Source organism: Physcomitrium patens, chromosome 18, assembly GCF_059467195.1.
Source record: "Physcomitrium patens ecotype Gransden chromosome 18, ASM5946719v1, whole genome shotgun sequence".
Taxonomy (NCBI): domain Eukaryota; kingdom Viridiplantae; phylum Streptophyta; class Bryopsida; order Funariales; family Funariaceae; genus Physcomitrium; species Physcomitrium patens.
In genome coordinates, this window is record NC_143427.1 from 10863176 (window position 1) to 10935264 (window position 72089).

The 72089-nt window shown below is 32.9% G+C and overlaps 4 protein-coding genes across 14 annotated transcripts; 1 reads left to right on the forward strand and 3 right to left on the reverse strand.

The window, feature by feature from the left end:
* The first annotated feature begins 10247 nt into the window (after positions 1–10247).
* On the forward strand, positions 10248–15356 carry LOC112295475 (putative xyloglucan galactosyltransferase GT15). 9 transcript variants are annotated; one of them, XM_090244279.1, is made up of 4 exons: positions 10260–10391; positions 10536–10779; positions 12189–13985; positions 14493–14744. In XM_090244279.1, exons 3-4 carry the CDS (start codon positions 12395–12397, stop codon positions 14543–14545), a joined length of 1644 nt encoding a protein of 547 aa, XP_090100405.1. In that variant the 5' UTR covers positions 10260–10391; positions 10536–10779; positions 12189–12394; the 3' UTR covers positions 14546–14744. The 9 variants fall into 9 exon arrangements, 7 of the variants coding, with proteins under 7 accessions (XP_090100406.1, XP_090100405.1, XP_090100404.1 ...); XR_016498234.1 differs by lacking the exon at positions 10260–10391 and adding an exon at positions 14946–15356 and having other exon boundaries at positions 10425–10779; positions 14493–14648; XR_016498235.1 differs by lacking the exon at positions 10260–10391 and adding an exon at positions 14946–15267 and having other exon boundaries at positions 10426–10779; positions 14403–14648.
* Positions 15357–47783: 32427 nt separating this feature from the next.
* Positions 47784–50735, reverse strand: LOC112295602 (putative transcription factor PosF21). The gene is made up of 5 exons (XM_024547392.3): positions 49755–50735; positions 49357–49489; positions 48940–49024; positions 48504–48812; positions 47784–48259 (listed from the first exon to the last, which is right to left on the reverse strand). Exons 1-4 carry the CDS (start codon positions 50591–50593, stop codon positions 48553–48555), a joined length of 1317 nt encoding a protein of 438 aa, XP_024403160.1. The 5' UTR covers positions 50594–50735; the 3' UTR covers positions 47784–48259; positions 48504–48552.
* Positions 50736–53308: 2573 nt separating this feature from the next.
* Positions 53309–56288, reverse strand: LOC112295120 (uncharacterized). Of its 3 annotated transcripts, none has more exons than XR_002973548.3 (3): positions 55076–55574; positions 53967–54781; positions 53309–53740 (listed from the first exon to the last, which is right to left on the reverse strand). XR_002973548.3 is itself a non-coding variant. In XM_024546327.3 (2 exons), exons 1-2 carry the CDS (start codon positions 55292–55294, stop codon positions 54113–54115), a joined length of 888 nt encoding a protein of 295 aa, XP_024402095.1. In that variant the 5' UTR covers positions 55295–56288; the 3' UTR covers positions 53309–54112. The 3 variants fall into 3 exon arrangements, 1 of the variants encoding a protein (XP_024402095.1); XR_002973547.3 differs by having other exon boundaries at positions 53309–53729; positions 55076–55573; XM_024546327.3 differs by having other exon boundaries at positions 53309–54781; positions 55076–56288.
* Positions 56289–57087: 799 nt separating this feature from the next.
* LOC112295215 (uncharacterized) lies at positions 57088–57930 on the reverse strand. Its single transcript, XM_024546501.3, has 2 exons — positions 57473–57930; positions 57088–57337 (listed from the first exon to the last, which is right to left on the reverse strand). The coding sequence occupies exons 1-2, from the start codon at positions 57888–57890 to the stop codon at positions 57201–57203; spliced, it is 555 nt and encodes a 184-aa protein (XP_024402269.2). The 5' UTR covers positions 57891–57930; the 3' UTR covers positions 57088–57200.
* Between the last annotated feature and the right edge of the window lie 14159 nt (positions 57931–72089).

Sequence of the window (72089 nt, forward strand, 5' to 3'; positions counted from 1 at the left end):
TATACATATAGAAACTTGTCTTGCAAGTTGACATACGTATCTTCAAAAGTCAACATATTTTAGAGGTACTATTAGACATTGCATCATAGCTCCTAATTAAGAGTATATATGGAGGCAAGAATAAAGCCTTCTTCACTCTTGTCAATGCCTTTTTAGTCCTTAGTCTTGTTTCAAGACTTTTCAGTCTTTTTGTTTTTAGCACTAGCCATTCTAGTTCAATATTATATCATCTTTGAGTGACTTTTTAGTTCTTTTGAAGATTTCTTTCTTCAATATTCATGTCCTTAATAACAACAATGTATGGTTATTTCATTAGAAAATCAAGTCTCTTTGTCTTTGTAAATGCAATAAAGAAGATTGAGGCTTTTTATTCATGACATCCATCAAAATCAAGATAAAGAATAATAAGATTTATGAAAGATGATGATTGCTCTTCATGAAAACTTGCCCCTAGAATGGAGGGTTATGTCATAGACATGCATATTTATTTCAATAATTATTTATATGATTAGGTAGAAATAAGTAAAACTAAATTAATTTTATATCTTCTAAAAAAGCCTCTTACAATCTTCATAGACATGGTATTGACTTTATATGAGTTTATAGTTGATTGATAAATTAAAAACTTTGTTAATAAGATAATTACATGTAATGTATATTGATAGTTTATAAAAAAAAACTTATTATGTGGCATACCTATAAAAAACTTGCCTTATAAATTAAGATATGTTTTACAAAGTCAACTTATATTAAAGGTCTTGTAGAATGTCATCACTTAGCTCCTAATTAGATAGTATATATAGAGGCAAGAATGAAGTTTTTTCACTCTTGTCAATGTCTTTCTAGTCCCTAGTCTTGTTTCAAGACTTTCTAGTCTTCTTATCTTTGGAAATAGCTAATCTAGTTTAATACTATATCATCTTTAAGTGATTTTTTAGTCTTTTTAAGTCACAAAAGAGTATATTGATCTTAATTCTTTGAGGTTCATATCTTTGGCATAGTAAGATTTTGAATCTAAAAGAATTTCATGTAAAATGTCATGACCTAATGCAAATGAGGGATATTATGTGTTATATGTACTTTAGCCTACATATTATTCTACATACAGAAAGACATGATATAGAATTAATTAACTAGACAAATTCCATATATCAAATCATCATTAGTCTATAATAATCTTACAATTAAAAAATATATATATTTTTATACCTTGTAAAATTATATTTTTAAATCATATCTAATTACTTTTCTATCATAAATCACACCATCAAACTTCTTTCTTATATTAGTTTCAATGAATTGGATATCCTCTTTTTATAAAATAAATCTTTCAAAAGCAAGTGATATAGGTCCCATTTTCCTTTGAGATTGGCTTAATTTTGATTCACTTTGATTCTTTTGTAAAATAACTTTGCATGTTAATGGTCAACTTTTTGATGAGCTATCACTACTTTCTATTACCTTTGGTCTTAGATGTAAGAGTCTTCAATGATGTAACTTTTTTTGATCTTTGCCTACCCTTCTTCAAAATAAATTGCTTAGTATTATTCTTCTTCTTCGATGAATGAGATTTAGAAGCTTTTTCTTTGTCATCTTTTGACTTTTTGAATGTCACCTTTTTAGGCAACTTTAAAAATTTTGATGTTTTTTTTTTCTTTTCTAATATTGTCTTTACTTAATTTCTTTTTAGCAGCAGACCTTCTTCTTTTAGTTTTCTTGGCAAAACTAAATCAAAAATAAGAAGTTGAAATAATAATATTTTAAGCTACTTAGTAGAGTTAAAAATAAGTAAGTAAATATAATTAAAAAGAGAAGGCAATCAAAGTGAAACTACATTAAGAATGATAATAGTTTCATCTTTTGGAATCACTATTGGTTTTGGAAGTAGCTCTCTTTCTAGCATTTGTAACTTAGATTGTCTCTACTTTACTAATATTGTTGCCACAAAGAAAAAATAAATAGAAAAAAATGTAAAATCACTTAGTAAAAAAATGTGCAAAATAACAATGATAGCAACAATGAATATATAAATATAGAAAAATAATTAAAAAAAATAATAAAGTTAATTATATAGAGTAGACATTATCATTGTCATACTCAATCTCCTTCTTGTCACTTTGAGCTATCACTAGCAATCTATGACAATATAAAATGTCCTGTGAACTTTCTATGATCAATAGTAAAATGTAAGGTTATTTCTTGATAATATTATATTTTTTTAATGAAAATAAAGAAAGATATATGTAATAAATAAGAATCACATTCTATCTCTACAGAATATTAAATTTTTAGGAACGAGCTTCATAAGAAGCGGTCTTTATATGTTAAGAAAATTTAAAATATAGCAAATTATATTTGCCACATACTTTGATCTTTGTTCTCTTTGAAGATAGTTGATAGGTCGTCTCAGCCATCAATAGTGTTTCATATTAGAGTGGGAAGACTACCTTGTTATTTGATCGTTGTTGAGGCCTTCATAACTTCCTTCAAATAAAACATTTAGAATACTATCAAGTCTTATTTTTACCTCTAATAAAATTATCAAAAATTGAGAGTCTCTTTTAATGTTGTCATATCAAACGCATTATATCTCGCCATCTATTCAAGAGAAAACATGTCATTCTTAAAGATCTTTATCTCAATTGTAACATCTTGAAGGTTGTGACAATTACAATGTCTCATCTAGTAAGTCAGGTAATGAAAGCTCTTCAATTGAATCCACTAGTTGTTGGTTCTCTACTTCTATAGCATCAAAAATACAAAGAAGCTATAAACAAGGATTGAAAGTAGAATGTTATCTTACTTAGAACTTATTTTTTTACAAGAAAAGTCTTTATTTTGATTTTGATGGATGTCGTTGATAAAAAGCCTCCATCTTCTTTGCTGCATTTGCAAGATTCTTTGCTGGCTTTCATGTACATTCACTAATATTGTGTTTACACCAATAAACAAGATATTTTAACTTATTTTGGCATCGCCTTGAGTCTAAGACTTCTTCCACTTCAAATTCTTTATTATTGTCTACTTCTATAGGAAGAGGTAGTAAGTATCTTCTTTTTGGTATATCCTTTGTCTTGTATGGTTTAAAAAGAGACACTTGAAATATTGGATGGATTTTCATTGACTCCAATAGGTGTAAATAATATACAACTAAATTGATTTGTGAAGTAATAGAAAATTGTGGAAGCTTACAATAGTCCAACTTGTCACAAGTATGAGTAGTCTTGATAGTGTGACAAAGTAACCATATCTTATCATCTATGAGGAATGGTCGTTGTTCCTTTTGATAGACATCTGCATTGATCTTTTATTGTTCTTGAGCTTCTTTTAACTGCGCCTTTATTGTTACATATAGCTTTGACAAATAATTTGCCAAATCTTTTGTCGCAAGATTATTAGCTTTTGAAAAGTCAAAAATATCAAGTTATAGATGATAACCATAATTGGCAAAGAAAGGTGTTTGTTTTGTAGAAGAACGAATTATGTTATTACAAGCAAACTTTGCCAACAGAAAAAGAGTTGTCTGATCAACTTCTTGGTAGTTGATGGTAAATCTTAAATATTGCTCTAAAAATTGATTAATATGCTCTATTTATCCATCAATTTAAGGATAGAATGTTGAAGATATTTTTATATCTATTTTTGGAATCTTCAATAGAATTCACCAAAATCTTGATATAAATTGAATTTTCCTATCCAATATAATATCTTTGGATAATCCATGATAGCAATAGATATTGTTAAGAAAGAGTTTAGCTATTTCTTCACCTGTGATAGATTTTGTACATAGTACAAAATATGCCATTTTAGTAAAACGATCTACTATCACAAATATAGAGTCATAAGAATGTGAGATTGAAAGATCTATGATGAATTCCATAGAAACAAAAGACCATGGTTGTTCTAGAATGGATAATAATTGAAGAAGTCCATAAAGTTGATGACAAGGAGTTTTTGATCTTAAACAAACGTTGCATGACTGAACAAAGTCTTTCACACCTTTTTACATTTGTAGCCACCAAAAATCTCTAGTTATAAGCACTAAAGTCTTATTGTATCCAAAATATCCTGTTGCTAGAAAGTTGTGATGTACTTAAAGAATACATAATTGTGCTTCTCCTTTTGGAACATATAATCGATCTTTGAAATAGAGTAGGTTGTTTTTGAACTCAAACTTTGAAGTATCTTCAGACTTAAAAGAAAGATTCTTAATATTGTGAACAAGAAGATCAGAAGACATACTTGATTGGATTTGTTTCACAAAAGTTGAATCAACAATCAACGTTGATTTCATTACTCGAAGATGAAAATACTTTGGCTTCAAAACAATCATTCTTTGTTGATTAAAGATGCATCTCTTTCTTTTGGTATAAGATAAGAATATCTATAAAGAGCGTCTGACAAACCTTACTATTTTCTAAATTGATATGTGATCTTGAAACCAAATCTTCATAAAGACATGCTCCAACGAGCTTAGCGACAATTCAAAATACGTGCTGACATGAAGTACTTGACATTCTTATAGTTCATATATATGGTGATTGGATTGGAAGCACCTTCTAAATAATGATGCCATTCTTGAAATGAATCCATGATTGCAAGAAGTTCTTTGTCATGAATTTCATAGTTAATCTCAGCTACTGAAAATTTTCTAAAATAAAAAGCTACTAAATGAAGTTTATCATCTATTTTCATTTGTCATAATATAGCACCAAAAGCAAGGTTAGATGCATCTATTTTCATAAAAAATGCCTTAAAAAAGTTGATACAATATAAGATTGGTGCAGAAATAAAGACTAACTTTAAAGATTCAAAAAATGCTTGAATTTCTTTGCTCCACTCAAGTTTGTCTTTGTAAGTCAAACATGTAAATGGGACTACAATTTGAGAGAATTCTTTGATGAAGATTCGATAATAATTAATAAAACTCAAAAAGCATTAAACATCTCTTACTATTTTTTTAAATCTTCTAATCCATAATAATTTCAACTTTTTTAGGATCCATCACAAATCTATCATTTGAAATGATGTATCCTAAGAAGTTAACTTGAGTTGTGTAGAATACAAAATTTTCTATCTTGGTATAGAGTTCTGCATCTCTTAATTTTTATAACACATGATGAACATGAAGTTTATGTTTATTTATATTCTTAAAATAGATCAAGATGTTGTCTAGATAAAAAATAATAAAATTATCTAAAAACTCTCAAAAAAATATCATTCATTAGATGTTAAAAAGCTATCGATGCATCTATAAGTCCAAAAGGTATGATATTGTATTCAAAATATCCATACCTAGTTTAGAATGCAATCTTCCATTCATCTCTTTTTTTAATACATACTAAATTATATGTTCTCCATAAATTTATTTATGTATAGATCTTAGTTTGATTCAGTTAATCAAGAAGTTCAGATATCAAAAGTAGAGGATACCTATTCTTGATGGTAATCTTGTTGAGTCTTCAATAATCAACACATATCCGCAATGATCCATCTTTCCTCTTCACAAATAAGATTGGAGCTCATGTTGAAAATTTGGAATGGCATGTAAAATTCTTGGCCAAATTTTCTTCAATGTATTCCTTGACTACAGCCAATTCATTTTGTGATGAATTATAGATTGGTCCAAATGGCAGTTGTGCTCCTTTTTTAAGATCAATTGAGCAATCAAAGGGACAATGTTTTGAAAGAATATCCATATTCTTCTCCTCAAATACATCTTAAAACTCTTGATATTAGCTTCAAATGCCACTTTAAGTCTTTGCATCATTAGAAATAAGAGTGGCGTAAATGATACAAGGTGATCATTCTTTTGTAGCATGCAAGAAAGCTTTTGCACCTACAAACATAGGTTTTATTGTACTAAACTTATGACTTTCTATGATATGAAAAATCAAATCTATGCAAGGATTATACTTTTCTAACAATAATAAACTTAAAATGACTGAATTAGAGGGAGATCTAATTATATTAAAGATTACACAACTACTATGAGCATTTATTGCTACATCTATAGGAAGTGTTTCATGAGTAACATCTCCAAAAGACAACGGACAACCATCTATGACTTCTACATGAATAGGTTTAGTTTTTTGTACTAACAATATTTTATGACTTTTAACAAATTCTACATCTAAGAAATAAGCTAAGGCTCTTGAATCTAATAAGGCGGAAGCTTTATAATTATTAGGTCCTAAATGCACATCTACTATAAAACAAGGAGAAGGTTTTGAGGAGAAGATAGGACCTTCATTAGAAATTTTACAAGATTCCAGCCTCACAGTCCCTATTGTAGTTGGACAAATTTATTTTCTAACACATTATCTTCTTTGACAGATGTGCTCCCCGTTTTGTGATTTCATCACTTCTATGGACAATATTGAGCAATATATTTAGATTCTCTACAATATAAGCACAATCCTTCTTGATGGTGATAAGTCTTTTTTTGCTCGGTAAGAGATTTAAAACATACTGCATTAATTTATATATCCTTTACTTCTGAATGTATGTATAGAAGAGATGTTGATGTTGCCATCAAATTGTAGTAATATTGAGGCTTACTTGTATGACTCTCAGATTGAAATTCAAAAAGTCGATTGTCATACTTCACAACAAAGTCAATTGCTTGATTCAATGTTTGAGGATCAGATAAGTTGAGCATCAATTTCTTTACTTCATATTGTAATCGATAGAGAAATTGGCTAATAAGTGCATCATCCCACTTGATATCAATTACAAGTTGTCAAAATTATGAAGCATATAATATTACAGATTGATTGTCTTATCGTAAAATACAAATCTTGTTGGTTGCAACATGAATTGCATGATGTTTTCCATACATAGACTAAAATTCTACCAAAAATGCCTCCAAGTTATCTAATATTGGATCTCATCATTCAAGAAAAGACAAAAACTACGATAGTCTTGAACCTGAAAGAAGTATACCGATAAATCTAACTTGTGATCTTGGAGTTGGATAGCTTTAAAGTTGAAGTTCAATCACAAGTTATATTTGATTGACAAATCTTCGAAATTTGGATCTTGTACCATCAAACTTCTCGAGCAAGGTAACTTTTGATTTTCTAGCACTTGAAAGATATTCCATTGTAGGTAGAGGGACATGATTTGGTACAGATGTTGAAGTAGCTCTAATCATCTCTTTATCCTCACTTCCTATCATTCTTATTGATCTTTGTCGTAGTAAGCTAAGTTAATGCATTATAAGCATCAACTCCCTCAATTACTCTTGTATTTGTGCCATTGCACTCTTCATTTCAATAAGCTCTATCATAGTAACAATTAAATAAATATCTAATACTACTCAAGATAAGTAAAAAAAAGGACTTGACGACAGAGAAAATATTAAGAACAATATCAATTTAGAAGAGGGTGATCCACAACTTCTAATAAGCTTATGTCTTATCATAAAAAAAGAACAATCCACTATTAATGAAGACAAGAGAAAGCTCTGATATTGTAAGTGTACTCTTATCAATTTATCAATGACATGAATTGGAAGATAATGCATAAATCAATGAAATATGTGTCAAAAAAAAAGTGACAATAGAAATAAAGAAGTACTTATATTAAAAAGAAACTAGAATGGCTTATTGCGAAAGAAAAGAAAACTTCAGACTCTTGAAACAAGACTAGAAGCAAGAAAGGAATTAACAAGAATGAAAAAGGCTTCATTCTTGCCTCTATATATACTATCTAACTAGGAGCTAACTATGTGGCAATGTTCTATAGGACCTGTAATATGTATTGACTTTGCAAGACACATGCCTTAGCTTATAAGGCAAGTTTTCTATGTATGGGCCACATAGTTAGCTTGTTCTTCAAGCTATCAACATGTGTGGCACATGGCCAACTTGTTGATCACATTTCTAATCTAAAAAGTCAATGAAAGACACCTATATAGTTAAAGCAGCGTCTATAAAGCTTTTAGGAAGCTTCTATAGAAGATATTATGGAATTGACCTACTTTTACCTATTATTATCTAAATCATATCACTAATTATTGGTTTACATGTGTATGTCCATGACACTTACTTTGCAATGCAAAGCTTTATAAAATGATCTATAAAACGGCTTGTGAACTCTATAAAATGGCCTATAAATTTTAAAGATAATTTTTTTTGATGAAAATAAAGATTCATCTATGCAACCATTGAGAACCACTATTTGTCTCCTTGAGCATTCTTAATATATAGACTAGTTGAATATGTATCTATAGTAATATTTTATTATTGAATGTAAACAAAATAAAAAGTATCTACTCCAAAATTTCATTTTTGTATGATTCTCTAGTCCTTCTTTTGCTCCTTTGATTATTAGTGTTTACTTTATGCTTTGATTAATTCATTATTAACATTTTATAATTTATGCATGAAGGTGCTTTCTCATATTCCAACTTGATCATAGATTGTTGTTATTGCTAGGATCTCTTTTATATAAGTTTAGTTTTTATCTAAGTATTTTAGTTTATTTTTTCACAATAGTACTTATCTAATTTTAACATGATATGATTATTCTTATTAGTATTCTTTAATTATATTATTTTTCATTATATCAATATATTGGTATTTTTAATTAGATTTTATGCACAAGTTTTAGTCAAATCATATATAGTATCTACTACAAATAATAATAATACATTAGATATTAAGAATAAAAATACAACATTTATTTTGATGAGGTTCAAGTATGTTGGTTTAAATATAGTAAATCTAAAGTTGAGCATGAATAATATGGTTTTATAAATGATGATTTGATTGTTCATTTAAAACGTGTTAGAACATTTAATAACAATGGTGAATATTTTAGAATCATAGACATTTATATTATAAAGTAGTCACAAAAAACTAAAAAATAAAAAAAATAAAAATAAAGATTCACTGTGGACAAATATTTTTTAATCCAAAAATTGCTATTTGATAATAACAATTTTTGGTTTTGAATTAAACCACATTTTAACCTGAAGAGTAACTTACACTTAATTTTTAAATTTATTATAATATTATAAAATATGATCATTATATATGAATATTCCAAAAAATACTATATATATATATATATATATTTATATTCTGAAGATAATATTTGGAAAATAAATTTATGTGACTGATTGCGTTCATGGTTTCTTTTTACTGGCAACACACACTTGCCTTAATCACTCTTTCCTTTAAGAACAATAAAAAGTTTCATACTAAATCAGGAAAAAAGCCCACCATTCGTGGCCTCAAATAACACTCTCCAAAACTTAGGCTTCATCTTCGTTAAAAGTTTTTATTTTAGGTCGATTTCCAGGTTGGCGTTCTCTCATTGGCCCCTATTTTCAGTTAGATTATATACAATTCCACAGTGTCCATCCAGTATGACGCTCTCTGTAATAAGTGTCTATTGTCCTAGAAACATGAAACACCCTCATGACACCATGACTGCAATTTGTAGTATGTAGAGTTATTCATCCAAGAGTCTGTTGTGTAGTAACAATCAAAGTATTATACAAGATGAAAAGAAACCTGAAGCGAAAACCCAGCAACGTTTCATTAACATATTTCCATGAAACTAATAAATTTTCCTCCACAAAGAAATGGGACCCACGATTCCATTTCAGTTTCGTGACCAGTATCTATAAAGCCTACGTGGAAGTAGTGGAACTCTTGGAGCAACTCAAGAATAACATTTTTGCATTTATTCAGATGAACCTGACTCGTTTTCTGAGGACAATCAAAGAGGCAACCATGCATTAAAAACAGTTGAACGCAGAAAGTATAACCAGAATAAGGCTGCTAGAAATAGTAGCAGTTATACCAATTGGCGTTCAGTGGGGCCCACAGATCGCAATGGTGTTGATGCATGCTTTTGTCATACGAAGTGGAACGCGTGCAACGATCGGCTAGAGCATGAGACAGCGAGCGCGGTGAACAAGGAACTCAGGAAATATGGCGGAGAATGACTGGGATTTGCAGACAGTTGCTCAGTTGGAGCCGTCGAGTTTACAGGATTGAGAGAATAATAAATGAAAGAACAAAACAGATAGGAGCTTACGTACTTGCTGCGAGACCACTGTCGCAGGCTTAAGTGCATGTGTAACAGTGATCTGAGTATTCGCCACAAATGTCGGATCTCAGGTCATCCATACGATATTCATTCGATGATGAAGTAGAGATGGATGTTCCAACAAGGATGACCTAATTTTGCACGTTGCCATCACGGTTTTGTAGAATCTGGTGAAGGCGACAATGCAATGCCGGAACCCAGGGCTCTAGTCAAAATAAATCTCTGACATTTCTATCCAGATTCCGAGGACTACAGGTGAGCGCCGAGCTAGACCTGCAGTGGGGACGCAGTCCGTATTCCGCAAGTCTGGTCAATCTGTGCACGAGGTATGCCTTTCAATCATTCAAACGCAAACCTTTTCGCACCCCTTTTTACAAGGTGCTTGCTGTACTGTTGTCTCGTCACTGTTTTTCTTCCTGCTTACATCTCTCACTTCGTTGATCTAAAAGTAGTGAAGTGGAATGCACCAGAGCCATAGTAGAGAACGGGAGTTAAAGCAGATAGTAGGGGAGCCTTAGTAAGAAAATCACGGGAGCTTCATCTGCTTACAAGGATAGTGGTCCCGTGTTGTTTTGTTTCAAGACGGAATGTGACTGCTCGGGTGGAGGCGAATTGTGGGCGTCGCCGAGCTCCTAGATGATCGATGAACTGTTTGATGCCGTAGAACGGCTCCTGCTCCTGTGGGTTTGAGTTCGAAGTCTGTCACCAGCACAGGTTGGTGTGACGATCTTGGTTCAAGTGAATGTGTGATGAATCGTTGGGATGAGCGGCGAATCTGTGTTGTCGGTAGGATGTCTTACTTGTTGGTTGGATGCACTGAACGTCGCTCGCTAGAATTCGTGTCTCACCGTCGAGAGGATGAAGGTTACAGTGGTGTCGCCTGTTGGTTAGCGCAACCACAGCCTCTCGAACACGATAGTTTCGACTAGCATAAAACGTACAGGTGATGGCTGATCCAGAAGCTAAGGAAATACCGTGTTGGAGACGTATGAGTACGAAAAAAACACTCCTTTCTTGCAACGAGTAACTGCTGTAGGTGCCCAATTTTCATGAGCTCTACCTGGCCGAGTATATGTGCTCATTTACATCTTCAAAGGATTAGAAATCAAGTAGCCGTCGCAGATTTCGGATCAAACTTCTCTCTAGTTCTTAAGCTTAGGTATCAATCGGGTTTCTATTCAGGTATTGTCCATCTTTTGTTCCGTCCCGTTGCATGGGGAAATATTATTTGTGTTAGCCTCCATTCGAAAAGAGGCCTCTACGTTAAGCTGAATCAGTGGAGTCCATCCCTTTGCTGGCACCTTCCGTGTTCATCTCATCTAGGAACTCGTTGCTAAAGTTTGACAAATGGGATTGTAGTTGACAAAAACGTCGAAGAAATTATCGCACAGCCACGATTGCAAATCCATCATGCACTATGGCTTTGGTGACACAGCATACGTTCTGCACACGCCGCTGGGTCAAAAGCAATCCCGTGTTGTTGAGAAACAGTGGCGATGGCAGACGTCCTTCCAGTGAAAAAACACTTTCGTTGGGGTGTCGTTTTCCCGAACCTGTCCATTTTTGGTTGCTTCCCCTCATTTGATACACTGCAACTGTTGTCAAGGAGTCTCCTCTTCCGTTCCAATGAATAGTCAACCACAACCTACATCGTTTGTGACATTGACGCAATCAGGGCACTGAGGTCCATAGAAACGGAGAGGGTCGAACTTGAGCCTGTGTTACGTGGGTCGGGGCCTAGGAATGCATCCACTAGGGGAAAGATACTTGGCCCGAAGTGAGGATTGTCTCTTGAGGTTTTTTTCGTAGGGGCCACTTTTTTTCATTTTATTTCTCTTTAAATCCTTATCCAAAAGTGTTATATTGGAACTCAACCGCACCTTGCCTTCCCACAGGGGTTCACTGCATTGGGCAACGTCTATTACCCTCGGAATGGATAGATTTTAATAGAAAGAGCAACTGTTCTGTGGACCCAAGGCATAGTATGTTTTGCAATTAAAACCTGTACAGATTCTCCAAAACCAGCCGATTGCGAGAAAGTGCTATTTGTGTCCCATTTGCCTCTAGAATAGCCGTACATAATGATTTTTGCCGTTTTCAGCTGGAGTTGTGCTATATTGCAGGGATTGGGGAGATGCGTGTAGCTAGAGTAATGCGTATTTCAGAGCCTGATTCTCGCCACTGACAGGTTCGAACGGATATTTTGACATCCTTTCTACTGAGGGGCACTCGTGGCAATGGAGACACAATAGTCAGACCGGTGAGTAAAAAAATTGGGAATCGGGAATTCATTTACAGATCCAGCATATTCGAAATTATAATTGAAACTATGGGGTATGCACCGCAATGGAACACTGTGGCCACCAAGGGAAATCACCGCGCTTCAACGAAATCGAGACTTGCTGTAGGGCGGAGGGCATACGTCGCAATCGGCGCCGTCTTGGTTTTCCTTTTGTACACATGGATTGGATATGATGAGATGCGACTGGGACCTCGAACTTCATCGAGGTTCAAGCAGACTCTGAGATCAGGGGGTATTGCCGGGCAAGAATGCGAACAAAGTGCTGAACCAAGTCAGGAAGGAATTAGATCTTTAGGGTCATACGCCACGAACGCTTTAGAGAGTTGTGAATCGGCTGGACCAGATCTTCCCGTAGGGTACAACTTCGAAGCTACCAAACTCACCCCGGAGGAATGCGAAGGCCGGCACGTTTACATGTACGACCCGCCAACCGAGTTCACCGTTGATATCATCAAAAACTGCCAGAACTGGTCAACGTGGTGGACGATGTGCGAAGACGCGCAGAACGGCGGATTTGGGGTGCGATTGAGACTGCGAAAGTCCGACCCCCTGTCGAGTATCACCCAACCCCCCGATTCTTGGTATCGAACTGAGCAGTTCACCCTAGACATGTCCTGGCACAGCCGAATGAAGACCTACCCCTGCCTGACTGACGACCCAAACGAGGCTTCCATTTTCTACGTCCCCTTCTATCACAGCCCCGATTTGACTCGAAACTTGAAGAATCCCAACATGACGGAAACAGATTACTTGACTACACGATTCGTCAAGTGGTTGGGCAAACAGGCGCCATATCAGCGCTATGGCGGCAGGCGCCACTTCATCGTCATGGGCCGCATCTTCTGGGACCACAATCGGCTTTTCAATTCCACGCACGGTTGGGGAAGCTCTCTCTTCTCGCAGCCGGAGCTGAAAAATGTCTTCAAGGTCATGATCGAGCGAAGCGAATGGGCGGCAGACACAATCGCCATCCCATACCCTACGAACTTCCATCCCACATCTGAGGCCGCGTTGCAAGCCTGGGAGGCTAAGATCCGAGTCGCGAAACGCACTAAGCTGATCTCTTTCGCTGCATCCGACCGAAGTCGAAACATGACGGGCATGGTGCGTGGTGAGCTCTTCGACCAGTGTTCCAAATCTAAAACCTGTAATCACGTCATTTGCTCCACGGAGCTCTGTGTATTCCGGCCCCAGACAATTTATAAGATCTCCCTCGAATCCGTCTTCTGTCTAGAACCTGGAGGCGACAGCCCCACACGCAAAGGCATCTTCGATTCTCTCATCACGGGATGCATTCCAGTCCTCTTCAACACGAATCAAGCTGTGAAGATGTACTTGTGGCATCTACCAGGCAATGGCAGCGACTATTCCATCCTGATAGACGAAAATAAGGTTGTGAACGACCACTACGATGTGATGCAGCACCTGGAGCGCATTCCGAAGGAGGAGATCGCCCGGATACAGGAAAATATATTCGCCATGTTTCCGCGGCTCTTGTACAGAAACACAAAACTGACGGGCGAGTACAAAACCAAGGATGCGTTCGACATCACAATCGACAAGCTTCTCCAAAAGCTCCCCGCTGAGGACAAGACCTCAGGCAATCACACCACCATCGGTTCGTCACTATCCCATTGATTCTAACCAAGAGCAAGTAGAATCCAAAACTAGTTCTCAGTAAGTGCCCCAGTAACAGCCCAACAAGATGCCCCATAATTGTTTTTGCTGTACCCAGAGCTGCGTTGTTGGTACATGCTACTCTCAAGCACTCAATCTACTAGAAAGCACAGCAGTTCTGGTTAGTCGATCATCGTACCGGGAGTGAACCTCTGCAGCTTCTTTCCATATGAAATTAGGCAGCGTTGAAGTGTTTCATGCGCATTCACCAGCATTGCTTTGTTCGATCTGAGCCTCGTCGTGTGTCGGTGACTTGTCGGTAACAATCATGGTGAGGATTTCATGTTGTGTTTTAGAGAGTTGTGGGGATACTCATCAGTTGTGTGCTGATTTCTAGACACTGCATCGTCATGTGCAGCTCCCTTCAATGGGACATCTTGACCTCGCAGTGTAGGTTTATCAATGGGCCCCCATCAATACATCTAATGTAGGAAACAATATTCTGCAGCGTTTTGGACACACACACCTTGGAAGAAAGGAAAGGTCACGGATGGTTGTTGATCGTGATCACAACTGGAGAGATGAAGCTAATTGTGTCGGTGAGGCTTTGCTTGTGGAACTAGGATACCGCTCTTCTACATGCTACTTTTGACGGTGTCTGAGGGTAATACTACATCTCTGTCATGATTTATAGTACCTCATGTAGAAACATGAAATATCATTACGATATTTTTTCAGTTGTTTTTTCATATCACCAACATATTTGATCTTTTTGATGGCGCATCCCTAAATTGTTGGAAATCTATTAAAAAATATTTCAGTTATTTTGTAGGCACCGTCTACAAATCTCATAAATATCTTTTAAATCTTAATTAAAACCTAGCATACCTTATATTACTATATGACCTTAAAAAAGTGTTTGGTATTTTTATGTGATAGTTGCCACTTGACACAAGTGCAGGATGGTCCCTTCGGTGGTCCTGCGGACTGGTCAACGGGCAAGGCCAAGCGGTAGTGGCTCTTGCAAAGTATTGTCCTCGGAAGAAAATTTGAAACTGGCGGAAAAGTGTACTAGCATTTTTTTTTTGCCAACTTGCATCGTACCACACCGCACATTCTGTTGCTATTCTCCAGTGTGGTGCAGTGACTTTCACTGCACCACATATTCCTTTTTCAAACCTACATTACAAGTCTTGTTGCACACAGACATTACAAGCCTTGTTGTGTACAGAAATCAAACCATGTAAACCGAGTAAAGGCTATGGTGTTTATTTTTTTTAGAATTATCATTTTGTTGAGGTAATGACCAATTTGTTGAGGGGTCAACCTTGTGATGCTCCTCATCCTTCTAAGTCTTTTCATGTTTCTTCTATTTGGACTAGCATTGCTTGCTTTGCCTCTTGTTTGATTGTCATATTTGGAGCTTGTAGTTTCTTTATTCTAGTTAAAAAGCTTCCTCTTTGCATGTGTTTGAGCCTCCATAGAATCACTGTCTTATTGAAGAGTGATAATCCAAACTAAAACCTTCTAACTCCTCAGTTGTTTTTCTTTTAGCCAAACCTTAATTAAAAATTTCCTTGTAATCGATCTTTTGAAGATTGTAGAGACTAACTTGTTTTTTGTTTGATTTCAAGCTATACAACAATCATCTAACACCTACTATAAAGAAATTAAGTATTCTTGCTATGTCCATACACCTAGCTACAATATCTCTTGGCTCTTTGTTCACATCACATCTAGCTCATTTTAGAAGTTTTTTTCTTGGATTATTAGAAATTCTTTAATAGCAATTTCTTGACTTAGGCAACCTACCAAATCTTCCTTATCACATTATGCAACCATAATGCATCTATGCTATGTATCTTTCACCTATTTCGTTTTGCCAAACTACCCTAGTTCACATTTATAAATAATAAATATCTTAGTTCAAAAATGGATCCATTAAAAAGATATCTAATAATCAATTAAAAAACTCTGGTTCAAATTATAATATATCCTTACATCTCTCTCACTGACTAGTAGTTTTTATTGAAAATTATACATTCAAATATTTATGAAAAATATCATCAAAATTATGTAATTCTTATGAACAATTATTCATTTTATCATTTATTCTCTATGTATGTCTTGTCTCATTATATAATTTTTGTGCTAAAGATAATTCTTTTGTTAAAGATTATGCTCTCTCTTTTTTTTTCTCTTTCTTTCTCTATTTTTTATATGTATATATATATATATATAATGAATTATATTTGTTTAATTCTTGTAAAAATAAATTTTTACTATACTTTAGATAAAATTGTAAGAAATTATGATTCACCAAAAGAAGAAAGAACCATGAACATCAATGTAAAATATTCTTGAAAAAAGAATCAAATCTTTGAAAAAAGTATTAAATCTTCTATCTTATTTTATATACATTTATATATAAAAATAAATAAATTAAAAGATTATAATAAATTAAAGTTAATAAAATTATATTTTTAATTGAGTATTAATTATAAAATAAACTTATTTTAATATACATATAAATTTTTAAGTTTTATTTAGATAGCTTGTATTTGTTTATTAATTATATTATTATTAGTGGAATCAATTATTATAACTTATGTAATATCATATCATATATATTTTTCTTGTTAGTTGTTAATGTATATATATAGCAACAAAAAAACTAATAAGAAAAATTTGAATTTAAACTTTATTTTATTGTTGCGTGTCTATATTGTGGGTACTTGCAGTTTGTTTGTCAATATCCAACATCACTACATGCACCTCAAGATATTCTAAATGCTTTGCATTAGGAGTCCTCAAATCCAAAAAGATTTTTTTTTGTATCATTTTTCCATGGTGGATGCCTTCTTATCTGCACCATCTATGGTTTACCAATAAGTTGTGGCTATTGTTGTGACATAGTTTAGAGTTCCATAAGTATAAATATCTTTTGATGTGGTGGAAGGCTATTGATGGTTGTTAAAACTTCTTCCAATATATTGGACAAAAAATTGAATGCATTCTTAATAAAAAGATAACTACATCTAGCTTTGATAAGTATCAATGGCAGTCAAAGTTATTGAAATTAAAATGTTGCTCTTCATGTAACATAATTTAAATTAAATGTAAGCATGGCAGACCAAACATTATTATAAAAGTTCCTTTGCAAGTCTCATTATTTCTTAGAACATGCAAACATATAAGTAACTTACTTATAAATCTTCTTTAATGCATAATGACAGATTAGTTAGTTGACATCTTAAAAGATCTCACTGCAAGGAATTAGATTTGTAAATGTCAAGATGTGCATCTTTTTACAAGAGATTTGTATTAAATATTCCTTATATATGTTTTTGATATAAAGCTCTATGCATTAGTATATATCAAGAAAATCAAATTTGCTTCATCCAAGCTATTGCTTAAGCATATCATATATGTCTTTTGTTACAAAGATCACAAAGTTAGTAAAGTGGCAAATATTATTTCTCCAATCCACAAAAAAAAAAAATCTTTGTATACATCAATTTATATATTTTTAATGTACATAATTGCCTTAAAAAAATTTATATTCTAAGACTTGAAAAAGATACTTTATTGTGCTTCAATTTTTTTCCTAGAATGCACAAGTACTACCAAGTGCCGACTTTACAAAAATTCTTGCCATTGCTTATTTATAAAGTCTTGCTTATAATTTTTTACAATATTTTTGTCAATATGTCAAAGGCATAGTAGAATGGTTGTAAATAGAAATATTCCTTTGATTGCATTAATTAGAATTAGCTAATAATCCACAACAAAGATATTAGGTGAAGGTACTTCAATAAATAATTGTTTCAACTATTTAAGTGCAATTCAATAAGTTCCAACTTCTTCCAAGGTCATAAATAGAAGTGCCACTATAAAAGACTTATTAAAAATTATGCCCAACAATATGCAAGAGCGGCATTTAATACTTATTAGTCTTATATGTGGCATTATTCAGTAATATTAATTGATTCATGCAAACAAAGTTGATTGAAATAAGGTGAATACAATATATATATATATATATATATATATATATATATATTATTCTGCCACTTATTATTATGTGTACTACATGGCAACCTTACCAAGTAAAGTCATCAAGAAGGCTTCTAGTAATATACATCTATTAAATAATATTTTAATAAACCTTTGATATACATTATTAATTATCTTTTTTATAGCAAAAAATCTTCTATCTTATTGGTACATTATTATTGTTAAAGTAAGAATAAGATATTATTACCTTTGAATAAATTACTAATGATCAAAGAATAGTAAAAGAATGAAGATAAGTTACTAATGTAGTGGCTAAGGTTTTAAGTGGCAGCTAGGTTAAGAGGAATCTAGGTTTAAGTTGGATAAAAGAAAGAAGGATGAACATGATCATAGATGAAGTTCAACTATAATAGATGTAAATTCTTCTTATAAGTAAAAGGTATTGGAGGCAAGAGGCATCTCATTCCACTCTTCTCTTTTGAGCAACATTTTTTATTTCTACTTACTTGTGTCTTGCTTGTTGTATTTTTTTAATAGGTTATGGGCCCATACACTATTTTTTGTGCTATGCAAGTAGTTGTACTTTGAACACATAGAGACTTCTTTTCTTGATATTTTTTAATAGTCTTCTTCTTAAATATGGCTTCTAATAAAGGTGAAGGTTTGAAAGTGATTGAGTAATTTAATGGAAATAATTTCTAGTATTAGAAGGTCAAAATGGAGCTTTTATCAGCATCTTTGGACCTTTGAGACATTATAGATAAAAGTGAAGAGCCTCCAAGCATACATTCAGATGCTAAAAAAATAAAAAAATAAAAAATAAAAAATAATTCAAAAGACGTGAAAAAAAGGCTTTTGGCATAATTGCTATCAAGAACAAGAACTTTTCCAACATCATCTTTACAAGGAAGAAATTCTTTACTTGCAAGATAGAAGAAGGTAAAGGTCTCATGGTTTATGTCAATAAGATAAAGGCTCTTACAATCTAACTAGCAATTTTTGAAAAGCCTTTAAAAGATGGTGATATTTTCATGACCTTACTTATGAATCTTCTTGAGTCCTAAAACTACCTCATTGTGGCATTGGAATCTATTAAGTTAAAGGAATTCGAAATAAACTACATAATGGCAAGACTTGCCTATGAAGTGATTTAAAAAAAAAAAAAACTCAAAATAAAAAAAAAACTCAAAATAAAATTTCAGCTCTCTTTTCAAGACAAGGCAAGAAGAGTTATTTTTATCAATGTAGCAATAAGAAAACTTACTTTATTTATCGAAAATTAAGTCATTTTTCATAAATATATATATATATATATAATACTAATAATATATATTAGTAATTTGGAAGAGATGATTTTATATTCATGGCAACTGAAGGCACTTCCATGGATGTCATATCCAAGTAGATTGTTGATTTAGGTGACACTGAGCATATAAATGTATATAAGTATTCACTTGATACTTGTAAAGAAATTTTAGCAAAAAATATTTTTATACAATGTAATAGCATAACATAAGCCATTTGAATATGTTCCATTAAAGTGGAGATTTTTGTGAGAAGAAACATTAAGAGGATTAAATTGAAGGACGTCTTGCATATACCTAAAATTAAGAAAAATCTCTTTTTAATGAGTAAACTAGTTATACATGGTTATAAGGTGTAATTTGATAAGAATGGATACTTTGTAAAGACATTAGATATAGATGATGTTACTAAAGACTTTAGGGATAGCAACATCTACTTCATCAAATATAGAAATATGAATAAAGTTGAAGTGGCTGTATTTGCTTAATTTTTATATGATTAAGATAAATTTGGCATTTGATATTAATACCTTGGTCATTTGAATGCCAAGAGCATGAAAAAAAATCCAATCCATGGTAAGTAACTTGGATCTTAAACAATCATGCAACAATGCCATGCTTCTTATTTGTAAAAGTTGTATCTAAAGTAAACAAAAAAGAGCCTCATTTTCAAGTAGAGTTATAATGCATACAAGTAAGTTGTTGGAGATTGAGCATTTTGATGTATGTGGACTAATGAAGATACCATCAATTAGAAGAGCAAGATACTTTATTACATTCATTGATGATTTTTCAAAGAAGATGTAGATTTTCATCTTCAAATCCAATAATGAGTGCTTTTCAAAATTTAAGGAGTTTAAAGCACTTATAGAAAAGCAATGTAAATATAAGATCAAGGTATTGCATATAGACAATGGAGGTGATTATTTATCAAAGCATTTTGATGATTTCTTCAAGATTAAAGGTATTGAAAGACAAACCTCCACTTCTTACACTCCATAACAAAATCAAGTTGCTCAAAGAGCAAATTAAACCATTGTAGAGATGGCAAGGAACATACTACATATTCAACACCTTAGATATGAATTTTAAATAAAATCCATGTAAATGCATTATATTTCACATATGAGGACGTTTTGATGCATTGTTTATGCAAAAATATTAGATTATATGAGGTCCAAACTTGATGCAAAAGGTTCAAAATGTATATTTATTGGATATTTTAAAAGTACCAAGACATTTAGACTAATGTGTTCAAATGCCAAAAAGATCATCAAAAGTTGTATTGTTGAGTTTTTTAAATATAAGAATATTTATGAGTACTTAGAGATGTATCCAAGTAAGAGTAATGGTGTATTTGTGGACACATACTCAATTTCAGCAAAAACAAAAAAAAAAAACATAAAAAAACAAAAAAAACAAGATGATGATGAAAATAAAGTTAGTAGAAAAGTGAATGAAGGTGAGATAGTAAAGGAGATAAAGAGCAAGTCCTCTACAATTCCTAGGAGCAACATTGAAGATATCAATGATGATGATGATGATGATGATGATGATAATAGTATCATAGATATATATATATATATATATATATATATATATATATATATAAATACTTTAGTAAATATCTATATGATTAGGTTGAAATAGATAAAATTAGATTAATTTCATAATACAATTTAGAAAAGCTTTCTAAAAGCTTCATAGATGTTGTTTTGACTTTACATATATTTGTAATTGATTGATAGGTTAAAAACTTGATCAATAAATTAATTACATATTGGTAGCTTGTGAAACAAGCTAATTATGTAGCACATATGTAAGAAACTTGATTTGCAAGTTAAGATACGTGTCTTGCAAAGTCAACATGTTTTGGAGGTCCTATAAGACATCGCCACGTAGTTTTTAATTAAGAATATATATGGAGACAAGAATGAAGCTTTCTTCACTCTTGTCAATGTCTTTCTAGTCTTTAGTCTTATTCTAAGACTTTCTAGTCTTCTTGTCTTTGGCATTAGCTATTTTAATTCAATAATATATCATCTTTGAGTGACTTTTTAATTCTTTTCAGTGATACATGAGTATATTGAGGATTTTCTTTCTTCAAGATTCATATCCTTGAAAATTTGATAAGAATACTAACTTATTGTTTCTAGCTTGTTTTAAAAGTGAGTGAATTATTCTACTTCTATTGTTGTATTTTGAGGATTACGAACTATCTATCTTTAATTAAAAAAATATATTTTTTAATATTAATCTTTTTCTAAAAGAAATTAAATTAAACATCTTTGTGAAAAAATTTATTTGGTATTAGAGGTTGTAGATTATTCTCTTCTAATTTAATTTTTTGAATTTGTTTGAATTATCTATAAAAAGAAAGATTATGGATGCTACTCTCAATGGAAGTGAGAATAGATTTGCAACTATTACAGATCTTCATGAGCTTATTAATACTCTAAGAATAAAAATCTCATGTATTTTTAACATGAATCATGGAAGTACTATGCTTACGCCTATAGAAGAAGTTCAAAGTTTGTGGCAAGAAGTTGTGCACTTGAAAGAAGTAAGTAGATCGACATTGCAACTAAATCTAAGGAGTCTTTCTTTTATAAGTATGATGGAGATAAGGATTAATATGCTTGAGAAGTTTGATGGAACAAGATCAAAATTTCAAGGATTTTTACAATAAGTCAAGCTCTATTTAAAATTACATCTTTTCCGATATCTAGATGGATTTATTCAAGTCTAATTTATATGTATACTTCTATCAAAAAGTGTTTTCTATTGATTTGTACCTTTAATAGAAAAAGATTTATAATTCTTTTATTATTTGAATTCATTATTAGAAGTATTTACGGCCATATGTAGAAAAAGTGATTGAGAAAGAGTAATAAAGACTAAGTTCTTATTTTTATAGCAAAGTTCACGATCAGCCACCATATATGTTTCTGAATTCCAAAACCTTGCTTACAATATGGATTGGAATGACAAAGCCCTTATCAATCAATTTTGATATGGATTGAAGAATAATGTCAAAGACTTATTACTAACAATGCCAAACGTAGAATCTTTAGAATAATTTATTGTTCAATCCATTGCATGTGACAATCAATTATTTGAAAGACATTAAAAATAAAGATTTGGCTAAAGAGGAACAAATCAAATAATGATGGCAGCTTCTAAGTTTTCAAAAACTTATTCATTGAAGTTAAAACCAATATAAATTGATAAAATATATTTTAAATCTTTTACAAAGCAAAAAAAGACACAATAATGTCAAGAGGGTTTATGCTTATATTATGAAAAAGCTAAATACATTGCTTAATATTATTCAAAGAAATAACCCAAGTACAAAATGAAAAGCATGATTGCCAAAAAAGATGAAAATTATTGGATTGGACGTAGATCTTATTACGTTAAATATTACTATGTTACTTTAATCTTTAGTTGTTACATCTAAAAGAAAAATCTCATGCATAACGTCTCCAAAAGATAGCAAACGACCATCTATGACTTCTACATGTACAAGTTTAGTTTTTTTGACTAATGATATCTCTTATTTTTTGACAAAATCTTTGTCTATAAAATAGAATCAGGCTCTTGAATCTAACAAAGTTAAAAAAATTATAATCTTCAAATAGATTGGATTTCTTGTAACCTTAATTTTTCTAATAGTTTAATTCAAAATTCTATTAGTCAAGTAGAAATACATAAGTCTAATATATCCAAATCCTTACTAATAAGGGTGGGAGCTTTTATGTATGCCACAAAAAAAAGGTTATCTTTTGTTTTATATATCACATCCATTTTTGATGGCAAAAAGACATTAAGTCGTATTCCTAGTCAGTATCAAGATTTCCAAGGTATTTTTGAAAAAAATAACGTAAATATTCTTCTAAAGCATTAACCTTATGATTGTTCCATCGATCTTCATGAAGGAGCTCAATCACTATTTGGACCAATCTATAGCCTATCACAAAACAAGTTGGTTGCACTCAAAGAGTACATTGATGAGAATTTGGCCAAAAATTTCTTACGTCATTCTAAATCTCCAACTGAAGTTCTTATCTTATTTGTGAAGAAAAAAGATGGATCTCTGCGGATGTATGAAGACTATCAAGGACTCAATAAGATCATGTCAAGGACAAGAACTCGATGAAAAAAAAATTCAGACAGGTGAGCCTTCACTCAAAGAGGGGTAACAAAATATATATAAATAAGGATATATATTGAAAGAGAAACTGGAATGGCTATTGCCAAAAGACAAGAAAACTAGAGACCCTTGAAACTAGACTAGAAGCAAGAAAGGAGTTGACAAGAGTGAAGAAGCCTTCACTCTTGTCTCTATATATACTATCTAACTAGGGGTTATATGGTGACGTTCTATAGGACCTCCAATATGAGTTGACTTTGTAGAACACATGCCTTGACTTACAAGTCAAGTTTTTCTACATGTGGGCCACATAGTTAGCTTGATCTTCAAGCTAACAATATGTGTGGCACATGGCCAACTTGTTGACCACGTTTCTAATCCAAAAAGTCAATTAAAGATACCTATGAAGTCAAAGCAGCATCTATGAAGCTTTTAGGAAGCTTCCATATTAAATACTATAGAATTAACTTACTTTTATTTATTTTTACTTACTTCTACCTATTTGTATATGTAATTACTAGCTTACATGATTATGTCCGTGACATTACCCCCCCTTCTAGGAACGAGTTCCACGAGGAGCGGTCATCATATGTTGAGAAAATCTATGATGCGATGAATTGTATTCGCCACATACTCTGATCTTTGTTCTCTTCGAAGATGATTGATAGGGCCTCTCAACTATCAGTAGTGTTCCATACCAGGGCGAGAAGACCACCCAGTTATTTGATCATTGTTGAGGCCTTCGTAACTTCCTTCGAATAGAATATTTGGAACACCATCAGGAGTTGTTCCTACCTCTAGCACAATCACCAAACATCGGGAGTCCCTTCCCAAATCATGATACCAAACGCATTGTATCTCGCCATCTATCCGAGGAAGAACATGTCGTTCTTGAAGATCTTCATCTGGATTGCATCGTCTTCAAGGTTGTGACAATCGTAATGTCTCATCAGACAAGTCAGCAAATGAAGGCTCTTGAGTCGAATCCGCTGGTTGTTGGTTCTCCATCTCCTAAGCATCACTACTACAAAGAAGCTACAAACAAGAATTAAAAGTAGAATGTTATCTTGCCTAGATGTTGTTTCTTTTATAAAGAAGGTTTTCATCTTGATTTTGATGGATGTCGTCGATGAAAAGCCTCCACCGCCTTTGTTGCATTTACAAGATTCTTTATTGGCTCCCATGTACATTCACTAATACCATATCCACGCCAATGGACAAGATATTCTAATTTATTTCAGCGCCACCTTGAATCTAAGACTTCTTCTACTTCAAACTCTTCATTATTATCCACTTCTATAGGAGGAGGTGGAGCTTGTCATCTTCTTGGTATGTCTACTATCTTGTATGGTTCAAGAAGAGACTCGTGGAATACTAGATGGATTTTCATTGACTCCGGTAGACGTAAACGATATGCAATTGGATTGATTTGTACAGAAATAGAAAATGGTTCCAGCCTTCGATAGTCCAGCTTGTCACAAAGACGAGTGGACTTGATATTCCGACGAAGTAGCCATACCTTATCACCCAAGACGAATGATGGTTGTTCCTTTCGATAGACATCCGCATTGACCTTTTGTTGTTCTTGAGCCTCTTTTAACTGTGCCTTTATCGTTGCATGTAGCTCTGATAAATGAATTGCCAAATCTTTCGCAGCAGGATTATCAACTTTTGAAAAGTCAAAAGTATCAAGTCATGGATGATAACCATAATTAGCAAAGAAAGGTGTTTGTTTTCTAGAAGAATGTACTGTGTTATTGTAAGCAAACTCTACCAATGGCAAAAGAGTTGTTCAATCATCTTGTTGGTAACTAATGGTACATCTTAAATATTGCTCCAAAACTTGATTAACATGCTCCGTTTGTCCATGAGTTTGAGGATGGAATGCCGAAGATAGTTTTACATCCACTTTAAGAATCTTGAAAAGAGTCCGCCAAAATCTTGATACAAATTGAGTTCTCCTATCTGATATAATATCCTTGGGTAATCCATGATAGTGATAGATATTGTCAAGAAAGAGCTTAGCTGTTTCTTCACCTGTGATAGATTTTGTACATAGTACAAAATGTGCCATCTTGGTAAAACGACCTACTATCACGAAAATAGAGTCAAAAGAACTTGAGATTGGAAGATCCGTGATGAAGTCCATAGAAACAAAAGACCATGGTTGTTCTGAAATGGATAATGGCTGAAGAAGTCCAAAAGGTTGATGACGAGGAGTTTTCGATCTTGAACAAACATCACATGATTGTACAAAATCTTTAACTGCCTTCCACATTTGAGGCCACCAAAAATCCCTAGATATCAGCTCCAAAGTCTTATTATATCCAAAATGTCCTACTGCTGGGAAGTCATGACGAGCTTGAAGAACACGTAAACGAGCTTCTCCTTTTGGAAGATATAGGCATCCTTTGAAATACAGTAGGTTGTTCTTGAATTCAAATTTAGAGGGGTCATGAGATTTAGAAGAATTATTCTTGATATCATGAACAAGAGGGTCTGAAGACATACTTAACTGGACTTACTTAAGAAAAGTTAAATCAACAGTCAATGTTGATTTTAATGCTCTAAGATGAAATTGCAGTGGCTTCAAGAGAATCGTTCTTTGTTGCTCAAAAGCTACATCTCCTTCTTTTGGTGCAAGATAAGAACGTATAGACAAGGCATCGAACAAACCTTGTTGTTTTCCTGGCCGATAAGTGATGATGAACTCCAATCTTGATAAAGACATGCTCCAACGAGCTTGGCGACGATTTAATATGTGTGTTGACATAAAATATTCGAGGTTTTTGTGAACCGTATATACGGTGACTGGACTGGAAGCGCCTTCTAGATAATGACACCATTCTTGAAAAGAATCCACAATTGCAAGAAGTTCTTTGTCGTGGATCTCATAATTAATTTTTGCTGCTAATAATTTTCTTGAATGAAAGGCTACTGGATGAAGTTTGTCATCTGTTCCCATTTGTGATAAAACCACACCCAGAGCAAAGTCCGATGCATCTGTTTCTATAAAGAATGCTTTGGAAAAATCAACATGATACAAGATTGGTGTAGAAACAAACGTTGTCTTCAAAGATTCAAAAGCAACTTCCGCTTCTTGATTCTATTGGAGTTTGTCTTTAGAAGTCAAACGTGTAAGTAGAGCTGCAACTCGAGAGAAGTCTTTGATGAAGACTCGATAGTAGTTGGCAAATCCCAAAAAACATTGGACATCTCTTACCATTTTTGGGATCTCCCAGTCTATAATAGTTTGAACTTTCTTAGGATCCATTATAAGTCCATCATTTGAAATGATGTAACCTAAGAAATCGACTTGAGTAATGTGGAATACACACTTTTCTATCTTGGCATAGAGTCCTGCATCTCTTAATTTTTGTAACACATGACGAACATGAAGTTCATGTTTTTCTGGATTCTTAGAATAGATCGAGATGTCGTCTAGATAACAGACTACAAAATCGTCCAAAAACTCTCAAAAAATATCATTCATTAGATGTTAAAAAGCTGCTGGTGCATTTGTAAGTCCAAAAGGCATGACGTTGTATTCAAAATTTCCATACCTAGTTCGAAATGCAGTCTTCTATTCATCTCCTTCTTTAATGCATACTAGACTATATGCTCTCTGAAGATCTATTTTTGTATAGATCTTAGCTTGATTCAGCTAATTAAGAAGTTCAGATATTAAATGTAGTAGATACCTGTTCTTGATGGTAATCTTGTTGAGTCCTCGATAATCAATACACATCCGCAATGATCCATTTTTTTTCTTCACAAATAGAATTGGAGCTCCTCCCAAAGATTTAGAATGGCGTATGAAATTTTTGGCTAGATTTTCTTCAATACACTCCTTGAGTTCAGCCAACTTATTTTGTGATAAACTGTAGATTGGTCCGAATGGCGGTTGTACTCCTTCTTAAAGGTCAATTGAGCAATCATATGGACAATATTTTAAAAGTGTATCCGCATTCTTTTTTTCAAATACATCTTGTAATTCTTGATATTGGCTTGGAATGCCACTTGAAGTCTTTTCACCAGTAGAAACGGGTGTGGCATAAATAATATATGGTGATTCTTTCATAGCAGCATGCAAGAAAGCTTTTGTATCTATAAATATGGGTTTAATTGAACTAGACTTATGACTCTCTACTTGATTAACTACACTATTAGTTATACTTTTAGAGAAAGTAAGAATTCGAGAAATCCAATCTATTTGAGGGTTGTATTTTTCTAACCACGATAAACCTAAAATGACTAGATTAGAGGGAGATCTAATGATATTAAATACTACAAAACTATTATGACCATTGATTATTACTTCTACAGGAAGGGTTTTGTGAGTAATATCTCCAGAAGATAATGGACGACCATCTATGACTTCTACATGAACAGGTTTAGTTTTCTTTACTAAAGATATGCTATGTCTTTTAGTAAATTCTTCATCTAAAAAACAGGCTGAGGCTCCTGAATCTAATAAGGCAGAGACTTTGTAATGTTTAGGTCCTAAAATAACATTTAATGTAAAACAAGGAGAGGGCTCTGAGGAGAGAATAGGACCTTTACTAGATGTTGTGCAAGGTTCCAGCCGCACAATCCCTATTGTAGCTGGACAAACTCGTTTTTCGACATATTGTCTTCTTTCACAGCCATACTCTTCATTTTGTGATTGCGTCGTTTCTTTGGACAATGTTGAGTAGTGTGCTTTGGTTCTCCATAATATAAACATAATCCTTCTTGACGATGATGAGTCTTTTCTTGCTCAGTAAGAGGTTTGAAACGTACTGCATTAATTTGCATATCCTCTACTTCCGAATGTATGTGTTGAAGAGGTGTTGGTATTGCCATTGAATTATAGTAACGTTGAGGTCCACTTGTACGGTTCTCAGATCGGAATTCAAAAAGGTGATTGACACACTTCACAGCAAAGTCAATTGCTTGACTCAATGTTTGAGGATCAGGTAAGTTGAGCATTAATTTTTTTACCTCATATTGTAATCCGTAGAGAAATTGGCTAATAAGTGCAGCATCATCCCACTTGATATCAATTACAAGTTATCAAAATTGTGAAGCATATAACATTACTGATCGATTGTCTTGTCGTAAAATACGGATCTTATTGGTTGCAACACAAATTGCATCATGTTCTCCATACAAGGATCCAAATTCCACCAAAAAAGCCTCTAGATTATCCAATATTGGATCTCGTCGTTCAAGAAAAGATGAAAATCATGATAGTGCTGAACCTGAAAGAAGCATACCAATGAATCTAACTTACGATCCTAGAGTTGGATAGCTTTGGGATTGAAGTTCAATCACAAGTTGTACTTGATTGATAAATCCTCGAAACTTGGATCTAGTGCCATCAAACTTCTCGGCAATTCTTGGTTCTCTAACATTTGAAGGGCATTCCACCATAGGAGAAAGGATATGGTTTGGTGCAGATGTTGAAGCAGCTCCAACCATTTCTATATCTTCACTTCCTGCCAATCTTATTGCTCCTTGTGGTGGTAAATTGAGTTGATGCATTGCAAGCATTAACTCCCTCAATTGCTCTTATATTTGTGCTATTGCACTCTTCATTTCAACAAGTTCTGCCATAATAACACTAAGAAGAAAGAAGATGTCTAATATCGCTCAAGACAAATAGAAGAGAGGACTTAAGAACAAAGAAAATACTAAGAACAATATCAGTTTAGAAGAGGATAATCCGTAACTTCTAATATGCTTATATCTTATCAAAAAAAAGGGATAATCCACTCTTAATCAAGATTAGACAAAGCTCTGATATTATAGGTGTATTCTTGTCAATCTGTCAAGGACAAGAACTCGATGAAAAAACAAGTCAGACAAGTGAGCCTTCATTCAAAGAGAGGTAAAAAAATATATATAAATAAGGATATATATTGAAAGAAAAACTGGAATGGCTATTGCCAAAAGACAAGAAAATTAGAGACCCTTGAAACTAGACTAGAAGCAAGAAAGGAGTTGACAAGAGTGAAGAAGCCTTTACTCTTGTCTCTATATATACTATCTAAGTAGGGGCTACGTGGCAACGTTCTATAGGACCTCCAATATGTGTTGACTTTGTAGAACACATGCCTTGACTTATAAGGCAAGTTTTTCTATGTGTGGGCCACATAATTAGCTTGATCTTCAAGCTAATAACATGTGTGGCACATGGCCAACTTTTTGACCACGTTTCTAGTCCAAAAAGTCAATTAAAGACACCTATGAAGTCAAAGCAGCGTCTATAAAGCTTCTAAGAAGCTTCCATATTAAATACTATAGAATTAACTTACTTTTATTTACTTTTACTTACTTCTACCTATTTGTATATGTAATTACTAGCTTACATGATTATGTTCGTGATAGATCACTATCTAGAATAGGTATCTTCCATCTTTGATTTCAAGACTTCTTGATCAACTCAATTAAGCAAAGATCTATATAAAAATAGATCTATAAAGAGCATATAATTTGATATGCATTAAAAAGGAGTTGAATAGAAAATTGTGTTTCAAACCAAGTATGGGTATTTTGAATATAATATCATGCTTCTTTGACTCACAAATCCACTAGCTACTTTTCAACATCTAATAAATGATATTTTTCTTGAGTTTCTTGATGATTTTGTCGTTTATTATTCAAATGATATCTTAATCTATTCTAAAAAATATAAAAAAGTATGAAATTTATGTTTATAAAAACTTAGAGATATAGGATTATATGCAAAGTTAAAAAAGTATGTATTCTACACTACTCAAATTGACTTTCTAGGATACATCATTTTTAATGAAGGACTAATAATAGATCCAAAGAAAGTCCAGACTATCATAGATTTGAAGATTTCAAGAATGTTAAGGGACGTACAATGCTTTTTGGGCTTTGCCAATTTCTATCAAAACTTCATCAAGAATTTTTTTCAAGTTGTACCTCCACTTATATGTTTGACTTGTAAAAATAAATTTGAGTGTAATAAAGAAGCCAAAGCATGATTTGATGCTTTAAAAAAGGAATTTACTTTTGCACCAATCTTATATCATGTCGACTTTTCTAAGGTATTTTTTTATAGAAACAAATGCATTAGACTTTGCCTTGGGTGTAATATTATCATAAATAAGAGTAGATGACAAACTCCATCCAATAGCTTTCTATTCTAGAAAATTTTTAGTAATAGAAATTAATTATAAGATCTATGACAAAGAGTTCTTTCGAATCATAGATTCATTTCAAGAATGACATCACTATTTAGAAGACCCCTCAAGACTAGTCATTGTATATATAAATCACAAGAACCTCAAATATTTCATATTAGCACATGTTTTAAATTGTCGCCAAACTCATTGGAGCATGTCCTTATCAAGATTTGATTTCAAGATCATTTATCAACCCAAAAAATAATAAGGTTTTTTGGATATCCTTTCTATACATTCTTATTTTATACCAAAAGAAAGAGATGTATCTTTTGATCAACAAAGAATGATTTTCTTGAAGCCAAAATATTTTCACCTTCGAATAACAAAATCAACATTGATTGTTGATTCTATCAATATCACCCAAATTCAATCTAGTATATCCTCTGATCTTCTTATCCATAACATCAAGAATAATTCTCCTAAGTCTTATGATATTTCTAAATTCGAATTCAAGAACAATCTACTCTATTTTATGGGACAATTATACATTTTAGAAGGTGGAGCACGATTACTTCAAAGTCATCATAACTTTTTAACAACTAGATATTTTGAATATAATAAGACATTGGAACTAATATTAAGAGATTTTTGGTGGCCTCAAATGTGGAAGGCAATCAAAGACTTTATACAATCATATAATATTTGTTGAAGATCTAAAACTACTAGCCATCGACCTTATGAACTTCTTCAGCCTTTACCTATTCTAGAACAATTGTGGTCTTTTGTTTCTATGGATTTTATTATAGATCTTCTAATCTTAATTTTATATGATTTTATATTTATAGTAGTAGATTTTTTTACCAAGATGGCATATTTTGTATCATGTATAAAATCTATCAAAAGTAAAGAAACACCTAAATTTTTTCTTAACAATATTTACCACTATCACGGATTGCCTAAAGATATTATATTTGATTGGAGGACTCAATTTATATCAAGATTTTAGAGAAATCTTTTTAAGATATTAAAGATAGATATAAAGCTTTCTTTTACTTTTCATCCACAAATTGATAGACAAAAAAAATGGATGAATCAAATTTTGGAGCACTACTTGAGATGTACCATCAACTATCATCAAGATGATTGAACAACTCTTTCACCATTGGTGGAGTTTGTATATAATAATTTGATACATTCTTCTACTTAATAAATACCTTTCTTTTCCAACTATGGTTATCATCTATGACTTGATACTTTTGACTTTTCAAAAGTTGATAATCCTACCATAGAAGATTTAGTGAATCATTTTTCAATGCTATATGTAACAATGAAGGCGCAATTATTGGTAGCTCAAGAATAATAAAAAAATTATGCAGATGTCTATTGCAAAAAACAACCATAATTCAATATAGGCGATAGGATATAGCTACTTTGTCATAATATCAAGACTAATTGTCTTTGTGACAAGTTGGACTATCATAGGCTTAGACCTTTTCCTATTAGTAAAGAAGTCAATTCTATTGTTTATTGATTATATCTACTAGAGTTAATGAAGATCCACCTTATATTTCATGTATCTTTTTTTGAGCCATATAAGACAATGAATATCTCGAGAAGAAGAAAAATGCCACCTTCTTCTATAGGAGTAAATAATAATCAAGAGTTTGAGATGGAAGAAGTCTTAGATTGAAGGCAGCACCAAAATAGGTTAGAATATCTTGTTCATTGGCATGGATATGATGTTAATGAATGCACATGGGAGCAAGCAAAGAATCTTGCAAATGTAATAAAGAGAGTTGAAGTTTTTCATTGACAACATCTATCAAAACCAAGATGAAGAATAGTAAATCTTTGCTATAAAAGAAACAAGATTCAAGAAAGATAATATTCTATCTTCTAACATATCTTTTTTTAAATAGATGGCGAGATATAATATGTTTGGTATCACGACCTTAGAAGAGAGTCTTGATGTTTGGTGATTTTATTAGATGTAGAAACAACTTTTGGCAGTGTTTCAAATATTTTATTTGAACGAAGTTACGAAGGCTTCAACAATGATTAAATAATGGAGTAATCTTCTCGCCTTGATATGAAACATTATTGATGGTTGAGAGGACCTATCAACCATCTTTGAAGAAAACAAAGATTAGAATATGTGATAAATATAATTTATCACATCTTAGATTTCTTCAATATATGAAAATCATTCTTTATGGAACTTATCTCTAGAGGGGAGATAAGATCATGGATATATCTAAGTCTTCTAATAAATACTTATATGATTAGATAGAAGTAGATAAAAGTAAATTAATTTCATAAAACCTTCTAAAAAAACTTCTTTGAAGCTCATAGATGTTGTTTTGACTTTACATATGTTTGTAGTTGATTGGTAGGTTAGAAACTTAGTCAACAAGTTAATTACGTGCTGGTAACTTATAAAATAAGTTAATTATGTGGCATACATATAGAAAACTTGCATTGTAAGTTAAAATATGTCTCTTACAAAGTCAACATGTTATAGAAGTCTTATAGAACATAGTCACGTAATTCCTGGTTAGGAATATATATGTAGACAAGAGTGAAGCTTTCTTCACTCTTGTTAATACCTTTCTAGTCCTTAGCCTTATTCTAAGACTTTCTAGTTTTCTTGTCTTTGGTATTAGTCATTCTAGTTCAATAATATATCATCTTTGAGCGGATTTCTAGTTCTTTTCAGTGATATAAGAGTGTATTGAGGATTTTCTTTCTTCAAGATTCATATCCTTGATAAATAATGAGTATCCTTGATAAATAATGAGTATAAAATTTTGGGTGAAAAAAGATAAGCTTTAACAAAAAATAATCTTAAAAGAGAGCATAAAGTGCAATAAGATAAATTTTCTTCAAATAAAATAAGATTTCCTTTTAAAAAAAAAAAAAAAAAAAAAAAAAAAACTATGTGGTGAATAGTGGAAGAATTACGTTTTTCTTCAAATAAGTGAAGAACATGCTAATGTTGTACTTTTTATTGATCCATTGAACTTATGTCATACAATAAAGTCTACAAATGCTTTGAAGTAGATGAAGATCATGGAAGAAAAATATAAATTATTCATAAATAATACAATATAGCAATTGATTCAACTTCCACTAAATAGATCTTCAATTGAATGTAAATCAGTGTTTAGAATCAAAAGAGATTCATTAGATAAAATTGTGAGATATAAGATAAGATTAATTACTAAAAGCTACTTACAAGTTATTGATGTTGATTTCAATGAAATATTTGCTTTTGTGGCCAAATTCACTACCATTATAATCATTGTAGCAATTGAAGTAGCAATGGATTTTGAAATACATCATATAGATGTAAAGATGGCTTTCTTGAATAAAAAGTTTAAAAAAGACATCTATATGAATCAACTTCAAGGATTTATTGAAGAAGACAAATAATATCTTGTTTGTAAGTTGAAAAAATCCCTGTATAGACTAAAACAATAATGAAGGGCATGGTATCAATGTATTGAGACATTCTTTGTGAATGAGGAGTTTGCAAAGAGTGAGGCTGATCATTCATTGTATGTGATATAATCAAATGAATTCATATTGATTGTCATCTTCTATATTGATGATTTAATAATATTGAGTAATACTATAAAAAAGATAGATTGATTGAAGGTAAAGTTAAAATAAGAATATGAGATGAGTGATTTGAGAGAGCTTTATTATTATTTAAAAAAAGGAGTTTATAAGAGATTGTGATAACAAGATCATTACAATGAGCCAAAGCAAGTACATTGAAGAAGTGTTGAAATACTTCAACATGGAGGAATACAAGTCCATTAAAATACCTTTAGATGCCAATTTGAAGTTAATAAAGCTTATAGATAATAATTTTATTAAAATTAAAAATGAAATAAAAGATGTTTCTTATAAAGTTATAGTAGGCTCTCTTATATATGCAATGATTAGTATAAAGATGGATCTTGCATATGCAATGAATATTATGAACCAATACGTATTACACACTGGACCAATCCATTGAATAACCATTAAGAAGATTATGAGGTATTTCAAAGGTAATTTAAACTTTAAATTGTGTCTTAGAGGATATAATATTATATTGTATGGTTATTGTGATACAGATTGGATTGGAGATATAAATCATAAAAGATCAATAATATGATATGTATTTGTTATTAAAGTGGGAGCAATTTCATGGAATTGTAAGAGACAATCAATAATTGTAAGGTCTACAATGGATATAGAATACATGGCAGTAAGTCATAATACAATGATGGTAATTTAGCTAAGACAAGTTTTAGAAGACATTAGAATTATATAATTAAAGGTAATTTCAATGAAGTGTAATAATCTAGGATGTCTTGTTTTTACAAAGAATTCCAAGCATCATTTAAAAACCAAGCACATTGACATTCGATATTATTACATAAGAGAGAAGATTGAAATGAAAGTAATTGACATGAAGTATTGTGCAAAAAAAGATATACTTGTTGGTATGCTAACAAAAGTTAATAAAAAATAGGCATTAGATTTAAAAGCCTTTGACCAATATCAAAGTGGGAGTGTTAAAATAAGAATAAGATATTATTACATTAAATAAGTTGCTAATGATTAAAAGATAATAAAAAAAATAAAAATAAGTTATTAATGTGACAACTACAGATTTTAGTAGTGATTAGGTTCAAAAGAATCTAAGGTTAAGTTAAATGAAGCAAAGAAGGATGAAGATGATTATAGATGAAGTTCAACTACAATAGATGTACACTCCTCTTAAAAGTAAAAGGTGTTGGAAGTGAAAGACATCTCATTCCATACTTTTCTTGTATACAACATTTTTGATTTTTACTTTCTTGTATCATACTTGTTTTATTTCTTCAATAGTTATCAAAAAAAATTGTTATTGTATAATATGAATACTTCCTAAAAAATGCATTAGGCACTAAATTGGAGAAGGTAAATAGAAAATACAACAAAAAGATCCTACCAAGTCTAATAGAATCTTAAATAAACTCTAACTAATTCTTAACAACTTTAATCAAATTTTAATCAATCTAAAAAAAAATCAAAAAAAATTACAAAAGAAACATAAAAAATTCATAAATTAATTTTAAAAAAATAATAATAATAAATTCCTAAAAATTAGACATAATATTAAAAAATATCAAAATAAAAATATTTAAGAAATAATTAAAAAAAAATTAAATATTAAAAATAGAAATATTAAATAAATCCTAAATAATCATAAATAAATCCTAATCAAATCTTGATATAGTTCTAATCAAATCCTAATAAATTTCTAATAATTTTAAATAAATATTAATGAAATCTTAATGAAATCTTAGAACAAATTTTAATAAAATTATAATGAAATTCTAACAAAATCTTCATAAAATCTTAGAAAACAATTTAATAAAATTCTAATAAAATCCTATACAAATCTTAACCAAATCTTAATCATATCCTAACTAAATCTTAGATCAAATCTTAAAGTAAATCCTAATTAAATCCTAAGTAAATCCTAAATAATCTTTAAAAAATTCAAAGTAAATCTTAATCAATTATTATAGTTGTTTTAAAACCTCAATAAATATTAATTAAATTTTTGATCTTAAAAAGAATTTAATTTATATTTAAATCTATAATAAATTGATAAACATTCAAATTTTGAAAAAAATCAATTCATCAATTCAAAAAAAAAAAAAAAAAAAAAAAAAAAAAAAAAAAAAACTCCTAAATCATTTAGACAATAGCCATTTTTTTTCTCCAATCCAAATATTGATATTCTAATAGAAATTTTTTCTTTTTGAGTTATTTAATTTCTTCAAAAATTAGCTAATATGTAGAATTCTAAATCCAAATAGCTATCACCAATTTTTACTTCAATCAAATTAGTAGATGTTATAAGATTGCAAAAATTCTAATTGATCCTAAATTTTTATTATCTAAGACCATGATCCACAAAAACTTTCATAATCATCAATCTAACCATTCAATGAACATTAAATTTCACAAATACATTTAAGACAAACAAAATGATAGATTGAAAAAATTTCACTTATAAATATGCTGCAACACTTATAAAATCCTCAAAATTGTGAACTTCTTTTTATTTCTCAAAATCTAAATCAACTAAATACAACCCTTACTTTGAAAAGCCCTCAAAACTTCAATATGCCTTCAAAACACATAAAATAAACTTTCAAAAATCATCACAAGTTTGTCTTCAAATTTCACCCTTTAAACAATTAAAGAACCTCAGATTTTCTACAGGTGCATGGTTTTATACCTTGGAATCTAATTTCAACCTTGGTTCACAATTGGTCCTCTTTGAAATATTGATTCTTTATATTTTGAGATAATTTTTATTAAAACCTATTTTACATCTCTTCTTAAAAATTTCTATATTAATTATTTATCTTATTTACTTTGATTTGACTCACTTAAGTTTCTACAAAAGAAATAAAAATCTCTTCTTTAAGAATATAGCATTAGCATTTATTAATTTTTGCTACCTCTGTATCTATATTTTTAAGATAATTTGTTAAAGTATTTTCATTTAAGATCTTTTATAATATAATATTTTCTTTCTTCTTTCACCATATAATTATATTATTACATAAAAATGCAATCAAATATTTACAAACACCAAATTGTCAAGACATGCACTATCAATCAATATTAGTTTTTTTATGTGTAACATGTCTATGAAGAGTCAATAATGATTCATGATTGTGCTTAGAATTAATGACCTTGAAGTACAAAAAAACATTGTTCTTGTCTAATCAAGAAAAAATCTCAAATATACAACTAGTTTTTTGAATTGATATTTCTTGCTTTTGAAAAATCTCAAAAATAATGTTTTTGTAGCCATTGTAGTGGTTATAATAATACCACATATGATAATCTTTTTTTGAGCGCTTAATTTTAATAGCATAGCTACAATCTACTATATAGATTTAGATATCTTTGAACAATTCTTCTTGTGTATTATATATTTTTTTTGAATTTGGTGGAAGAAAATTCATTATTTAAAAAATAAAAAATAAAAAATAATTAAAAATAAAAAAGAATAAAAGAAAAAAAAAAAAAAAATAGAAAGAAGTTGACACAAAGTTTAAAGTTAAATGCAATGCATATACTATTGATTGCTTATTTTGAGGTTGTACATGCTACTTAAGTAATAATTTTGTACTATCAAATATAAAAGATAATAATTAAAAACATGTCATGTGGTATGAGATTTTTTAAGATAATCATTTGAATAACAAATTGTATATATGTATGTGTGTGTGAGTGAATGAAAGAGGGATTTCTATAGCAAGAATAAAACTCACTTAGCATATAAATTTGAATAGTATTTACATTTGCTAAGTAAAAGATATGTATTGCAATTTGCCTTACTTATATTACAAAATATTTACAAAAAAATACCACCTACTATTCCATGTAAGTTTTAGTCTAGATTCTATGTTAACAATGATAAATTTTTATAAATTCAAGTTACAACTTAGTCTTAATTCTACCTTAATACTAATATATTTCTATAAATTTAAGTTACAATTTAGTCTAGATTCTACCTTCACACTATAAAATTTCTATAAATTCAAGTTTTAACTTACAATATTATTTTTTTATTATTTTTTTGTCATTTAAATATTAATAAAATATTTACTTATTTTATATAAATGATCTTCAAAAATTTATGCCTTAAACTTTCAATTCTTCTATAAAAGATCATACTTTAATAATTATGCCAAATCACCACCATATTTTCAACCATTTACTGTTAGTCTTCAAAATTTCAATGAGTTTTTCAAATAAGTCAAAATAAATAGAAAATATAGCATATTTTTAAAAGATAGGTACCAAATATAATAAAAATTAGGACTCACTTTCAAATATTGGAATTTCTTTATATTGTCATTATTTTTGATAGACAAATAGCTACTTTGACTAAAATATTAATATTCTTTTGCAAACTTTAGATATAACCATTTTATTCCAAAATAGAATAGTCATAGATTGAAAAATATTTATTATAATTATAACTCATAAGCCATTATAAATACAATTAATTAATTTCAATTTATTAAAATAAAATTAGTTACAATTAAAAAAGCTCAATATGTTGAATTATATTATCTTGTAAAGTCCTATTAGCTCTAACTTAAAACTAACAAAAAATATGATAAGACCTTTTATCTTCAATGTAATTTACAACTTGTAACTGTGATCATGATATATTAGAATATCAAACAATATAATTACATTTATTAAAAAGTTTTACTCAATTTTTATTTTTGTGGTAAAGACACAATATTCTTATATATTAAAAACTATTTGATTACAATTCTACTCAATAAGAATATAATCTGTTAAAATATTTAGATTAAATATTAAATTGTAAAAAAATTAACAAATTTCTATACTTCATAAGGTAAAATTAACTACCATTATTAACAATAAATAAATAAACTCGCATAAAGATATTTTATTTTTTTAGTAAATCTTTTTAAATATAAGTAAAAAAAATTACAATAAAGCCACAATACACAAATCATATTAAGAAGAAAATATAATAGGATAATTGAAAAAGAATATAAAATGTGTAATAGAAAAAAAGCATATCAATAACAAGAATTTGAAATTATGCAGATGTTTCTTAAACGTCCATTTGTTGCCACTTATAATTGAAGTACAATACCATATAAAAGCTTACAAGAGCAAATATATGCATTACATATTTTCTTTGATCTATCAAAGTGGATGTTAATGATTTTATCCTATGAACATAAATAACAATGTCACCAATAATATAAGAGTATAGTTGAAGACTAAAGTTCCTCCCAACTCATATTGGCCTTAAAAGAAATAACAAAAATTATGACTTTTAATATTTTCACCATTGTTATCATATAGAAATTTGGTATAAAAAAATCAATAATAAATGTTAAGATACTTATAAAGCAATTTGATTTATAGGAGTGATTAATCATTAACACTTCTTACTGGAATATAATCACTTTGTAGTAGATGCTAGATGATTATTGTGTAGCTTAAAATCAAAAAAAAAAAAAAAAAAAAAAAAAAAAACAATTTAGTCTCTACAATCTATAAAAGATCAATTACAAGGAAATTTTTTAGATAAGGTTTGGCTAAAAGAAAAATCACTAAAGAATTGGCAGATGTAAGTTTAGAATATTACTCTCTTCAATAAGATGGTAATTCTATGGAAGCTTAAATACATGCAAAGAAGAAGATTTTTAGTTAAAGAAGTAAAGAAACTACAAGCTTCAGATATGATAATCAAGCAAAAGACAAAGCAAGCAATACTAACTAAGTCATTTATAAAAGTAGTTCACATAGAAGAAACCAAAATAGGCTCAAAAGGATAAAGATCATTACAAGCTTGATTAGTCAAAAAATTAGTCATTATCGCAACAAAATGATAATTCAAAAATAAAAAATAAAAATAAAAACACCACACAACCTTCTTTCAATTTACTTTGTTTACTTGATCTAATTTTTGTGCACAATGAGACTTGTGGTGTTTATATTCAACAAGGCTTATAATGTATGTGGGTATCAAGGCTTTTAATATTTGTATGCAATGAAGCTTGTAATGAAGATTTAAAAAGAGAATATTTGGTGTAGTAAAAGATAACATACCACATCGCAAAATAGCAATAGAATGTATGGTGTCGTATATTAAAAGTTAGCAAGAATATTGTTGATATACTTTTTGGCTAATTTTAGATTTTCTTCTAATAGAACTATCTCTAGACCTTGCTTATTGACTAGTTAGTGGGACCACTAGAAGGGCATTGCTACCTCCTTTCACTTTCTTACACTCATATAAGGTGGCAAGATTCATAAAAAAAAATACCCATCTAATCACAATCCTCTATATTTCTAGGATGTGCATATACCAATATGAGCTGTATGTGTGAGTATAGCAACTTAAAGTGTACTTGTAGCTTAAGCCTAAAACATAATATAAACAATCAAATGAAAAGTCAATATTAAAAAATAGAATTATACTTAAGGTAATAAAATTTATAAGTATAAACTATTTTAGAATTTTATTAAAGATCGTATCTTAATCTTTGAAAAAATTATGCGAAAAAAAAAAAAAAAAAAAAAAAAAAAAAAAATCTTAAAATTATGCAATATAATTTTTGTATTACAAAATTTAAAAGTAAAGATAAAAGTTCTATTAATTTCATTAGAAAAGCTTTTAAGTAGAATATAGATATTATGTTTTCTTAAAAGATTCAAAATTAGAAACCTAAAAGCATATGTGATAGAAATTCAATAAATTAATAAATAAAAGATTATATTATAAGATAAAAATTTAATAAATTAATAAATAAAAGATGGTATTACAAGAAAAAAATGATATATATATATATATATATATTTATTTATATTTATTAACTTAAAATTAATTTATTAAATAATTTAATAAAAAATAATATTAATCACTACTTATTAAAAATAAATATAAATATTTCTATAAAATTAGTATCAGTATACTTTACTTTTTGTTATAAATCACTTAGGATAAATTTACATACATATATATATATATATATATATATATATATTATAAACTACAATACAAGTCTTTTACATAAATTAACCAGAAAAATAGAAAAATAGAGATTAAAGACTAATTTAAAAAAAAATAAAGTCATGAGCATTATAGATTGAAAGTAAGAAAAGTGACACCACAATAAATATTTAATTAATTAATTAATTAAAATAATATAAATTTAGAAAAATATATAACAAATTTTTTTTGATCTAATATTTTTCAAATAAAAATTAATGAAGATTTTATTTGTAAATAATTAAGATCCAAGAAGTATAAAAAATAATATTAATAAATATATATATATATATATATTATTGAATCTTAATATATATTGAAATCTTAAAAAATAGAATTTAAAAAATATATTTTATTTCTTTAAACCTTAATTATTAATTAATAATTAAAATAAAAGCATAAATTTTTAATTTTTAATTATAAATATATATATATATATATATATATATATATATATATATATATAGGCAATAAGATTTTTGAATATTTTTTGAAAATTTTTGATATAGAAAAGAACATAACTTCTCATTAAAATTAATGAATAATTTATTAACATATATATAATATTAAAAAATTATAAAATTATTACTTATTTTTAAAAAAAATGCTTAATAAAGAACATATGCCTTGTAGAATATTTGTATGTAAATTATTCTAATTTGTTCAAATGAGAGCTTTTTTTAATTTCAAAATAATACATCATTAAAAAAATTAATTGCTATTACTTCAACCATTTATTGATTTTAATTTAACTAAGTTGATTATAAAGATTCTAATGTTGAAAACAAAGAAGTCAAAACTTTGAGTTTAGTAAAATCTACACAAATTTTAACTAGTTCTAATAACCACTAATATAGTTTTTTCTAATTAGAATTTAATATAAATTCTTAAAATTATATTTTAAAATAAATAATAAATAAATAAATAAATCTTACATAAAATTTACCATAAATATTAAAAAGAGTCAAGTATAAGAAGATATTTTTATTATTGAAGAAAAAGAACTTTGAAATCACCAACACATAGCATCAATAAGGTTGCTCACAAAGAGTGTATAGAATAAGATGTCTCTTACTTCTAACATCCATTACTTATAGGTCATGGCTACTGCCCCAATAGACAACTTCCATCCTTTGATAAACACATCTATCCAATATTCTACTAAGACTATTCATAGCTATTTTATCTACTATAAAAATATATCTTTAGCATATTTTCTATATCCTTAGGATCCTTTGTCCATTCATCTACATTTATCTCTTGGCCTTCTTATATATCAAGAATCAATCTTTTAATCAATATCAACTTACTTAAAATAATATCTTCTATAATATAATTTATTTTATTTTTATTTTTATTTACTTACTTTAACACTGTCACTTTGCTATTAGTCAAAGGCTTTCAATTCTAATGTCTTTTTTAACATGTGATGTCTATCCTTTACTAATGCATTTGTCAACAAATCAAAAAGTATATCTTTTATTACATAATATTTTATATCAATCACTTATATTTCAATCTTATCTTATGAAGTGATGTTGAATTTCAATGTATTTGGTCCTTGAATGATATTTTGGATTCTTTGCAAATGTAAGATATCTTTGATTGCCTCCATTTGTACTACTTCAATGTCTTCCAATAGTTGTCTTAGCCATATTACTTCTATTGCACTATGGCTTACTACTATATATTCTGTCTCTATTATTGATCTTCTAATTATTGGTTGTCTCTTGAAATTCCATGAAATAGCTATCACCTCAACAAAAAAAACATATCCCATTGTTGATCTTCTATCATTTGCATCTCTAGCCCAATCCGCAATACAATAATCATACAAAATAATATTAACACTTCCAAGGCATAATTTGAAATGCAAAGTACCTTTTAAATACCTCATGATCTTTTTGATAGTTGTTCAATGGATTAGTCTAGAATTTTACATGTATTGGCTCATAAGATTCATTGCATATGCAAGTTCCACTTTTGTCCCAACCATTGCATATATAAGTAACCCTACTAATGTCTTGTATAGAACACCTTGCATTTGATCTTCAACTTCAGCAAACTCTTCATCCATAAGCTTAATCAACTTCAAACTAGTCTCCAAAGGTATACCTATAGGCTTATACTCTTTTATGTTGAATCATTTCAACACCTCTTCAATACACTTCTTTTGGCTCATTATAATGGTCTTCTTAGCACAATTTTTCACAAATTCGACTCCTAAATAATAGTAAAGTTCTTCCAAATTACTCATCTCATATTCTTTTTCCAACTTTACTTTCAACCAATCCATTATCTTTGATGTGTTGATTAAGATGATCAAAGCATCAATATAGAAGATAACAATTAATATAAATTCACTTTTACATCACATATAAAAAATGATCAACCTTACTTCTTTTAAATCCTTCATTCAAGGAAAATATGTTAATATGTTGATACTATGCCCTTGGTGATTGCTTGAGTCCATACAAAGATTTCTTCAACTTACAAATAAGGTGTCATTTGTTTTCTTCAATAAATCCTTGAGGTTGTTCCATATAGATTTTTTCTTCTAATTTTCCATTTAAAAAAGTTGTCATCACATCTATTTCATGCATCTCTAAATCCATTGCTACTTCAATTATCACAATAGTTTTAAAAGTGTTGAATTTGGCCACAAGAGCAAATGTCTCACTGAAATCAATACCAACAACTTGTGAATAGTCTTTAATAATCAATCTAGCCTTGTATCTCATAATATTATCTATTATATCCTTTTTGATTTTAAAAATTAGTTTATAACTAATTAAAAATTGATTTAATGGAATTTAAGTCATTTTTCATATTCTATTATCTATAAATGATTTGTACTCTTCTTCCATCACATTCTTCCACTTCATAACATCTGTGGACTTTATTGCATCCCTCAAATTCAATAGATTTGCAAAGAGTTCAACATTGGCCTATTCTTCACTTACTTGAAGAAAGATGGGATTCATCCATGAATAATCAAGTTATTTTCTATCTCTCAAAAGATATCTCCTTTCAATTGATGAAAATTCATCTTCTTACACTCCAATGTCTTTTACAACGTTCTTCTTTGTTAAAGCTTGTCTCTTCACAGTTAATAGTTGATATTCTTTATAATCATCTTCAACACCTTGATTGTCTTCATTGTTGGTTTTAGTAATTTTAGACATATTTTGATTTTTTTTTTTTTTTTTTTTGTCATCTTCATTCACATCTTTACCATCTTTATTGTCATCATCTTTTCTTTTTTTTTGTTAAAATTAGAAACGTGTCTAAAAACTTACTATTACTTATACTTAGACATATTTTCAAGTAGTTATAAGAATTTTTATATTCCAAAAACTCTACATCATGACTCTGAATGATCTTCTTGATTTCTAAATATATAAGCCTATATGCCTTGGTACCTTCACAATATCCAACAAATGCATATTTTGTTTCTTTTGCATCAAATTTGGACTTCATATAATTTAATACTTTTCCAGAAGCAATGCATCCAAAAATCTTCATGTATGAAATACAAGGTTTTTTATCACTCTAAGCTTCTTATGGAGTTATTGATGTGAGTGCACTTGTAAGGAACCTATTTCTTGTATATACTTATGTAACCATGGCTTCCACTTAATATTCATGCCTAAAGTTTTGTGCTTGAAGCATACTCCTTGTCATCTCCATAATGGTGTGATTTTTTCTTTCAACAACTCCATTTTGTTGTGGAATATAAGAAGTAGAGGTTTAACTTGCAATGCCTTGAATCTTTAATACATCATCAAAATACTTTGAAATATATTCACTTACATTATTTGTGCCCAACACTTTGATCTTGCACTCACATTATTTTTTTATAAGTACATTAAATTCTTTAAATCTTGAAAAATACTCATTCTTTGCTTTAAGGATGTAAATACACACCTTCTTTGAAAAATCATCAATAAATATGAAAAATTACTTTTTTTCTCCAATTGATGGCATCTTCATTGGTCCACAAACATCAAAATGCACAATCTCCAACAATTTACTAATATATGTTGCAATTCTTCTTGAAAATGAAGCTTTTTGTTGTTTGCCTTGAATACAACCTTCACAAGCAAGTATTATGGCATTATGGTTGAATTGATGAAGATCCAAGCTACTTACTATGGATTAGAGTTTTTTCATGCTTTTGACATTCAAATGACTAAGTTATCAATGCCAAATTCCAAACTTGTCTTAATTTTGTAGAAATTGAGTAAATGCTACTACTTCAATTCCATTCACCTTTTTACAATTGATGAAGTAGAGGTTGCCATCTTTTAAGCCTTTAGCAATATATTATGCTCCCAATGTCTTCACAAAATATCCATTTATATCAAATTAAACTTTACAATCATGTAATACAAGTTTGCTCAGCAAAAAGATGTTATTTTTTATCTTTGGTACATATAAGACTTCCTTCAATTTGATCTTCTTCATTTGATCCTTTACAATGAACTCCACCATAATAGAGCTAATTCTAATAGCTTATATTATGCCATTATCTTTCAACCAAATATTTGTTGCTTGAATTTCTTCATAAATGTCAAATCAATATTTATATAATATCATGTCCTTAGTAACACCCAAATCTATAATCCACTTAAACATGGCAGCCATCGAAGCTCTTTTACTTGCCATGAAAGCATAATCATCTCCACCAAAACTATCACTAGTATTGTTTGTATTTTTTCTATTTCTTTTCTTGGCTTTGTAGCAATTTTTAGCAAAGTGACCTGATTTTTTATAAATATAGCAATTTTTCATATTAATTTTTGAATTATCACATTAGTGAGAATAGCTACCTTTGCCTTGTCTTGAAAATAGAACCGAATCATCACTTTGAAGCTCTTTTTTTTTTACTTCTTGGTCACTTTAAGAGTAAGTTTGAATATGACATAATTCATAAAAAGTTCTTTCATATTGATAGATTCCAATACCACAATGAGATAGTTGTAAGACTCAAGAAGGCTCATGAGCAATGTCAACACAATTTCCTTAGCATTAATTGGCTTGTTAACAACTACTAGTTGATTTGCCTTCCTTTGACAATGTTTATATTCCTTCTTCACCTTGACATTAGCATCGTCACTTGAAGGCTCTTCACTTTCATCAACAATGTCTTAAAGGTCTAATAAAGCCAACAAAAGCTCTGTTTTTTTCTTCCAGTGGTAGAAATTCTCCATTACTCTCAAGCCTTCATCTTCATTTGAAGCCATGTCTCATGAAGAGGTCTATCAAAGAAAATCAAGAAAAGATAAGATAAAGCTCTCTAAATAAACAAGAAAGTTTTGCTGCTTTAAAAACCTAAAATACCTTTTTCTTAAGTAAACTAGTGATTTTACTTTTTAATCACTCTCAACTCTCATAGGAACACTTTTAATTTCACAAATATCTTCTTATCACTATAAGAAAACCTCTTAAAAAATTCAACACAAAAAAGCACAATATTAGTGCATCAATGATGTAACTTAACAAAGAAACACAATACTAGTATTCTATAACATCATTCTAAAATGATTGATACTTTCTAAGACAATGAATGCACTTAATAACAAGTAAGAGCAAAACTACATCAATAACTAGATGCAAAAGGAAATTTAGAAGATAACAAATCTTAACATCAGTAACAACCATAAGATTTATTCTTCACAACAAGACTTCAAAGAACTTCAAAATTCATTATGAAAGGTCAATGGGCCTATAACCTATTGAAGAAAAAGAACTTTGAAGTCATCAACATATAGCATCAATAAGGTTTCTCATACAAAAAGTATGGAGTACAATGTCTCTTACTTCCAACACCCATTACTTATAGGTAATGGCTGCTACTCTAATAGACAACACTTCCATCCTTTGATGAATACATCCATTCAACATTCTACCAAGACTATTCATAGCTATCTTTTCTATTATGAAAATATATCTTTAGCATATTTTTTATACTCTTAGGATCCTTTGTCCGTTCATCTACCTTTATCTCTTGGCCTTCTTATATATCAAGAGCCAATCCTTTGACCAATAATAACTTGCCTAAAGTAATATCTTCTATAATATATTTCTTCTTTTCTGAAAAAATCACCTCTGAGTGGAGTAATGTAAACGGTTCTTCCTTAGTGTAGAAACAACATTTACAGATCTTAGCTCAGTTTCTTTTACACACAAACTTTGCCCAGATCATTATCTGACGATAAGTTAGGTTAGACTGAAGTTAATTGACCCTTTTTCTAAATCCAAGCTTGTCATGAAATGGGCTATCAACCTCACATGCGAACAGGTCCAAAGGTACTGTACAACAACCGCACATGTACACATGTAAGGTGGCTCTCTTATATTTCACATCTGAACAAAATGTTGTGACCCAACAACATGAGAATTTAAAGCATTTCAAAACAACAGCAAAAAACAGCAATATTGGAGCCTTGTTTACATCCAAAAATCCACGAGAACAGCAAGGATTAGTAAAACCTTCCAAACAGCAAGGACACGAGTATGCTGTCCTTCTGCAAGTTTACAGATAAGAGCAGAAATCCTTACAATAACAACCTGCAGGATGAATTGCATGGAAAGCTTAGTTGAAAAATTTGCCCCTGATAAACAATGAAGTGGGCCATACAGATGTCCACTAGTATGGTTCCTATAACTACCATAGAATCCAATATTGGGGCGACACACTTGCAATTCTGTGTACATAAACTATGAGGGTTCATTCACAAGACGAAAGCCTGAACTCACTAATGTGTTCAGAACGCTTGACTTCACGAGTGAGGAAATCTACATGGCTTGAAAAAGAAAAAAAATGTGTGGAGATCTAGCCTCCATGTCGAGACTTCATTGGGTGAGCCCGGTCTTTTCAGAACGAAATAATCCAGCCACAGCACACCATCTTGGTATCTGAGAAAAGCAGCCACCGGCGCCCCAAAAAATCCATGGCTGCATTAATCGGTCCCTCGCAGATGAAGTTTCTCAAGAGAATCTTGTCTTCTGTACTCTCAGCTAATCTTCATCTCCGACGATGGAAGGCTGTGACAGCCAGCAAAGAATAATTGATCTAGGTCCAGATTCAAATCATGAAAACATCAAGAAGCCACAGATCCAAAAACTTGGACATGCTGGTTGTGCCAAGTAGAAGCCGTTGTCCTCTACAATACTGAATGTGGTAAGCTAGGGCATTATGTCAAGGTCCTACTCAAGTCAAAATCATTCGGTGAACCCAAACGATAAACCATCGCGTGACTAAGAACCAAGGATGTCGGTCAGAAATTACGGTGCTTTGCTAGGATTTTGAACTACTTCAGCAACGGATTAATCACAAATCAACCAAAAGAGGCTGTGCTCCCGTGATTGATTGCGATGCTTGATCCTTCAGCCTTCATAAACCCAGTTGAGAGACCATATCCACTCCGTTGCATGTAATCAGAATGCATCTGCGGCTGTGAAGCTTGCTGCTGCTGATTATTAAGTGTTGATTGCTGAAGTTTCTGCGTCTGAAACACATGCTGCCCACTCATATTCAAGTTCTGACCAGTTGCAACTTTCAAACGCTGAACTTCGTCTCGTAGAGCTTCATGCAGAGCTGATACACCATGGCAGACTTCAGTTAGAACAAAGAGGAATAGATTTGTGCTATGATCAGCAGAAAATCTTAACAACTGAGAGGAAAACGATTAGAATCAGTAGAATTTGAGTTTGTGCATAGGTACCATCCCGTAGCTGAGCTTGCTGCTCCATGGAATGCAACCGGAGTTTGAGCTCGCTATTCTCTGTGGTCAAGCTTGTTGTGTCTTTCTGTACATCAGTCATGCCAATCAAAATAAGAGGGTCAAAATATGTGTAGATGTCAAATCAATAACTTGGGCTACTAGGCAGTCATCTGATTACGAAAAAAAAGTATTCATAACCTTCACAAATAACTGAACTGAGTAAATGACTTCAACTTCAGCACCCACTTTGCTCGCCCCAATATCCTGTGTTTATCTCCGTCTTCCTTTAGCTTCGAACTGTATAGTGCTAGTATGTAGAACCGAGTTCTCATAGATGGACATAAAAATAGTTTTGTCATGAATTTTATCACAAGGCATGGTAAACAACTAAAAAAAGTCAAGGTAGTATATGCAAACCTGCAATAGTGTAAGCTGAGCAGAGAGAGTCGTGGCTTCAGTCTGTAATGACTGCACCTTGCGTTCCAGTTCTGAGATGTAACGCAACTTCCGCTCCTTGGAGCGAGCCGCTGATTGCCGATTGGCTAAAATTCTGAGTGACAAATGGGAGAAAACTAGCTTCCGTAAGCAGCAAGATGGATGAGATTAGAGTTACAATCACATTCAGTTACTAACTAACCAACGCAAAAAAACAAAACCAACAAAGAACAAAATTTAAAAAATCAACTACAAACAAACTAAAGAGGAGAAAGAGTAGGTTGGAAAAATGGTTATATATGCACAAGTACCAAATTGAAACAAGCGAGACAACCATGCCAGTTAAGAAGTGACAAAATGAAAAGGAGAAATATGATTACCTTTTCGCGCGCTTGGGATCAATTAGGGCAATTTCTGACAACTTCGCTGAAGCCATAGCCTTCCTATCAGAGCCCTCATAATCTGACATGTTGAAAGATGTGGAGCCGTCCATTGAGCTACTGTGCTGATGTCGGAGTCGTCGGACTTCAGAAGACGTAGAATAGCTCCCTCCCAATCCAGGTCTGTCACTATTCAAACCTGCAAGAGTATCCAATGACGGACTCCTAGAGTGATGTGACGTTGGAGGAAGCACACTGCTTGCCCCTGCAGTCGATTTCGCACCGGCCTGCCCAGAAGTAGCACTATAGTTGTTGATCTGCTCCATGTCAATGTACATAGAGAAAAGATCCTCGTTTCCGTCGTCAGTCAGTGCTGGCATTTCTGAGCCATGCAATTCGCGTTCAAAGGACGCCTCATCTGGTAGGCGAAGAGCAATCTCAGACTGTACACGGCGATGGCCTCTCCGCCGTGGAGGAGAATCTGGCATTTGATTCACGTCAGTGCTGTAATTGTGAGCTGGACTGGACATCCGAGGGGGTTGTCCTAAACCAGTGAAACTGGGCGGGGCTGAAGAGTTCACTGCATCTTGCATAGACACCTCTACCGACTCTTTCATCCTCATTGAACCATCCGAATGACCAGGAGATGCATCCCTCTTTACAGTAAACGGGTGAGAAGTGGAGGGATAACCAACAAAACGCAACTGATGTAGCTGAGATTGTGGAGGATGTAACGTATTATTGCTAGTAGATGCATTCCCAGAGCTCTTAGCAGCAGTGTCAGCTGCTGACTGAATCCGCTCCACAAACGCCTCGTATCCTCCCCCTAAACCCTCCATGATGTTTAACCTCACTGTTTCCAATCCTCACTTCCACAACAATAACAATGGTTGAAAATGATGAAAACAAAATCAACCCTTCCAACACTCACTGACACCCTTCTTCAGCCTCGTAATCTGGCTCCAAAAGAGCTGAACACATCCAAACACAGAGAATCTCAAAATCCTAAAAAAATTACTATTAACACCAAATCACGTAGATGACCAAAGAATAAATCAAAGCGAAACCCAAAAAAGCAAAACGAAACAAAACAAAAATAAATAAACAAAAAAAATAAAATTAAAACTATACTACCCAATAAATGTAGAAACAAGCTCAAAGCACTAAACAACTTCGAGCCAACTTCAAACGACCAAACCTCAAAAAATTAGCTTACTCCCCGAGCTCTCAAGTCCCCTAAACCTCATTCACCATCATCCTCCCCACAAAAGCCACGAGAAAAAAAAAAAAAAAAAAAAAAAAAAAAAAAACACTCTTATCACACCACCCCTTTCAACACCATTCCTCGACGCAACCCACACAGACAAACAAACAAACAACCCCCAGGGCGAAGATTCCTCGACAATAAATCATCCAGGGCTATTCCCCAGAACCCACAACCCAACCCAACCCAACTATCTCTCCGTCTCAACTGATCACTGCGACTCAGACATGCCTCACCCAATGCTCATGGCACCAACTCCCTATCCCTTCGTCCCCCCTCCCCCTTCCTCCCTTCTCAGCCTCCTGGACCCTCCTCAAATCCCTTCCCACTCCCCTCCATCAGCACCCCCCCCCCCCCACCAATCAGCTCTTCAAACGAAAACCTTCAAAAATAATCCAAAATGACGCTTTCTAACAGAAAATAAAGGAAATAACAGTTGACCCAGAAAAATTGGTGCCGCAGCAACAACAGCAGCAGCAGCTGAAACAGCTTTAGCTTAGCTATGGCTGGGATTGGGCTTGGGTTTGGGCTCGCTGGTGAGCGTGGGGAGGGGGGGAGAGATGGTGATGCAATGATATGGGCTCCGACATCATGCTTCGGACAACGACGGACGGAGGAGACGTCTACACGACGAGGACGAGTTCGGCGTGTCTGTCCACGCTGTCTGGTTCTGCTGACGTGGCCCGCACATGCGCCATCGTGGCAACCCTGCGCGCACGTCAGCGCGGCTGCAGCGACTCGTCTTCATCCGTGGATGGATATTTTCTGGATGAATCATCTCATTTCTTTGTGTAAATAAAAAATTGCTGCTAAGTTGCTCAATATGTATATATATTAAACCCTATTGCTAATATTTTGAAGGCATTTAACAATTGGTTGGCTATCATTAAGATAGCCATAAAAACTAAGGGAATTATCTAGCGTCCACATCGATCTATTAAAAGAATTTTTCTTCAAAACTTGTGAACATATTTTGAAACCTTAAATTTTCTATTTGGTATTAGAATTGTCAGACAAGTTTAATAAAGAATTATAACATCTAAATAGAATATGACATCAGAAGATTTATCTTTTTTGAGATTTTTTTAATTATTTACTTATACCTTGTTTAGAAAAGTAAAAAATACAACTCATCACAAATTTTGTAAAATGACTCTGCAATATAGTATTTATGAAAAACTATATCAAATTAAATTTTACATTAACCACCGAATATGATCAATTGAAGTTTGTTTTTATTCTTCTAAAAAACATTTTTCTCGGGGGAACACATAAATATATGGCTTTAAAATTCAATAATTTAGCGATAAAATATAAAGATTAATTTAAATGAACCTTGGGATTTAATGCATACTTCATGATAAATATGGAATCCAGAAATTAAAAATATATATATATATATATATATATATATATCCATATGTATTGAAATATTATATATATTCTAAATTTAAATTAAATTTGGTCAAAATATATAATAATATGAACATTGACAATCTAAATGACTCAAAGTATGTTAAGTACATAATTTTTAAGAAATGCAATCTTTAGTTTGAAGACATTTAAATATTTGCAAGCCCTAGTAAGTATTTTTATTAATGGAGTTATTTAGAATATTACTATGAATATTTTAAGCACTATATTAATGTTATAAAATAAATTTATTCAAAATAGATTTTACTTAGGATTATGCATCTTTATTTGTAGTTCATATTAAGAAAACTTTGTTTGTCACTTATACTGAAAATAAAGTTTTACATCATACAAATTACTGAGATGCTTTTAACATGATAAAAGATTTTGTGAAGACTCCCATCACAGTTTAAGCATGCTTTAAAATATATTCCTATTAACCTAAAACTTACCAAAAAAAATGTGTTTGAAAATAGAGCAACAAAATAAATATTTAAAGTTTAATTCTGTATTTAAAGTAGATGACTATTAAAATAGTCGTGAAAAATTAATGCAATATAGAAGTTGTTTGCCGTCATAGTGTACAACCAGTATATGGAGTTATTTAGTGTTATTTAGTGTATAAAGGTTGTAGATCATTATATATAACAGTAATGATCTACAACCTTTATATTTTTTTACATTTACGCATAGGTAACTTATCTCATGAAAGATCAACCAAATTTTCTATCAATAAACAAAAAAACCAAAGTAGTAATTACAATTTTGGGTGTACTGCGCAATCATGATAAAAAAATATTATTACATGCAATAAAACTGTTTTGTTTTAGAATAGTACTGTTACATATAATATAAATTACATAAAACACCTTTCAGATAACAAAATTGCACGTCTCTTTTGTTTAAAAATGTGTGATTTTGATATTTATCACATGCAAAACAACAAGCCTAAAAAACTCAAAATGCAATATTCAAATTCTCTAAAAGAATCCGAAATTGTAAAAACTAGGTTGCAACTACTTTCACTACTGCTGATTAGTATAATAAATATTGTAGACGTTAAAAAGCTCTTAATCTCTAGAACTCTTTTAAAAAAATTGTGTGAATCACACTAACTTCTACATTCATCAACCTCCTCAACAATTTCATGTAATATTTGTGACGATCATTTAAATATCTTGGCATCACAACTCGTTCCCTTGATGCTGCCAAAATTACTTTTCAAGGCACAATAATGTGGCAAGGTTGAGCTTCAAGCGCCACGAAGAGTTCGAACCTGAACCCAAACTCTCAGCTATCTGCAGATCCACTTTAGAACAAAAGCATCAGTTCTGAGACACATCGACTCCAAACTAGCTCAATTCGAACCACATGCATTGCCATCAAACAGAAACAACCAAACACTACGACTAACTTCGGCATCAGGCAATCACAGCACATTAAACCCCCATTCATCCCTGCATGACATTCGAAAGAGCTTTCGAGGCACCCCAACAAACCCTGCATCATCTTCGCTCCCCGCCAACCTGATATACCTGATTTAAAAGTCGTAACTGCACCTAAAAAAACACCAGCAGTTCGCGTTCACAATCCAGTAAGCTATTATGCACGGGGTCGACCATTCCTTCCACATGGTGGTGTTCATGAACACCAGTTCGGTCATCATCACGAGTCACCCTTCTCATTTCCTGGCCTTCTTTGCTGGAGTGCCCACCGCTTTCACTGCCTTCGCCTTCACACCTGCGTTCGCACCCTTCACCGACTTCGGGACCTTTTTCGGCGTGGTCATCTTGCGTACTGTCGGTGGTTTCCTCACCGTCACAGGCTTCTTCGCAACCGCTGATGGGATCATTTTCTTCGCAGTCGCCGTACTCTTCTTAGCAGATACGGATGTCTTGGCCACGGCTTTTTTCGGTGCTGCTGCAGCTGCCTTGCTGCCAGACTTCATCTTTCCAGTTTTCGTCGCCTTGGCCTGTGGTTCAGCGCCTTTGATCACCTTGGCACTTGGTGCCTTGGACTTGGCAGCACCCTCTCCGGCGCTCTTCGTCTTCACGCGACGAGCCACAAGCTTCTTGATGGCCTTGGCTTTCGGCGCAACCTTCACCACTGCCTGTGGAGCGCTCGGAGCTTTTACCGGTTTCGAAGGCTTCTTCAACTCGTTCGACAGTTTGAATGAGTTCTTCACCTTAACCAGTTTCTCGGCCTTACTCAAATTACGCAACTGAGTACTCAGAGTCTTCTCGAAGTTGGGGGGCAGCCCTGTATTATACTTGTCTTCCAAGTACTTCGCAATGGCATATTGGCTAGACCCAGTCCTCTCCTTCAAAGCGCCAATGGCTTCCACAACCATCTGAAATCATCCTCACCGCATCACTCGTTAGATCCGAAACCCTGCTCGAACTGCAGCTCCCTTAGCCACGCGGCTAACCAACGTATTTCCGAGAACAGGGTATGAACAACCAACATAATAAATGAAACCAATTCACCGCCTCCATTATTGAGACCACATCGATCCCGAAACAAGTTTCCAGCGGCACTAAACATCGCGAACACCCTACTTACAACCATCATGTGTCCCGAGTGACCCACATCATACCTTATAGAATACGTTGTTCATATACTAATGCGGACGGATCAAACTCACCATCATGTACGTAGGGTGAGACGCAGCCAACTTCGGAACCTTCTCTGAGGTAGCCTTGGGCTCTTTGACCTTAGCTTCTTTCACTTTTTTCTCCTTCTCCATCTTGACCTTCTTCCCTTTAGACGCCTGTCGAGGCTCCACCTCCTCCACGGGGAGCTTTTCTACCACCGCTAAATCAGAGGCAGGATCAACCACAGGGGTGGGCTCAACGGCAGCCATTAAAACCCCTTCCAATCACGCCTCCCAGACACAACTCTAAGAAGAAAGCCCCTAGAACTCCAATATCAACCTGAAATTACGTAAACCACCAAATCCAGCTCACGTTCCCACAGTCACGGGTGCTACCACAATACACACACAGTAATTGAGTCTAGGAACACAGGAACGCTAAAGCGCGGGCGGGATGAGAGCAGAGCGAGCACGGTGAAAATCGACGATGCGAGAGTGAGAATGGCGAAGGAAGTGCGAAGAGGAAGCAGAAATGTGGGGCTGAGTGGAGAGGTCGCTCATGTTTGGAGCGAGTCTTCGCTCGCTTTCCCGCTCCCGCCACCTCGCGTTTGAATTGCCCGGGAAAATTTGATTTGAACTCTCACGATCCCTATGTGAGATTCTGTTCTCTAGTTATGAGAATGCGTCATGGCGTCGATCCCTTTCAGGAAGGAGCGTGAGGGGGCCAAATGAATTTAAACACTTAGTTGTTTAAGGTATAATTATCATAAGAAATTGTTAGGTAGACACCTTCCTTTTATTATTACATAGAATTTTTTTCGCATATAAATTTCTAAAAAAATATTTTTTCTAGTATAACTGATTAAAAAAATGAAATTAATAAATGATAACAATTATAAATTACAAATTTTATGTTTTTGTTATTCAAAAAATAGTTTGGTAAAGGTTTCCAAGGTCAAAAAAACTATAGGTTGAGATAATATGGAACCATAGAATATAAATTGATACTAACATATCAAATTTAGGATTGAAGTAACAGATATTACAAGAATCATGATTTTACGCCAAACTTAATTTATTTTTTGCAGGATTTGTATGGTCTGGTATCCACATAGTAAAAAGAAGGTGTCCATGCAGTAAGGAGGGGGGGGGGTGTGTGTCTAGCTAACAATTTCCCTACAATATTATCATTGAACTTGTTATTTAATTCCTTACAATATCAGTTTGCAAAGAAAAAGTGGAAATTCTTAATATATTAACATAACAAGCTGTAAATGATCATGAATTCGTATATAAAATCTTACTATTATTATGATGCTTATGAACACTTTTACACAATTACTGTGGATATTGACACTTTGTGCAGGAGCACAACTTGTGAGAATCGTATCAATCTTTGTTTTGTTTTATTCAAGAACTCTAATCCCAAATCCTAAACATTTTTGCTCTAATAACAACTTGTATGTATTCAAATATTGCAAAACTTAATTTTTTTTAATCATTCTTATTTGTTCATGTTAATGAGAATTGAAAGTGCTTGTGTTGCTTTGCAAGTGATATAAAAATATAAGCTAAACATGAATAACATATTACAACCATATAAAAAAATTAGATTGAATAAGATATGGGAGATTAAATTTAGAAAGTATAAATACACTAATTGTATGTGCCCAGTCTTAAGTACAAGTATTAAAATCTGGAATTCTTCTTTTGGAACATTTCTGCATTGAAAAGTGCAAAAAATAAAACAGAAAAATATTTAAAATTTTTATATATTGGCTGGACAGCATAGAATCTATCAAAAGATGTGAGTAAAAGTAATGCTTTTTGGATTCTATCAGTTCATTAACGTTCATTTGTTTAACTTGAAGTTCAGAATCAACAGTAGTTATACTGGAAAATATTAAAAAAATAATTAATATGTGAGAGACGCAATCGAACACCTCAACAAACCACCTTTTCATTAATTAATTAATTATATATGTACGTAAAGTTATTATTTTAGGTGTCACTGAAATTACGAGAAAAGTTTTTAAGAAATATAAAAATCCAATTGCATCAAATTACACTTGAAAATTAGAATAAAATAAAGCAAAGATTGATCAGATCCCTACAAATTGTATTCCTGCACAAAGAGCCAGTACCGACATAGCTTTGCTGCAAAGACAAGTTGAACTCATTCATTTCGCTTCATTCCGAGCGGCGACCTTTCACACGCTGCGACAACCGAAAACAACAGGAACAGAAGCCCGACGATGGAGAAGAATAAAAATAAAGCAATGACCACCTCTGCTCGTCCAGCCATCCCATTGCCTGCCTCTCCTCACAACACAGCACTAATAACGTGTGGAAAAACAAACAAGAAAAAACGAACACAAGGAGAAAACCGCAGGAAAAAAAGGTAACGCCCACCCCAGTCTTTCCACGAAATAGATGTGACATCGCTACCTGCAAATATCGACCGACTCGCATGGGAATACGCGCCGCGCAACAGGTCCGGAGCGTGTTCCGAGAAGAAGGAATGAAAAGGCCTGGCCTGGAGTGGGATGGCTTCGCCAGGTGTGGTGGAAGTCGTCGCGGGTGTGGACGTTGGGAAAACCGCCAACCCCCGCAGCATTAACACTACCACCGCATGGCATCGCAGAGCACTGATCTCCCGGACAAAACAAGAATCCGTGCGAGAGATTCCTCGAGACTTGCAGGGCCTGGTAGAGCCTGAAGATGCCTTCAGCTTCGAGTCATGCAAAAGACCTGCCCACGGATGCCTCGCCCTAAGTCTCTCCACCACCCTCCTCTCCCTCCTCCCCAAGGACTCCTCGACTACATTCATCCATTTATTACATATTTCATTCGTCTTTCGAATCATCCGTCCGTTCAGTGCCGTGGATGGATGGAGGTAAGCTTGACAGATGTGGTCAGGGCTTAACCTGGGTCCGGCGGTCTGGGCAATCTAATGCCTACGTGGCCACGGATGTTCACAATGGGAGAGGCCAAAAGCAGCTTTGCAATGAGAAATGGAGAGCGTGTTCGGAATCTCTTCCCCTCATTTTCAGTGCTTGTGTTCTATTATCCATGTCAGAGCATTATCACCACCACACTTGCATCCCCACCATGTAAATTTTAATCTATCAAATGGCAATAAAAATAAATAAATAAATAAACTTGACAGACTAGAGAATTTTTCCGCAGGTGTTCTTTATTGTTTTCCGGAAATACCAAAAACATGCATTTTAATATTTTTTGTGAATTGACAATTCTTAATACACACATGCATTTTAAAACTTTTCAATATGTTATGGTATTTGAAGATCAATTGTTGCGGATGCCTAATCAAGTTTCAGACTCCAGCTTGACAAGATGTTGCATGCTTTACGGTACAATTTATTGTTTAATTAATTTTTTCTGGCTATAAATCTAAACCCATCAATTTATTATAATAACTGATATAGTACATGTACATATCAAAATATCAACATACACAAATTGCTTCAGTTCTCACAAATCCTGCTGCTCTGGAACGCAAAATGAAATCAGGTTAATTCAAAAAATTAAAATATCAACAAAAACCAATATTATTATGATAATGTATAGTTCATTATTAATTGAATGTCCTAAAAACCTCTCTTATATACCTACATACACAAAATTCGAATGTTAGCAATTGATTTCAAAGCTATCATACATCTGTTTGGTTTGTCTGACTCTTTATAATGTGAAGTAAACCAAACTACAAATAATATATTTATATATGAACAAAATACATATAAATACATTTTTTTAAACGTATTAAACTAAAAAATTAATGAAAAACCATTATTAATTGTCATGATTTTAAAGTATTTTTATTTATTTATTTGCATACAAAAAATTAAATGTCAAAAAATATGAATAAGATAGATTACATCAATGATTAAATTATGCATTTTCTATAATTTCATATATGTGTGCAATCAATAGACTGTTGCACACATCAGGATAACAAAAACCATATACACCATCATTATCACAAGCACTAGACAATACAAGGCTGTAAATGAAAATTAGAAACAAATCAATGAAATGTTGAATCAAAAAAGAAAAGAAAAGAAAAGAAAAGAAACAAAACAAAACAAACAAAAAACAAAAAAACCTCATCTATTTTTTTTGGAAACAATATCTTGTGGAATAAGCAAAATATTTACTAATCACATGTTAATTCAAATAATTGTAAAAAATGAAAAATATGAGAATAAGTGACGCCCAAGTAGAGAGTGTATGGCTAGTTCATGAGCAGTGAATTGAGGTTGTGAGTAGTGAGTTTTTTTTTTTTTTTTTTTTTTTTTTTTGATACAAATATAATTTTTATTTCTATTAGAAGAAGTTAGTGTACATGACTCCAACCAGGTCCAGTCAAGGATAGGATTACATACTAGATATTATCCACAAAATTTCTAGTAGGCCAATTTAGCTTCCACTTTCATTTGTTTTGCTACTATGTCGCTAATATTTGGTCCTTACACCACTGATGGCAAAATTGTTGAGAGTACATAGCAACTTACATTGGTCATCATTTCATCTCTAATTGTATTTAATACCACACATTTCTACCATATTTGGTGAATTATAGCCAAATTTTTGTGGTACAGTTGTTCTTCTTGCTGATGCACCTCATTAAAAGCAACATTATTTTACTTGATCTAGATTATATATATGATGATATCTTGAAGTAGTAACCATATCCGTCATATTTTTCTGAATTGTCTTAGTATTTGATACAAAAAGATGTCATACTTCTAAGACAAAAGAATTGTCAATCTCTAATTTTGGATAAGGTCATGCCTTATTGCCTTGAGGTTTCTTACCTTGTCACCTCAAGAGTCTACCCTTTTTCATGTGGCATTCATCAATCTTCTTAACTGTGTAGGTTGTTTTCTTCTTGAGGTGAGTATTTGGAGGATGGAGATTCTCTACATTTAGGCTTTTGAAGCCGATATGTACTTCCGAAAGTGATGAAGTATAGGTGAATATCAGTTTTTTTGTATTCTCTACTCACTATTATGACATAAATCTTTTTGATGGACCTAATTGCATATATTTCTTTAAGATCTCCTTTCCCATCTTCCATGTTCTAAACTTGCTTCCAGTTTGGTGTGGCAGTGATTAAGTTATTTATCATGTCGAATACTTTGTAAATCTGAACTTATGTAAGGACCTTAAGTTTGGTGGATCCCATGTCTATTTAGTAGGTTGGCATGGATTGCCACACAATCATAGATAACTACAAGTCTTCATTTGCAAAGAGAGCTATCTACTTGCCAATTTGTATTTCTTGATCTATATTAGGAAAAATTTGCAGCTGCAATTGAATAATCAATTGTATCAACATCCATTAATTTTTCTCCTTGCTTAGTATTAGGTCATATTATATTTAGCCTTCCTCAAAGCTTAATAATCTCTTGTTTGTTTAGATGTTGTTATCTTTTTAAAGGCCAAATTTATGTAGATTGATTGTTTTTATTTTAGAAAAGCTTGGTATAATGTTGATGAGTAGGTGGTACCAAATGCTATAATTGCTCCATTCTTCTCAATATGTTCAGAGAGAAGTATTGTTAGGGACATAGTCCTTAGACCTTTCTAGAGACAAGTTTCTAGAACCTTCTAGAAAGAAGTCTCTAGAAACTTCTAGAAGATTCTTTGAATATTCTTTTAGAATATTCTTCAAAGATTTCTTAAATATTCTTTGAAGATTCTCTAAAGATTCTCTTAGAAGGCTCTAGAAGATTCTTAGAATATTCTAGTAGATTCTAGGAAGTTATTTAAGAAGCTTCCTAGCTCTTGGGTAGTTCCTCGAGAAGCTTCATAGTTCTTGGGAAGCTTCTTGATGCGCTTCCTTAGAACCATAGGCCAGTAGTATATATAGGAGTCGAGGCTGAAGAGTTCTTCAGTCTCAACAACGCATCTCTTGAAGCTCTAGCTCAATTCTCTTGGTGTTGCTCTTGTACTCATCTGATAATCTAGTTCTTGTCATTTCTTCTTGAACTTTTTCTTTAAATTTCTTGTTTATATTTTTGGTCCATGACAGTTTGTCGAGACTACCTTTATCTTAATATCAGAGCTGAATCCTTCTTGTTTGAGAGCGGATTACCCCTCTTCTTGAAGGTATTCTAGCGCTTTAGAGGTTGCGGATTACCTTCCTCTAAACTGATATTTTCTCAATCACAATATCAGAGCTTAGTTCTTTGAGGCAGAGAGTGGACTACCCCTTTCCTTGGAGATACTTGAGCATTCTAAGGGTTGTGGATTATCCTCTCTTGGACTGATATTAATTCCTTCTTTTTGTTTAGCATAGCTAGTAGAAAAGATTGTTAACATCGATTTCAGAGCTTTGCCTTCTTGATAGAGTGCGGATTACCCCTCTTCTCGAAAGCATTGAGGCATTTTTAGAGGTTGCGGATTACCCTCCTCTAAAACTGAAATCGTTTAGTGTTTTTTTTTTCTCTTTTCTCCGAGTAGGTTTTAGTGACAGGTAGTGCTACAATTTTCTCCAAGAGACTTAGCAATTCCTTCTTCTCTCAAAATTTTAATCCATCTATTCTCTAAATATGGAAGTAGACCAAGTCATAGACAGTGCATCTCCACAAGTACACAATAGAGTGGTAACTCTTGCAGATCTTCAAGTTCTTATGAATAGTGTACGAAAGGAGATTGTATTTCTTCGCAATCTAAGTAAAGAACCTCAAATTGATCTAGTGACCGAAGAAGCTAGACGCAAAATTCATAGCCTACAACAAGAGATTATTCGACTGAGAGAAGCAAGACATGTGTCACATACGACCCCTATAGATACTTCAAGGATTAGTACGAAAGAACCAAAAGCGAGTATGCCAGACAAGTTTGACGGAACAAGAGCCAACTTCCGAGGTTTTGTGCAACAAGTACGGCTTTACCTACGCCTATATCCTTCTCGTTATCCGAATGGATTTGCCCAGGTTGCTTTCATAGGTACTCTTCTATCAGGAAATGCTCGGTCTTGGCTTGCTCCACTATTGGAGAAGGATTCTCCAATATTGTACGACCTAGAGGCTTTCATAGAGAGACTTACTGTTGCGTTTGGAGATAGCGATCGAGAAAGAGTGGCTGAAAGAAAGATACAAAATCTGCGACAAGGATCACGTTCTGCTGCAATCTATGCTGCAAAATTTCAACAGGTTACATGTGATCTTGATTGAAATGATAAGGCGTTCATGACATGATTTCGATATGGACTGAGAGATGATGTCAAGAACTTATTGATCACCATGCTTAAGGCGGATATTTTAGAAGAACTTATATCTCAGGCAATTATTTGTGACAACCACCTCTTTGAATTACGACAAGAAAGACGATCAGGCTGGAGAAATGATGGAGCATTTGCTACATTTTCAAAAGGTCCAGAGAATCACTCCACAGATCCTGAACCCATGCAAATTGATGCGGTACGTTTCAAACCCCTCACAGCTGAGGAAAAGAAGCGACGGTTTGAACAAAACTTGTGTTTATATTGTGGAGAAGCGGGCAATAAAGCTATAGATTGTCGGAAGAAACAGAAGCCTCAAACAACAAGACTCAGGAGTACAAGCATGCAGGAAAACAAGGACGCCCAGCCACAATAGGGACTGTGCGGCTGGACATCTCAACATCCAAAATTAATCAAGGTCCCTTTCTCTCAGCTCAACCTTCAGATTGTTTTATGGTACCTTTATATCTGGGTATTCAAGAACTACAAGTCAATGCTTTATTAGACTCGGGTGCATTCGCTTGCTTTATAGATGAAGAGTTTGCCAAGCTTCACAATATTTCTCTTGTAAAGAAACTTAAGCCTGTCCATGTAGAAGTCATAGACGGACGACCATTGTCTTCGGGCAATGTTATCCATGAAACTAAACCATTGAAGGTACGTCTTGAAAACCATGAGAGCAATATTGTGTTTAATGTTATCAAGACCCCTTCATGTCCTATCATTTTGGGACTATCTTGGCTTGATAGATATAATCCATTGATAGATTGGAAGTTGCGGAAAGTGACATTTCCAACAAACTCCTTGAAGGTGGAATCTGCCAAGAAAATGTCTAGAAACAAATCCTTGTTTATAGGTGCAAGGGCTTTCATGAAGGAAGCCAAGCAAAATACACCTCTTATCATCTTCGCAACTCCGACTCGAGAAGATGCAACTCCGACTTTGGTTATTTCAAAGCAGTATGAAGAATTCAAAGATGTCTTTGAAAAGAAGAATGCTGATATGCTGCCAGAGCATCGACCCTATGACTGTGCCATTGAATTGCAAGAAGGAGCACAACCACCTTTTGGACCAATCTACAATTTGTCGCAGACGGAGTTGACTGAGTTGCGGAAGTACATTGACGAGAATCTAGCCAAGAACTTCATTCGTCATTCGAAGTCGCCAACTGGGGCACCAATCTTATTTGTGAAGAAGAAGGATGGCTCACTACGGATGTGCGTGGACTATCGAGGTCTCAACAAGGTGACAAAAAAGAATCGCTACCCACTGCCTTTGATCTCCGATCTTCTAGAACAACTTAGGCGTGCAAGGATCTTTACAAAGATTGACCTAAGAGGAGCTTACAACCTTGTGCGAATCAAGAAAGGAGATGAATGGAAGACAGCTTTCCGAACAAGGTATGGCCATTTTGAATACAATGTCATGCCATTTGGTCTTACTAATGCTCCAGCGGTCTTTCAACACATGATGAATGACATCTTTCGAGAGCATCTAGACGATTTTGTTGTTATCTATCTAGATGATATTTTGATATTTTCTAAGAACGAGGAAGAACATAAGAAGCACGCTCATTTGGTACTCAAAAAACTACGGGAGCGAGGACTCTATGTCAAATTGGAGAAGTGCTTATTTCACCAAACTGAGATGGAGTTTTTGGGATTCATTGCGACTACGGAAGGCTTGAAGGTGGATCCAAAGAAGGTGGAAGCAATCATATCTTGGGAAGTTCCGAAGACAGTTAGGGACGTACAATGTTTTCTTGAATTTGCTAACTACTATCGGATCTTCATGAAGAATTATTCTCAAGTTGCTGCCCCCCTCACTCGGTTAACGTGCAAGAACAAGCTCGAATGGGGACCTATCGCAGAAAAAGCATTTCAAGATTTGAAGATGGTATTTATTACAGCTCCAATCTTAGTACATCCGGACTTTACAAAGGCCTTTTATTTGGAGACAGATGCTTCGGATTTTGATTTGGGAGCTTTACTTTCACAGATGGGCGTAGATGAGAAGCTCCATCCAGTTGCGTTCTATTCTCGAAAATTCTCTGCTGCTGAGATCAATTATGAGATCCACGATAAGAAACTCCTTGCTATAGTAGATTCTTTCCAAGAGTGGCGCCACTTTCTCAAAGGAACTGCACATCCAGTGACCGTATATACGGATCACAAGAATTTGGAGTATTTTATGTCGGCTCGGATTTTGAATCGACGTCAAGCTCGGTGGAGTATGTCGCTATCCAGGTTCGACTTTGTTATTACTTATCGGCCTGGGAAGCAACAAGGGTTGTCCAATGCATTATCAAGGAGATCATATCTCGCGTCAAAGGCTGGAGATGCAGCATTTGATCAACAGTGCACGACATTGTTGAAGCCAGAGAAATTTCGGCTCGACGCAGCTATTGTACCAATTGATGCTGACTTCCTCGACCAGGTACGGGCCGCAACCATTGAAGATTCTCTAGCCCTTGATATCAAGCAACATGCTAGTGATGATAAATTCAAGATGGAAGGAGATCTAGTATATTTCAAAGAGCGGTTGTATATCCCAAAAGGGCCAGCACGACTTCGAGTTCTTCAATCTCGTCATGACTTTCCAGCTGCGGGACATTTTGGATTCAATAAGACCTTGGAACTTATTTCCCACGATTTCTGGTGGCTTCAAATGTGGAAGGATGTGAAAGATTTTGTTGAATCTTGTGACATTTGTTCAAGATCCAAAAACCCTTGACATCGACCTTATGGACTTCTACAGCCATTGCCTATTCCGCGCCGACCATGGTCTTCGGTTTCCATGGACTTTATTACGGATCTACTACCATCGAATTCATTTAACAGCATTTTTGTTGTCGTAGACCGGCTTACAAAGATGGCGCATTTTGTCCCTTGCAAGAAGACATCGTCAAGCGAAGACACAGCAAGACTCTTTCTTGATAATGTGTATCGATATCATGGTCTTCCAGATGATATCGTATCGGATCGAGGAACCCAGTTTGTGTCAAAGTTTTGGAAATCTCTTTTTGAGATATTGAAGGTGGATATCAAGCTTTCTTCGGCATTTCATCCTCAAACGGACGGCCAAACAGAACGGGTGAATCAAGTTTTAGAGCAATATTTACCTTGCACCATCAACTATCAATAAGATGATTGGGCCGCATATCTATCGCTAACCGAGTTCGCATATAACAACACCCTTCATGCGTCAACTCAACAAACGCCATTCTTTTCCAATTATGGATACCATCCGAAGCTTGACTTATGGAGTTCGTCAACGATTAACAATCCGGCAGCAGAAGGATTGGTGAAGGAGCTTTCGCAGCTTCAAACTACATTGAAGCTTCAATTGCAAACTGCCCAAGAATCTTACAAGGCGTCCGCGGACAAATTTCAGAATCAGGCACCTAAATTCACGATTGGAGACAAAGTTTGGCTGCTTCGACGAAATATTAAGACCAAGCGGCCATGTGACAAATTGGACTATCGGAGATTGGGACCATTTGTTATCCGGAAGCAGATCAATCCTGTAGCGTATCGTCTGGAGTTACCAGCTACTATGAAGGTACATCCTGTCTTTCATGTTTCTTTGTTGGAGCCTTATCGAGAATCGTCTTTTCCTAAAAGAGTACAATGTCCACCACCTAGCATAGAAATAGAGAACCACGAAGAATACGAGGTGGAAAAGGTCTTGGATTCACGGCAAAGACGGGGTAAATTAGAATACTTTGTGCATTGGAGCGGTTACAATATTAATGAACGAACATGGGAGCCGGCCGGAAATCTCGCGAACGCGCCGCAAAAGGTACAGGAATTTTATCGACGATATCCTGAGAAACCCAAGCCGATTCGACAATAGCTTCTTACTGAAGCTTGCTCATCCAGAAAACAGAAAAGAGGAGAGAGCACCACCAAAATCCATAGTTGATGTAGTCATTCTCTCCAAGATAGCGTAGAACTTTGTTAGTAGCCCAAGTTTGTTCTTATTGTTTTAGCCTTTGAATATGGATAGCCAAGATACTACACTTGTCATGTCATCTCAAGCAACTAGCTCACGAAGACGACCGCGAGATGAAGAACCGCCTGCACCACGACGACGTCGAAGGATTTCGAGCAACAGATCGTTGGTGATTGTATTTGAGGTCGAGCCTCCCTACAATGGTCAGCTAGAAGGACTGTTTGCAGGACAATTTCACAATGAAGACACGGAGGTTCATGCTTGGTCAGAAGTTGAAGGCGTAGGCCACTACCGTTGACTTCAAGGACCATTGAATCACTTGCCTCGTGAACAACAATTGGAGTTCATAGCAGAGGTTATGCGACAAATCTTCATTTTCTTACATTGGTATTGACTGACGATAACATTGCTTCTCGAAGCTAAAAGAGGAGGTGATATTAGGGACATAGTCCTTAGACCTTTCTAGAGACAAGTTTCTAGAACCTTCTAGAAAGAAGTCTCTAGAAACTTCCAAAAGATTCTTTGAATATTCTCTTAGAATATTCTTCAAAGATTTCTTAAATATTCTTTGAAGATTCTCTAAAGATTCCCTTAGAAGGCTCTAGAAGATTCTTAGAATATTCTAGTAGATTCTAGGAAGTTACTTAAGAAGCTTCTTAGTTCTTGGGTAGTTCCTCGAGAAGCTTCATAGTTCTTGGGAAGCTTCTTGATGCGCTTCCTTAGAACCATAGGCCAGTAATATATAAAGGAGTCGAGGCTGAAGAGTTCTTCAGTCTCGACAACGCATCTCTTGAAGCTCTAGCTCAATTCTCTTGGCGTTGCTCTTGTACTCATCTGATAATCTAGTTCTTGTCATTTCTTCTTGAACTTTTTCTTTAGATTTCTTGTTTATATTTTTGGTCCGTGACAGGTATGTCACCTCCTAAATAAGGCCCTTCCATGCCATTCCTATATGATTCCATATCTTTGAGCCTTGTTTACTTTGATGATTTGTTATGATATTTTTTTTATACTTAGTGACTAATTTTTCTTGCTTATGGCTAACATTGACTAAATTAGTACCATAGTAGAAAGTGTAGGTTGGAGTCACATCGTTCCATTGCCTTAATTATCTATTTAATTAACAAAGCTACTACTACATCTATTGAATTGATGGTATTAATTCCTCCATATTTAAAGATTAATAACATTGTAGCCACATTACCTTGGTTTATGCTTGTTGCATGGTCTCTTATTATAGATAATTATTTAAGGATGATTTTATCTCTCCTAAATCTTTTTTTTTTTCCGTCTACAAGAAGATGAAGTAGAAAATTATGGATGAAATAATGCTATTAACTATGATTCATCTTCTTATAACATTGTTCATTGTTAAATATCAAAATTTCAATTTTTTGTTTATTTTTTGTTGTAAGAAGGAATAAAAATATGATGACAATAAAGAGAGATTAAAATGTGCTCATAGTAATTTACTTGTATTATTCTCATTAATCCATAGAAGACTCAAATTATTTGTTTATAGTAGTCTTATTATTGAATTGTATCTTTTTCAATGTTCACTTGATTTATTTGAATTTAGGAGGAAGTCCAATCTTAAGAAAAATATTTCTATGATATACATGACATATTGTATATTTGTTTCTTCTCCTAGTAGTTTCAACGATGTATCATTTGCATATTGTGCCATAATTTGTTGTTAGTTGGCTATAGGTTGTATTTTTCTTACTATTCCTAAATTCGCTTCTATCATGATCATTGAATTAAGTACTTCTACTACAATAAAGAATAAGTAGGAGACTAAAGAATATTCTAGTCTTACTCTTCTTTCAATCATAAAGGATTTTAAAAATGAGCCATTATTTTTTACACATGATTTAGCCTTATGAAAGAAAAGCATAATCATATGATTGAATTCTCTTAGAAATTCCATTCTTTCTATTATATGGATTAAAAATCTCATTATATCATATCATATGCCTTTAAAAAGTCTAATTAAAAAAAAATTGATTTGATTTGTAAATCTATACTATAGTCTCATGGATCAGTAGAAGCTTATCAAGTATAAAATGATTAGGTAGAAATATGGATTGATCCATGCTAATAATATTCATGAATATTGGTTAAAGTTATAGTTGTGAGGCCTTTGCATATATCTTATATCTCACATTTAATAGAGTTATTAATCACCAATTAAATAAATCACTTCTTACACCTCTTTTGTCGATCAATGCTATCAGACCTTGAGTCATATAGGGTAAAAGACATCCTTTATGAATGCTTTCTTAGAATACAATCAAAAATTCTGGTGCCAATAAATTTCACAATACCTCGTAAAATTCAATTATGACTCCATGAAGGCCAAAGGACTTAATTTTGTTTATATATTTCATGCCTAATGTGAGTTTGGTTAGGATCAAGGATCTATTTAGATTGATGATTTTTCCTTCATGTAGCTTCTTTACTATATCTGAAATTGCTTGTTACTTAGTGCCCCTAATTATTGAAGTGTGTCACGGCCATAATCATGTAAGCTAATAATTACATATAGAAATAAGTAGAAGTAAGTAAAAGTAGATAAAAGTAAGTTAATTCTATAATATTTAATATAGAAGCTTCCTAGAAACTTCCTAGACGCTGCTTTGACTTCATAGGTGTCTTTAATTGACTTTTTGGATTAGAAACATAGTCAACAAGTTGGCCATGTGCCACACATGTTGTTAGCTTGAAGATCAAGCTAACTATGTGGCCCACACGTAAAAAAACTTGACTTGTAAGTCAAGGCATGTGTTCTACAAAGTCAACTCATATTGGAGGTCCTATAGAACGTCGCCATGTAACCCCTAGTTAGATAGTATATATAGAGACAAGAGTGAAGGCTTCTTCACTCTCGTCAACTCCTTTCTTGCTTCTAGTCTAGTTTCAAGGGTCTCTAGTTTTCTTGTCTTTTGGCAATAGCCATTCTAGTTTCTCTTTTCAATATACATACTTATTATTCATATTTTGTTACTTTTCTTTGAGTGAAGGCTTACTTGTCTGAACTGTTTTTTCATCGAGTTCATGTCCTTGACAGATTGACAAGAGTGTACTTAGAATATCAGAGCTTTGTTTTTCTTGAGTAAGAGTGGATTACCCCTTTCTCTTGACAAGGCATAAGCGTATTAGAAGTTTGCGGATTACCCACTTCTAAACTCATATTGTTCTTAGTATCTTCTTTGTTATCAAGTCTTTCTTTTCTTTTGTCTTGAGCAGTATCAAACAAATTTTTCTTCTTAGTGTCATTATGGCAGAGCTTGTTGAAATAAAGAGTGCAATGGCACAAATGCAAGAACAAATGAGGGAGTTAATGCTTGCGATGCATCAACTCAATTCACCAACACAGGAAAGAACAAGAATAGCAGAAAGTGGGGATATAGAGATGATCAGAGCTGCTTCAATATCTACAACAAATCACGTTCTTTCTCCAATTGTACAACATCCTATAAGTGTCACGGACATACATATAATTACCTATATGAATAGATAAAAGTATGTAAAATTAGATAAAAGTAGGTTAATTGTGTAATATCTTCTAGAGAAGCTTCTTAGAAGCTTCATAGACGCTGCTTTGACTTTATAGGAGTCTATAGTTGACTTTTAGGCTAGAAACTTGGTCAACAAGTTAGCCATGTGCCACACATGTTGGAAGCTTAAAGAACAAGCTAACTACGTGGTCCATCCATAGAAAACTTGCCTTGCAAGCAAAGGCATGTGGCCTAGAAAGTCAACATATATTGGATGTCTTATAGAACATCGCCATATGGCTTCTAGTTAGATAGTATATATAGAGGCAAGAGTGAAGCCCTCTTCACTTTTGTCAACTCCTTTCTTGCTTCTAGTCTAGTTTCAAGGGTCTCTAGTTTTCTTGTATTTCGGCAATAGCCATTCCAATTTCTTTCTTAATATACATATTTCTATTTTGTCCTATTTCTTTGAGAAAAGTCTCACTTACTCTTTAGCTTTCATCGAGTTCTTGTCCTTGACAGATTGACAAGAGTACACTTACAATATGAGAGCTTTGTCTTTTCTTGATTAAGAGTGGATTACCCCTTTTTCTTGATAAGACATAAGCGCATTAGAAGTTGCGGATTACCCTCTTTTAAACTGATATTGTTCTTAGTATTTTCTTTGTTATCAATTCCTCTCTTCTATTTGTTTTGAGCGTTATTAGACATCTTCTCTTTTCTAAGTGCTACTATGGCAGAGCTTGTTGAAATGAAGAGTGCAATGGCACAGATGCAAGAACAATTGAGGGAGTTAATGCTTGCGATGCATCAACTCAATTTACCACCACAAGGAGCAACAAGAATGGTAGGAAGTGAAGATATAGAGATGATTGGGGCTGCTTCAACATCTGCACCAAACCATGTCCCTTCTCCCAGAATGGAACACCCTTCGAGTGTTAGAGAACCGAGAGTGGCCTTGCCCGAGAAGTTTGATGGTACCAGATCCAAGTTTCGAGGATTCATCAATCAGGTCCAATTAGTGATTGAACTTCAACCCCAGAGCTATCCAACTCCAGGGTCACAAGTTAGATTCATTGGTACACTTCTTTCAGGTTCAGCATTGTCATGGTTTTCATCTTTTCTTGAACGACGAGATCCAATATTGGATAATCTGGAGGCTTTTTTGGCAGAGTTTCGATCCATGTTTGGAGAACATGATGCAATTCGTGTTGCAACCAACAAGATCCGTATTTTGCGACAAGGCAATCGATCAGTAACATTATATGCTTCGCAATTTCGACAACTTGCAACTGATATCAAGTGGGATGATGCCGCACTTGTGAGTCAATTTCTCTACGGATTACAATATGAGGTAAAGAAATTGATGCTTAATTTACCTGATCCTCAAACATTGAGTCAAGCAATTGACTTTGCTGTGAAGTGTGACAATCGACTTTTTGAATTTCGATCCGAGAGTCGCATAAGTAGGCCTCAACGTTACTACAATTCAATGGCAACACCGACGTCTCCTCAACACATACCTTCAGAAGTAGAGGATATGCAAATTGATGCGGTACGTTTCAAACCTCTTACTGAGCAAGAAAAGTCTCGTCGTCGACAAGAAGGATTGTGCTTATATTGTGGAGAACTTAAGCACACTGCTCAACATTGTCCAAAGAAGCGACGTAACTACAAAATAAGGAGTACGGCTATCAAAGAAGACAGTTTGTCGGAACACGAGTACGTCCAGCTACAATAGGGACCAAGCGGCTGGAATCTTGTACAACTTCTAATGAAGGTCCTATCCTCTCCTCAGAACCATCTCCTTGTTTTATAATAGATGTGCGTTTAGGACCTAATAATTACAAAGCCTCTGCCTTCATAGATTCAGGAGCCTCAGCTTGTTTTTTAGATGAAGAATTTGCTAGATGTCATAGAATATCATTAATACAAAAAACTAAACCTGTACACGTAGAAGTCATAGATGGTCGTCCGTTGTCTTCTGGAGAAGTAACTCACGAAACACTTCCTGTAGATGTAGTAATAAATGGTCATAGTAGTTGCGTAATTTTCAATATAATTAGATCTCCTTCTAATCTAGTAATTTTAGGCTTATCATGGTTAGAAAAGTATAATCCTCGAATAGATTGGATTTCTCGTAAACTTGATTTTCCTCAGAGCATTAGTAACAGTTCTATTAATCAAGTAAAAAACCATGAGTCTAGTATAGTAAAACCCGCACTTATAGGTGCAAAAGCATTTATACACGCAGCAAAAGAAGGATCAACTTTTGCTATTTATACTGCACCTATTTCTGAAAGCGTAAAGACTTCAAGTGGCATTCCAAGTCAATATCAGGATTATCAAGACGTTT

Coding starts and splice junctions, on each gene's coding strand:
- LOC112295475 (XM_090244280.1), top strand. CDS start 12,395: ATGGGGTATGCACCGCAATGGAACACTGTGGCCACCAAGGGAAATCAC. Junction 13,986..14,492: donor AGGCAATCACACCACCATCG/GTTCGTCACTAT, acceptor AATATTCTGCAG/CGTTTTGGACACACACACCT.
- LOC112295602 (XM_024547392.3), bottom strand. CDS start 50,593: ATGGAGGGTTTAGGGGGAGGATACGAGGCGTTTGTGGAGCGGATTCAG. Junction 49,025..49,356: donor CTCAGCTTACACTATTGCAG/GTTTGCATATAC, acceptor ACTGATGTACAG/AAAGACACAACAAGCTTGAC. Junction 48,813..48,939: donor GCAAGCTCAGCTACGGGATG/GTACCTATGCAC, acceptor ATGGTGTATCAG/CTCTGCATGAAGCTCTACGA.
- LOC112295120 (XM_024546327.3), bottom strand. CDS start 55,294: ATGGCTGCCGTTGAGCCCACCCCTGTGGTTGATCCTGCCTCTGATTTA. Junction 54,782..55,075: donor CTCACCCTACGTACATGATG/GTGAGTTTGATC, acceptor GGATGATTTCAG/ATGGTTGTGGAAGCCATTGG.
- LOC112295215 (XM_024546501.3), bottom strand. CDS start 57,890: ATGATTCGAAAGACGAATGAAATATGTAATAAATGGATGAATGTAGTC. Junction 57,338..57,472: donor GAGTCGGTCGATATTTGCAG/GTAGCGATGTCA, acceptor GAGGAGAGGCAG/GCAATGGGATGGCTGGACGA.